The sequence below is a fragment of the Eretmochelys imbricata genome, chromosome 6, assembly GCF_965152235.1.
Source record: "Eretmochelys imbricata isolate rEreImb1 chromosome 6, rEreImb1.hap1, whole genome shotgun sequence".
Taxonomy (NCBI): domain Eukaryota; kingdom Metazoa; phylum Chordata; order Testudines; family Cheloniidae; genus Eretmochelys; species Eretmochelys imbricata.
Window position 1 is genome coordinate 9,776,317 of NC_135577.1, and position 69,679 is coordinate 9,845,995.

General features: G+C 53.4%; 2 protein-coding genes across 5 annotated transcripts; one reads left to right on the top strand and one right to left on the bottom strand.

The window, feature by feature from the left end:
• The first annotated feature begins 839 nt into the window (after positions 1–839).
• On the top strand, positions 840–33,216 carry FNTB (farnesyltransferase, CAAX box, subunit beta). Its single transcript, XM_077820759.1, has 12 exons — positions 840–984; positions 9,426–9,490; positions 12,762–12,834; positions 13,701–13,792; positions 25,990–26,136; positions 26,804–26,887; positions 28,001–28,087; positions 28,339–28,468; positions 29,041–29,173; positions 31,644–31,755; positions 31,980–32,094; positions 32,799–33,216. Exons 1-12 carry the CDS (start codon positions 892–894, stop codon positions 32,922–32,924), a joined length of 1,257 nt encoding a protein of 418 aa, XP_077676885.1. The 5' UTR covers positions 840–891; the 3' UTR covers positions 32,925–33,216.
• Positions 33,217–36,563: 3,347 nt separating this feature from the next.
• On the bottom strand, positions 36,564–50,723 carry MAX (MYC associated transcriptional regulator X). Of its 4 annotated transcripts, none has more exons than XM_077820764.1 (5): positions 50,514–50,723; positions 50,366–50,392; positions 42,977–43,084; positions 38,479–38,602; positions 36,564–37,715 (listed from the first exon to the last, which is right to left on the bottom strand). In XM_077820764.1, exons 1-5 carry the CDS (start codon positions 50,547–50,549, stop codon positions 37,528–37,530), a joined length of 483 nt encoding a protein of 160 aa, XP_077676890.1. In that variant the 5' UTR covers positions 50,550–50,723; the 3' UTR covers positions 36,564–37,527. The 4 variants fall into 4 exon arrangements, with proteins under 4 accessions (XP_077676890.1, XP_077676889.1, XP_077676892.1 ...); XM_077820763.1 differs by having other exon boundaries at positions 38,479–38,608; XM_077820766.1 differs by lacking the exon at positions 50,366–50,392.
• Between the last annotated feature and the right edge of the window lie 18,956 nt (positions 50,724–69,679).

Sequence of the window (69,679 nt, forward strand, 5' to 3'; positions counted from 1 at the left end):
ATTTAAGACCTCCCATGACACTCTTTGGTGACCTAGAATGTACACATCAGAGTCACGACATTCCTGTAACCCCCTTGCCATTGGCATTGAGGGGTATTCGAGGAACAAGGGGCACACGGGGGGCATGCTACGGACCCAGTGGAGACAGCTGCACCAGGGGCATGTGGCCGAAACACTGGGGCATCCAGGAGGGCAGGCATGGCAGCAACACATGTGTGAGTGGGCACAATACAGGTACGCAGGAGACATGCTAAGGGCACCTGGGGCACAGGGCACGCTAGGGGCACATGTGAAGGGTGACACATGTAGGGGTGAGAGACACATGTGAGAAGGGGACATGCTAGGGGCATGCAGGGGACATGCTAGGAGCACACGTGGGAAGGGGACACGCTAGGGGCACACGTGGGAGTGGGGCATGCTGGCAATATGCCAGGAGCATACAGTGGACATGCTAAGGGCACACGTGGGAAGGGGACGCATTGGGGCACACCGCGAGGAAGGGGGATATGCTAGGCACATGCAGAAGACTTGCCAGGGGGGAACACCCGGGAAGGGGACGGTAGGGGCTCACGTGGGAAGGGGACACGCTGGGTGGGGCTGCACACGGAGCACACGCCAGGGGACGGGCAGCAGCTGCCCACGCGCGCGCCAGGAGCCGACTGGCGGGGGCAGGCAGCGCTGCAGTCCCGGCCAGGGCCGGTAGGGGGAGCCCAGGCGGCGCCGCGCAGGCCGCCAGCGGGGAGGGGCCCCACCTGGGCGCTGCCCTCGGCCGCCTGCACCGGCGTCCGGCGGCCGCGCGGGGGAGCCGCCGAGTGGAACGAGCCCGGCCCGAGCCTTTCTGTCCCCGCCGAGCCGCCGTCGGGCTCCCCGCCTCTCCCTTCGCCGCGGAGCATGGCGGCCGCCTCCAGGCCCCCGCCGGGCCCCGAGCCCGGCCGGGAGCGTCTGCGGGACGACGGGGTGCGGACCCTCACCTCGGCCGAGCAGGTGGGGCCGGGGCTACGGCTCCCGGCGTGCCCCGCGCGGGCCGGGTTGGGGCGGGGCCGGGTCTAGGTTAACGGAGATCAGTGCCCTGCTACTGGCAGGGATGGGGGAGTTTATAACAAGGAGCCAGTCCGGCCTTGCTGCTGCCCTGCTGGGTGATCTTGGGCAAATCCCTTCCTTTCCCCGTGCCTCAGTTTCCGCCCCCCCCGCCCGGCTTGTGGGCGCTCTCACCCCTGCAGCGGGGGCGCGCCCAGCGTCGTGCCGCCGGGCCGGGCCGGGATCAGACACACGTGTTGGTGGCGGTGGTTTAAGGGGCCCCGGGAACGGGCTGCCCTGGGGAGCGGCGGGAGTCCCCCTGCGCAGGCCTGAGAGCCGGAAAGGGCCCCCTGGCTGCCAGGCTCTGCCGGCCAAAGCGAGGGGAGCGAAGAGAGCAAAGGCTGTGAGTGGCGGGGAGGAAGGAGGCTCTTAAAACAGGCAGATGAAGAGTCCCAGCTGGTGCTAGAGACCGAGGTGATAGACGAAGTCCCGGCGAAGTTCTGATTTCAGTGTCCCTATCTCCCCGCCCAGGGACCGTTTCAGCAGGCAGCTATAAGCGTGGGCTGGAGTGTTGGGTCAGAGTGGAGGAAAGTTCCCAAAAAGATGCATCCGTTTTAGGGTTTTGTACTGGTGCCCGTCACCACAGTGTCTGGGCCCCTCCCACATTCATTAGATTGGCATTGCAAGGTCCCTAGTGGACTTTGAGTCTTCCACACGTCTCCCTTCTCCGGCCATGGGACGCTCTCCTTGGGTAGGTTTGTTGTACTAACAGGCATTCTGTTTCTGGCGGAAGAGCTGTATTAAAGGAGATGTGGTGGCATTTCCTAAAGCTGCCCAGGCTTTGGATTCGTTTAATCTCTGCTGGAAGTTTGTTCTGCAGCCAGATCCCTTCGAGTGCTTTATTTCAGTCTCTTATAGGCTCTCACACACTTCGCCCGGGGCTTTAGGCTCTGCATTGCTCCGGAGAAGTGCTCCAGAGGTGGAGATGCAGTATCTAATGCAGCTGGGCTTTGGTCCATTAATAGCTTTCAGAATCGGGACCAGTTGGCTGTTGTCTCTTTAAATGAAGGGGTAGGGTTCTTTGCACAGAGTGTAGCTGATTAGGCTCTGGAGAGATTCGGGTGCCCATGCTGGCTGGCTGTGCTGTGAATGTGTGCGCCCTAGTCGCAGGGACAGTATTTGCTGAGCTTTTTGCATTAATTGCGAGACTCAAACCTGGCACATCTGTGCTGGAAACAGGAAGTTCTCTCTGGTGGTGGCAAAGATGAGAACATTTTGTCCCTCTCCCCTTCTGTCTGTGGCACCTCTGTCAAGTCAGAGACCTGATGGGGAGGGAGAAATAGCCGTGTGGGTGTGTTCAACAGGAAAAAGACACTGACAAATGGAGATGTATGCTGAGCCCCAATAGGTCGGTGTGGCCCTGGCATTCTGAAGTATGGGATACAAAACCACTACTAAATCCATCCAGAACTGCCCCCAGTGTTTGCCCTCCCTGGAGGTCTGTCTCGCCTGCTAGGCCTCTGGAATGATGATGGATGCTGCCTATGTCTCCTATCTGCGCGATCTCCTTTCTTCCCCCTCCTGCCTTAAGGGCAGTTGCGGGGTAGGGGGCAGAGGGGAACAAGTGGTGGGGCAGCCCTTCTCAACAGCTGATGGGGTGGGCAGGACCACCTGCTGAAGACCTGATTGGCAGCCAGGGTCACCAGAACAGCAGCCCTGGCCAGTCCCATGGGTGCTGAGCACCCGGTATTTTTTCTCCAGGGGTGCTTGAGCTGCTGAGCACCTACAGGGTCGGCGCCTATGCCTCAGCATCTGAAATGGCTTCCCGGATGGGGGGACATTGGTGCTGATCCAGATTTAATAGATTCCAAGGCCAGAAGGAGCCACTGTAGTCTGATCTCCTGTCTAACACAGGCCAGAGAACTTCCCCCAATAATTCCTAGAGCAGAGCTTTGAGAAAAACATCCAGTCTTGATTTAAAAATGATGAGTGATGGAGAATCCACCAAAGGCTTAGTAAATTGTACCAGTGGTTCATTACTCTCATGGTTAAACATTTACACCTTATTTCCAGTCTGGATATGGCTAGCTTCAACTTCCAGCCATTGGATCGTGCTATGCCTTTGAATTTCTGGAGTTCATCCCCCAGGGCAGGACCAGCAGGCATGAAAATGCTTCTGGATCCTGGATTCTTATCTGTGAGAGACCTGCTGCTGGTGTTCGCTATGGCCGGCAGTTCACTTAATGCTACAACCCCTTTCCACAGTATCATTTTTCTGACTAGTTATTAAGGGGTTATTTGTTTTTTTTTCCTGGCGGCCAGACTGTGTATAATGGAAGTGTTCCATATTGGTGTCTAGGCACTTATTCCTGGGCCCAGATCTCAGTGGGGTATTCCCGTGAATACCCTGCTCATGCTGAGGCTCTTCACTGAGTTTGTAGTCAGGCACTGGCCCTCCCTGTGGTTTGTGACCACGCACCATACGTGCAAGCCTCAGGTCACCACTAGTGTGGTCTAACGCTGCTCGGGGCATGCCTACAAAATGTTGAATTTAAATACGGGCAGCTGCCAGTGCCTTGTTTAAACCAGTGGCTCTCAACCTTTCCAGACTTCTGTACCCCTTTCAGGAGTCTGATTTGTCTTGGTATCCCCAAGTTTTACCTCTCTTAAAAACTACTTGCTTACAAAATCAGACAAAAAAACACAAAAGTGTCACAGCCATGCTGTGAAATTGAAAAATTGCTGAAAAATCGCTGACTTTCTTATTTTTACCATATAATTATAAAAAAAAGCAATTGGAATATAAATATTGTACTTACATTTCCGTGTAGAGTATATAGAGCAGTATGAACAAGTCGTTGTCTGTATGAAATGTTACTTTGCACTGACTTGGCTAGTGCTTTTTATGTAGCCTGCTTTTTATGTAGTTGTAAAACTAGGCTACTATCTAGATGAGTTCATATACCCCCTGGAAGACCTCTGCGTACCCCCGGGATACACGTACACCTGGTTAAGAAGCACTGGTTTTCACTGTCACTCCTGCTGGTGCTACCCCTAGTGGAGGATGTTGCAGATCCAGGGTCGGAGGCTCAGATTGCCCCTTCTGGCTCAGTTGTGCAGCATGCTGCTGTCCAGCCGCAAAGTGGCTGCGTTTTAGGGGTGTTCTGTGCGTGTGTATAGCATCTAAAGAGCTTTGGGATCCTTTAGAATGATCTAAACACAAATACAAATAGTACTAGGGACAGGACTTCTATGTTCAGCGTCAGTAGAGGCTGGATTTCTGATGGTGGAGAGGGACACTGGAGCCATTTACTAAAGCAAGGTTTTGGGGAGGTGAGGCTTTCCCCAGCTCTAGCATAGAGAACTCACTGGCTCCCCAGGACACGCTGCCTTAATGTTAGAGGGAAGGAGCTCCAGTTCTGGAAGAGTTCCTGAGTCCTGCACAACTGAAGCTGTGCTCTGTTGTCTGTGTTGCTGGGGTGTCGAGACCCCAATTGTGGGCCGGGACCCGCCCTGTGCTAGGTGCTGTATGGAGAGAACGCCGATGGTCCCTGCCCCAAAGACTTTGTGGTCTAAGTGTAACATGAGCGACAACAGGTGGATACGACATATAAACGGTGCAGCTCCCGGGATGGGGAAGAGCAAAGCTCCGGGGCTGGTGCAGCCCTGGTGAACATATTGACCAGACGTTTACCAGAGTAAATCGGGGTTTTACCACATAGTGTTTTCTGGAGAGTCTCCAATATCGTAGAGCAGGCAAATGCTGCCCACAATATATTTGTGTTCCTGGGTTGGGGTAGATGAGTGCAAATTCCTCCTACGCTAGGCAAGGCCAGCGCTCTTAGGAGGGGAGAGCTCGTGATCGTTTTCTCGCTATTTGTGAAGCACGCACGTGGCTCAAGAATGCGCCTGTCATGACCCTTTTCTTAGAGCTTTGTGGTGTCTGAGTCAGTCGATTCATGTTTCTTTCCCCTCTTTTGTTAGGAAGGGTTTACCGAACGCCTCAGCTGAAAGTGATGCTTTATGAGACGTGTCCTGCATTCGCATTTTCCTAGAAACAGAGGATTCTTTAGTTGTTTTAATTAGAGAGCGTTAGCTAATTTTCTGTCCTCCCTGCGGTGAGCCTGTCTTGCTTTCTTTGAGGTGTACGGAGCGGAAAGGGAGGGCCTTCAGGATCAGCTGGATGGAGAAAGGGCGTGGAAGCTACTTTAGGAGGAAAAAAAAATCTCTTGGCATCTTGCTTGTGATTGTTACTTATTAGGGATATGAGGGTAGCACCTAGGAGCACCAGCTGTGGCCCAGGACCCATAGTGCTAGGCGCTGTGCAAACACAGAATGAGAAGACAGTTCCTGCCTCAAAGAGCTTACTGTCTGTTTCTGTTTTGTCTGGGTTGTCTAGTTAGCATGGAAGCTCTTTGGAGCAGGGATTGTGACTTTCTTTGTGTCTGTCCAGCCCCTACTGCAGAAAGACCCTGATCCCGATTGGGGCCTGTGAGTGCCCCCATAAGAGAAACACTAAATAATCTTAGTGCTGATGAAGGTGTCAGCCTGACAACCCTGAAGACTTGTAGCCCTCTGTTCTCACCATGGCTTTGTACACGCAGATCCGCCTCATTCCTGCCCTGAAATGATTCCCTGCAGCGGTGAGGGGGGAGTTTGGTGTTTCTGGCTCACGCAATGCTTGGCCTCTCTGACTTGCATCTCCAGGGAGCGGCATCACTAGCTGTGTTTATAGTTTCCCAGCTCTTCCAACAGAATAAAAACCCCTTTTGTCTCGGGTATAACTAGAAAAAACAGGATTGTTTCCAGATCCAGAGAATACCCACGCCACATCCAGGTCGTTACATTATGAAAAGATATTGCCATCGGCTTTGCCGAGCACACAGTTAGTGTGCTTCAAAAAACAGACCTAGGGGTTATACTACCAAATCGAGTTAATGTTTAAATTTAGATCTCTCTGCTCTCCCTCAGCCGGGAATTCTGGGCTGGATGCAGGGATCAGCAGGTGAGATTCTGCAGCCCGTGTCATTCAGGAGGTCAGCCTAGATCAGTAGTTCTCAACCAGTTTATCATTCTGGGCTGCGTATGCACAAATTTGTTACCTGGGTCACAGGTTGAGAACCACAGCGCGCCCCCCACAGACCCCTATGCCCAGAACCTCCCGCCCAGAGACCCCTCCACAAAATGGGGCAAGGAGTGGAGCCCTGGGCAGGGGGGCCCGGCGGCAGGGACCCTGGACCCTGCTGTGTGGGGCCGGGTGGTAGGGTAGCCAGACGGCAGCCCAGATACTGACCCCGGACCCTCTATGGGGCCAGCTGGACGGCAGCCCCGAACCCCTCCATGCGGGTCCAGCAGGTGATTCCCACCACACCACATGCTGCCTGGCTGGGAAGCCCAGACCCCTTGGTGCTGGGCGGCCAGGCAGCCAGTGATCCGGACCTGCGCGGCACATGGTCTTTAGCACACAGCTGGGCTGCAGCTATATGCTAATTGGGCTGCGAGTTGAGAACCGCTTGGATGAATACAATAAGGCCAGAAGCACCAGAATCTGTTAATCTGTACACCATCCTAAAGTAAAAATGTCTCAATCTCTCATATTCCCAACCAAAAAAATCACAGACTGAGTTAAAATTGAGTATATATTATTAACTGAAGAGTAAGAAACATCTCAGAGATGTTGTGATTATCTCCCAAAACGAGCATTAGAAACTCAGAAAATTTAGAATTAATTTAAAAGAAATCCAGGGTCTAACACAATCCAGTGGCTGGAAGTTGAAGCGAGAGAAATTCAGACTAGAAATAAGCTGCAGTGAGGGTAATTAACCATTGGAACGACTTGTGTATGGTTGTGGTGGATTGATTGGATGTTTTTGTAGTAACTGTATAAAAGGTATACATTTAAAGAAACACTTTCTCAAACAAATTCAGTTATATTACCCATCGCTGACATGAGCTAAACACACTACGTTTTAAGTATCACAGCAATCCGTGGATTAATTCAGGGAAGTCCTATGGCCTGCATTCTCCAGGAGGTCAGACTGGATGGTCACGGTGGTCCCTTCTGACCTTAGAACCTATGAGGCGTTAAGGTCTGGAGACATATAGATACGGCACCCAGACAGCCTTAACTCGGCTTTATAGGGGTGTCATGTAATAACAATCCAATTATAGTGTCATACTTTTTGCTATCGGAGGTCCCGGAGTAAAGTGAACTGGTTTTTAAAGGCAGTTTTTTTCCTCATGGCCAGTTAAACTGAAGCCTGGCTGAGGAGCAGTTTTCTTTTCAAGCTTCCTGATAAGCTGTTTCTCTGTTGGAGATACATGAATTCACCTTGGACAAACAAAAATCATGTCGGGTTGATTGATGGCTTACAGATACATTTTGATTCCTTGAAAAGGAGCCTCCGATAAGGCAAAGCTAGTATATACTTAGCTGAATAAACCCTGTCGGATCAGGAGGGGTTCTGACACGATAGAGGAAAAGCCTTTTGAGAGTTATTGGCGTCCATTGATTTCTTTAGGGAGTGGTGAAATTTGCAGAACACGGCACCGTTGCTGCCAGATCCAGCTTTGTACGTTTGCAACCTGATGAATTCCAGAACCAGCGACTGTGGTTACGCAGCCAACTGCTGTCCCTACGCCTCACGTGAGAAGTGGCAAGGGCAACTGAAGGCACCATGTGGCGCTGTTGGGCCATGGTTCCATTGGCTGCTTGTAGAGGTGATATTTGGGTGGCTCTTAGCTCTCTGAAACCCGAGACATCTCTGCCCTCGTACCTCAGAAACAGAGCATCTATCAGCTCTTGGCCAATTGGAAAAGACTGACAAGAGTGACTGCCCAGAAAACCAAGTAGCAGAGATGTTCTAGTAAAGACCCTGGCGGTTGTACTGCGTCTTCGGAGTGGCACAGTGGCCAAGCCCCTGCTTCAGCATGCTGCTAGGCACATGCCTGCCTCTGCTCACGTGAGCAGCCCTATTGACCTCAGTTAGACTGACTGGGTCAAGTTAGGTGTGTGCTTAAGAATTGGTCCGACTGGGGCCTATACGTTCATTACTGTTGCGGAAAGGGATTTTGGAGTGGCCAGCCGCCTAGACGAGAGATTGGGAATTCATGGTATACACAAGACTGATGCTTTTAAGGCACTCCTAGCCCCTTCCTGTAATCATTCTTTAAGGTCTGTCTTTGGAGCATAGAGTCATAGCAACATAGGCCTGGAAGGGACCTCGAGAGATCATCTAGTCCAGCCCTGTGCTGAGGCAGGAGCAAGTCAACCTGGCCCATCCCTTGCAGGTGTTTGTCCCACCTGCTCTTAAAAACCTTCCTCAGGGTGAGTTTGTAATTCACAGCCGGGTGTTACTGCTGAGCCTCTCCCTTAAAAGATCTGGTGACTTGTGGCGCTTTTCTTGTTGACTGGAGAAGGTTGACTTGCTGCTGTCCCTTGGTGGTTGGTAGTCAAGTGTGATCTGTAAATTGACTTGTCTGCCTTGTCGCGCCTCAGCGTGCTGTCCTGGCGGAGGGCGGTGCCCAGGTGTTAACAGGGAGAACGTCCCCCTGTGTTGTTTTCTCTCTCCAATGATAACACATCTACGGTTCCTTCCATTGTCTGCACACGGGTTTTGTACCGATTGTAACTATGTCGGTTAGGGGGATCGTTGTTTTTACCAGTATAGGCATACTGCTCCAACGCCTGATGGGGACAGTTACGCTGGGGCTAATTCATTCCCCTACCAGTACGGGAACAGCTGTACTAGTATAAGGACCTTGATACTGACAAAACTGCATCCACACTAGGGAGAGATTATGCCGCATTCACTAGCCCGGGACGAGCTTGTGGCGGACAAGGCCTAAGCACTCTGCTAGACCTCCTGGAGCGTGTCCAAAGCCCATTTCACGCACAGGGAAAGTGAGGCAGAGTGGGTGAGTGATGTCCCACAGCCCCACAGGGGGTTGGAGACAGGATGAGAACAGAAGAGTTCCTGACTTGCTGTCCTGGGGTCAGACCATCACATGGACTGGAAACACATGTTGATATTGATCCCGGCTTTCCTCGCCCTGTTCTGTTGGTGAGAGTGAACTTGCTCAGACATGAGAAGCAGCTGGGGATGCCCATCCAGCCACGCTACAGGCCTCTTTGCTGGCCAGGGGATCAGAACGCCAGAAGCTGTGTGCGGCTCTGGCACAGTGTGGTCTTTTCTCATGTTGTAGTCCTGTAACTCTGTCCTGGAGTCTGCTGTCTGGTCCTAACTGAGCTGGTCTTAACTGAGCTGCTCCTGCATGGCTGGATGGGCTGTAGTCACAATTGCTGCTTGCTAGGTAAACTTGGTGAGGTTGCTTTTCAAAACTAAAGATCTCTTTTTCTTCCCCTCGCCCCTTCCTTTCTGCTGCTTCATGACCGTCACTCCCTGCAGACCAGAGTGGAAGACTTGGTGCAAGAGGTCTTCAGCGCTTACAAGACGAACCACCACGCCTCACAGTAAGTTACTGTAGCAGACCCAATAGAAACCAGGGGAGGAGTGTTTGACCTGGGATTTTTGGGTGAACTTTGCAGTGTGGTGCATTTGGAAGTCGTGTCCGCTGGCCAGGTTTTAACCTAGGCCAAAGCACAGCCTCAAACGTGCTACTCTCTGTCTTGGTGGTGATTGTCAGTCGTGTTAAGTGGACACCCTCTTTTTGCCCATCAAGTGAGAGCCCAGGAGTCAGACATCCCTGTCTCTGCTTTTCCATCTCACGTTGGTTTGCTCACGTGTTCTGGCTGGCTGGGTCGGAGATGTGGCCCCTAGGAGCTTCCAGTGCAGCCTGATGCTGCATTTAGTATTGATCCAGAAACTACAGGTCCCATCATGCATTGCTCCACTTTGACCCAAGCTGCCTGGCTGCATGTTGGGAGGCAAGAGGATTAGCCGAACACATTTGCCACCTCCTGGGCTAAGCTTTAAGGGTAACTCGCTGGATCTTCAAACCCAACAGCTCTGCTGCTCTGCCCACCTGGTGCACCCATCCCATAACCTCCCTGCGCAGAACCAGCTTCCATTTGCACGCACAGCGCTGAGTACACCCCCGTGCAGATGCTGGAAGGGTGGGAACAGTGGGGGATGGGCATAACACCTGCAGCATCACACCATCCTGTTTCCTGGGTGAACCAGGCTGCCTTTTCCAGGTTGGATTCTGCATGCCCTTAGTCTCTGCTGATTGGCTCTTTGCCCCATCCTCCTCCCACCCCTTCTTCCTCTCAGCGCTTCTCCCTTCTCTTCCTCACTCCCTACTCCTGTTTTTTTTCTCCCTCTTCCCCTTCCTCATATTTACTCCTCCATATCCACTGCCCCCCAATTTAAAACCAAGATCAAATCAAATCCAGCAGCAAAGTATGGAACTAATGGAGTAGCACCAGTCATCATGCATGTGCGAACTAATCTCTTCCCCCATCCAAAGCCTCCTCTGGCTAAAATCCAGCTCCTGCTGCACCTGATCTCAGGTGACCTTTGTTTCCTCTCATGGGAGGCCTCTGAGGAATCGCTGTTACTTATGGCAATTGTTGCTCCTACCGTGCACATGCGGGGCACTTGACTGAATGCCTGAAATCAGGTGGCCACCATGTTACGAATGATATTTTCACTCCGATAATTCCCACGGGCTGATAGTTCCCAGCTGAGAGCAGGGCCCTGGTGTGCTGGGGGCTGTACAAACGCAGAGCAGCCCCTGCTCCAGAGAATTCACACTCTAAATAAGAACTGTTCCTGACCTCTGAGGGAAAGGTCCAGGTTAGGATTATGTTCCATACTAGGAGCCAGATTTACAAAGCAGCTTGGGAGTTTAAAGGATAGGTACCTAAGCTAATCCCTAAAAATGCCCAAGCAGGTTAGACGGCTAACTCCCGTTGACAGCCAATGGGCCTTAGGCACCTCGACCCTTTGGTGGGCCACTCGGCACGGGTCTGCATCTTTAGGTACATCTATCCCTGTGTCATTTTGGCCCTTGGTGGCCCAAAGGGAATGAGTACCTCATGCTTCTGTGTTTTAGCTCTGTGGGAACATGCAAATAATGTGGTTCAGTTAACAACCAGTTCCAAGCCCCTGCATGTATTTGACTTAAAACCAGTGAGAGCAGAGACGGGTGAGAAGTGGTGGATTAAAACCACAAACGACCTGACAGAGAGACAGGGGCCAGACTCGACAAGATGTAGAGCAAGAAATTCCAGTCTGTGTAGAAGGGGCAGCTCTGTTGCGAATCAGTTGTTCTCCTGTTCTCTTCCTGCGAGGAGGTCAAATTTCCCAAATCTATTCTAGCAGAGAGGATCACAGCTGGTACTTTGCGACTCACTGGGACTGCCTCGATTGGCTGCACGCGGTAATGCTGGCTGCCCTTTGCAGTGAGATCCCTGCCCCGCCTAGCTGGTGAAAGCTTTTGTGGAGGAATGTAAGAGAGCGTCTAGGCAAGAAAATGGGTTTTTAACTGACATCGGAGGCAGTGGTAATGCAAAGAGCCAAGTGAGCATTACGCTTGGCTTCTGGAGGGGGGTCGAGAGCTGCACGGGCTCCTGGGAGAACAGAAGGTTGTTAGTACTCTGATAAATATGGTAGTCCAAACCTTGTGCTTGCTCTCCTAAGCGCTGCTCAGCAGATGGCAGTTATGCCTTACGATAAACTCAGGACCGACAGCTACAAGGGTGGGGTAGAAAACAGTCCCAGAAGGGTAAAAGGCCCCCCTCCCTATTAACTGACGAGGGGTGACCACAGGTCAATTAGGATCAGCTGAGAAGGGGTTACCAGAGATCAATTAGGATCAGCTGAGAGGGAGTTACCTGAGGGCAATTAGGATCAGCTGATTCCAACTATGGGCTGCCTGAGACCTTTTTAAACCCTCCCCTGTTGGTGAGAAGGTGGGGGAAGGCAAGCCGCCAGTAGGCGAGTCTCACCAAGAGGGGAGGCTGCATCCCCTCCCATAGGGGAGGGAAACCGACCTAAAAGACTGGCTGAGAGAAGGAGCGGACTGCCCCTGTGCAGCCAAGAGGAACTGTTTTACCCCAAGCCCATCTCACCAAGGCTAAAAATAGCTGAGGGCTGGTGAGACCGAGAAGGTGCCTTGCCTCAGCCTTCACAGGGCTTTAACAGCAAAGAGCATTTGTGCCCACAATAACAGTATGCACCTGTAAACTCTATATAGGGGGCTAATCATTCCACAGGCCATTCTTCTTGCCCTTAAAATCCCGCCTGTGAGATCCTTTCTCTCTTTGCCCTGACTAACTGGTTGATGTGCTGCTGGAGAAGTGCTTCGGGGAAATCTGTAAATATCTGCAGTCGTGGTAGCTGCAGAATTTCTTTTCCTGAATTCTCTAGGCTAAGGATGCCTGAACAGTGTCCGGCTGAGGGCTGCATTAGCAGCTTGCATGGTGCTAGAAAGTCGCACTTAATTTGCATCAAACCTTTCTTACCTTGATCTTGGCTATGGAGGAACTACAGATCCCAGCATGCATTGCAGCCTAGCAGGTCTGAAGAAGGTGGAGTGCCGCATGCTGCAATTTGTCATGTTGCGTGGTAAAGACACAGGCACTTGCAGTCTGCTCTGTTTCATGGAAGTTCTGCTGTCTCTTGGTGTGTATGTCGTGCTTGTTGTGTGGTATCCGAGTGGCCTAGAGGATACCATGTTAGGTCATCCCCGCTCTCAGGGGCTGGGATGTAAAAGACGAATACACTAGTAAACGCTGGGTGAAGCTTCCGAGCGCTCTTCTTCTTCTGTTTGCCTTTCAGATTTGTTCTGCAGCGCGAGAAGCATTTCCACTACTTGAAGAGAGGCCTGAGACAACTGACGGATGCCTATGAGGTAAGCACGCAGTGGCAAAGTCACAGCTGCCTTCTGCAGCCGTCCCGTCAGCCACCCCAGTCCCAGAGCTGGCAGCAGCAGTCACCAGGGATCCTATCCAGCTTGTTTTGCAGCTTGTAAAACTTCCCACTTCTTCCCCCTGCCTTCCTCGGCCTCTCAGTCTGCCAGTACAGAGCATGCTGCAGGGGACTCGCAGTTACTGTTTTGTCCAGGGGCACTTTTGCAGGCCATGTTGTAGCTACTGGAGCTCTGGTGCTCATTCCATTGCAGTCCTTGCATTTAAAGGCCCAGTACCATTGATTGGTTATCACTGGGGTGTTTTATGCTTATCTTTGATGCATTTTCCAGTTGGAGCGAAACCCAGTTTTCTAGGTGACTGGTTTAATTTCAGTTAGGCATCCTCCTTTGCTTCTCTGCTGATGCTGTGTGCCATTAAATGGCTGAAACAGCATGCCCCAGAGGTGGCTGCATTTCAGCAGTGAGTGAAGTGATCTCTGTGCTGTGTATATGGTCTGTAAAGCACTCTGGGATCCTTCAGGATGAAAGCCTTTATTGTTATAGAGTTATTTGCTTTCTAGATTCTTTGTGGAGCGTCTCTATAATTTTCATGGGTTTGCAGGTGTTATGAGTTCCATGCCCTCCTAGTCCTCTGATCTACCTTGACATGCATTGTGACTTTTCTACTTCTCTTCCTTAGAATAATTTCAGTTGCTCGCTAATTCACCCGAGAGCCGTACAAGTGAATCAGCTTCATTGTGCTTGTCCTCAGCGTAGCCCTGTCTCCATCTCCCTGCTGCCGCGTAACAAACGTATTGTCGGCAGTGCCAGTCCAGGATCTGACTGCTGTCGTCTTTCCCCTTCTGTAGTGTCTGGACGCCAGCCGCCCCTGGCTGTGCTATTGGATCCTGCACAGTTTGGAGCTGTTAGACGAGCCCATCCCAGAGTCTGTGGCTTCGGAGTAAGTCCTGTTCGGTGTGTGGTCGGTACTCTGTAACGATGCCTATTGCAGCAGGAGGTTTGCAGTCCGTAAGACAGGATATTTGAACATAAACTCCTGGAGATCTCTTCTTGGTCTCCATGATATTTATAAGTACTTTACTCTGGTCTAGTGGGCAAAACGGGAATCCTTCCTTCTCCTCAGGCTGGCTTTTAAACCATTGTAAAACCTTCTGCTTAGCACCAGCCAGGGAATCTCACCAACTGGGTCATGCACCAAGCCCAGCGACTTATCACCTACATGGTATCAGTTAGAAAGACATGGGGTCTTGATTGAGAGGCTCCAGGTAATGGAGAACCTGCCTCCTGCCTAGGTGAGCTGTGTGGGGAGTGGGCGGCCCCTACCCTCGCTCTCTGACCTCACACAGGTCCGTGAGCTGCCCCACTGGAAATCGGATGCAGCAACTGGCTCCGACTTAAGAGGAAACGAAACCAAGTTGCTTTGGCACTTCAGGATGAATTCATCCCTGGGGTAACTCCACCGCCTGCGCTGGACTCGCACCTGGGAGGAACGTGGCCCATTCTGTTTCATCCCAATACTACGTAAGGTGCCCCCGTTACCTCCTGTTACCGTTCGCCAAACAGGGGATTGAACAGTGCCGCTTTTTTGTGCCGGGGTAGGAGAGAACTGTAGCACTCATAGGTGTGGATCTGGCCCTGGTGTCACTGGCCTGTCAGCTGCAGCCAGCATGGTTTATAAACCAATCACCCTCTTTAGCTCTCTTGGTATTTCTCTCTCTGAGGGTTACCTCCCGCTCCTTCGCGGAGCTGCTAGGCAGAGAGCACTGACTCCCCCATTCGGCTCCGTGTCAGCCCAAGACTTCTAGCCAAGCTAAAGCACATCTCTTGTGATCTGCTACTGATTCGTTGCGTGACAATGTTCAAGTCCCGTAGGGCCTGATTTTCCAGTAAGCCAAGATGGGAGGCCTCTCTGGACCCGTAAGCTTGCCTTGTCCGCGCAGGCCAGGGCTGCACGCACACCAATGGGGCTGCATGCCATGGGAGTGCTCCAGTTCCCAATGCAGCTGTGCAGTTGTCATCTGCATGTGAGCATGTGGACTGGGGCCTTCACCTGCTGACAATCAGGGCGGTAACATCTCTGTACCTGCGGTTGTGTCTGCCATAGAAATCACTGTTCTGACCCACAGAGAGGGCTGTTTTGTGGCTTAATTCATGAGTGTTAATTTGGGCAGGATGGTTCCAGGTTTCCAGTGTCACAGCCAGTGTCCCAGGACTGTCAGAAGGTATGGGAACCCGGTGGCCCTGGCCCCTCCAGAGGAAGAGCAGGCAAGTGTGTGGCAAATGGAGGAAAGACACCCCAGTGTTCCTGGAGACTGTGCCAGCCATGGGGACGGCGCACAAACCTCCTAAGCAGGTGGAGAAGGTGATGTACAGTGCCCAAGAGCCGGAAAAAGAAGGGACCTCCCCAGTCCAAATGGTTACGGAAGGGCTATGTCTGATTGCAGTGGTGCTGACGGGGGTTAAGCAGGGAGAGGGTGCAGAGCTCCCAGCGTCTCATGGTGCCAGTGCTGGAATGAGCCCCACACCCTACAGGGGGATGGCACGGCTCAGCTCTGGGTTCAGCAGCAGCAGAAGGCTCTGCTCTGTTTGGTCATTTGGATCAAGTTTGAACCAGGGGGATACAGAGCACGAGAATGGGGAATCCCAGGGAAAGAGAGAGAGAAAAAAGACAGATCATGGATGAAACCGAGGGGAAGGAGAAGGCCAAGCAGAGGGCCAGAGGGAGATGAAAGAGGAAACGGGCATGCTGGACTGAAAGGAGGAGCACTGTAGATTACTAGAGAGGCAGCTGGATATGGGGCAGAATCTACTCTGTGCTCCAGTTAGGGTTTATAGTTGGGTCTCCCTGGGCTTTCCAGTCTCTAAGTGTGTTTGAGCAGAGAGGGGAGCTGTGCAGCCAGGCACTGAGAGGGTTAACGCTGGGCTTGCTGCACCCAGAATTGCTGAGTCTGACTCCCTGTTGTAACTCTGGGGTGCCCCCTGCACCATCCCGCAGCAAGAGCTGCGGTGATTGGAGGCCTTTCCAAGCCCTCCACACCCTTGCATGTGACCTAACACCACTGCTTAATCAGGTGCCGCTCACAGAAACGGGACGGGTTCTGCGTCTCCATCCTCCTCAGTGGGCGTTCAGACAGGCTGCCGGGTCGCTCTGCCCCTTGTTGATTGCATCTCTGCCTGGGCCTTTCTCATGTGCGGCTTCTCGTCAGTAACATCAGCCTGGCCCGAGCAAGGTTCAGACCAAGATGTGGGAGATGATAGGTGCTTGCTTCATGCAGATAAACTACAAATTCCCCTGCTGCTTTGACAGCCAGCTCTGTCTGAGACACTGGAGTGAGGAGAGCTGTACAGACAGCTAGCTCGCTAGCACCTGCTGTTCGAAGCGGTTTACCCCTGCCCAGCTGCGCTGATGCAGTCCTGGTTTTCCTGTTGGGTGTCTCTAGAAACTAAATAAATCTGCTAGCTGCAGCCATGGCGTATCTGTTTAACCGCCATTTCAGTTCCCACCCCCACTCTCTGCTGGACCCCTCTGTCCCACAGGTAGTGGCTTGCTGTCCTGACAAGCTTCCAGGTGTGTTGTGCAGGTGCATTGTCCAGGCCCGGCTCTGGCTCAGCGTCACCCGTCCCGCACCTGGGAGCGACGCTGGAGAGCAATCCCTGGAGGTGCTTTTGTCTGGGTGCTTGGCCAGCTCTCCCCCTTCCCGCCCCTGCACGGATAATGCTGCTTCTGCAGCACAAAAGCACTTTGTGCCATTCATCCTGCTCCAACAATAACCCCTATTGTTGCCTTCCTGCACGGCAGGGGGCATCTTGTGACAGTTGTCGATGGTGGTGATAAGGACTCGAGCCAGTCACCTCCTCCGGGACGCCACCCCCTTCTCTTGTGGGCAGGGAGCTGTGCAAAGGAAGGCGCTGGCTGAGGTGCAGCACGGGGAGGTTGGTCACAGATTCAGTGAGGCCGCATGCACTGGTGGGGAGGGAATGCTGCCGGTCCGGCAACGCTGCCGTGCATCTCGGAGACTGAGACGGGAGCACACAGGCGGGAGGGGAGCTGCTCTGGTGCTTCTGGGCTGAGCTACTTGGCAGTGCCTGGGCTGAGCTACAGGCAGGCGCTGCTGATTAAGAGGAGCTGTGTGGAAAGGGAAGGGAAGTGTTGTGTAGGGGGTAGGGGACTCAGGAGACCTGGGTTCTGTTCCCAGATCTGCCACTGGCCTGCTAGGTGACCTTGGGCAAATAACTTCCCTTCCTGTGCCTCAGGTTCCCCACCTGTAAAGTGGGGACAAGGATACTGACTCACGTTGGAAAGCGCTTTGAGACGAACTGATGGAAAGCGCTAGGGGTTATTAATAATAATTAGCACTGTTGATTAATTGCAGCTAACTCACACGATTAACTTTACACACATCGCTGGCAAATGCATCAAGCACTCAAATTGAAAAATAAATGAGAGAAAAGTGCTTTCCCCCTCTGATCTCTCTCACTGCTTCTGATCTTCCTTATTACAGGGCAGAAAAAAGGCTTCAGGCAGAAGAGTGATCCACCCCTTTAAAATAACAAATGTTTTCTCCTGTCCAAAGCAAAGAAGAAAGGCCCTGAGGTGATAAGAACTGCAATGGGATATTATTATTACTAGGGCTGTCAAGCGATTAAAAAAATTAATCGCCGTTCTAATCACACTGTTAAACAGTAGAATACAAATTGACATTTATTAACTATATTTTGGATGTTTTTTTACATTTTTAAATGTATTGATTTCAATTACAACACAGAATACAAAATGTACAGTGCTCACTTTATATTCTTATTTTTTATTACAAATATTTGCACAGTAAAAATGATAAACAAAATAGTATTTTTCAATTCACCTCATACAAGTACTGTAGTGCGATCTCTTTATCGTGAAAGTGCAATTTACAAATATAGATTTTTTTTTGTTACATAACTGCACTCAAAAACAAAACTGCAAAACTTTAGAGTCTAGAGTCCACTCAGTCCTACTTCTTGTTTAGCCAATTGCGAAGAGAAATAAGTTTGTTTACATTTACAGGAGATAAAGCTGTCTGCTTCTTATTTACAATGACACCGGAAAGTGAGAACAGGCATTCGCATGGCACTTTTGTAGCCGGCATTGCAAGGTATTTATGTGCCAGATTTGCTAAACATTTGTATGCCCCTTCATGCTTCAGCCACCATTCCAGAGGACATGCTTCCATGCTGATGACGCTTGTTTAAAAAAAAAAAAATGCCTTAATTACTTAGGCCTTATCTATAGTACTGATCTACTTAGGCCTTATTTACAGCACTGAAACTTTCTCACTCAGGGGTGTGCTGTAAAGTGGCAGTGTAGACAGTGCACCAGCACTGGGAGCTACTTCCCTCATGGGGGTGGTTTTTTTACAGCGCTGGGAGAGCTCTTTACAGTGCTTTCACATTGGTAGTGAAGACATACCCTTAGTGACTGAACTCCTTGGGGGAGAACTGGATGTTCCCTGCTCTGTTTTACCCACATTCTGCCATATATTTCATGTTCTAGAAATCTCGGATGATGATACACCATATGTTGTTCATTTTAAGAACGCTTTCACTTCAGATCTGACAAAACGCAAAGAAGGTACCAATGTGAGATTTCTAAAGATAGCTACAGCACTTGAACCAAGGTTTTTTAAGAATCTGAAGTGCCTTCCAAAATCTGAGTGGGACGAGGTGTGGAGCATCCTTTCAGAACTCTTAAAAGACCAACACTCTGATGTGGAAACTACAGAACCCAAACCACCAAAAAAGAAAATCAACCTTCTGCTGGTGGCATCTGACTCAGATAATGAAAATGAACATGTCAGTCTGCCTTGCTTTGGATCGTTATCAAGCAGAACCCATTATCCGCATGGATCCATGTCCTCTGGAATGGTGGTTGAAGCATGAAGGGACAGATGAGTCTTTAGCACATCTGACATGTAAATACCTTGCGACACCGGCTGCAACAGTGCCAGGTGAACGCCTGTTCTCGCTTTCAGGTGACATTGTAAACAAGAAGCGGTTAGCATTATCTCCTGCCAATGTAAACAAACTTGTTTGCCTTAGTGACTGGCTGAAGTAGGACTCATTGGACTTGTAGCCTTTAAAGTTTTACATTGTTTTATTTTTGAATGCAGATTTCTTGTACGTAATTCTACATTTGTAAGTTGCACTTTCATGATAAAGAGATCCCACTACTGTACTTAGGTGAATTGAGAAATACTATTGCAAATATTTGTAATAAATAAATAGAAAGTGAGCACTGTGCGCTTTGTATTCTGTGCTGTAATTGAAATCAATATATCTGACAATGTAGAAAACATCCCAAAATATTTAAATAAATGGTATTCTATTGTTTAACAGAGCGATTAATCACAGTTAATTTTTTTAATTGCGTGATTAATCACGATACATTTTTTTTTAATTGCTTGACAGCCCTAGTAATAATAATACCCCATTGCAGTTCTTATCACCTCAGCGCCTTTTCCTTTGCTTTGGACAGGAGAAAACATTTGGTAGTTTAAAGGGGATGATCATCCTTCTGACTGAAGGCTTTTTCCTGCCATGTAACAAGGACCCTGAACGTTACCAGCAGCGAGAGAAGGGATCAGAGGGGAAAAGCACTTTTCTCACATTTATTTTTCAAATTGAGCGCTTGATGTATTTGCCAGCAGTGTGTGTACAGATGTGCTGTTTCTCCCCACCTCCACCTCCCCCCACCCCCGCCATCACCCGTTATGGGGCACAGATGTTTGTAAAGATCTGAACCCTCCTGATGCTGTGAGAGCACTCCAGGCAGGTGGAGCGCATATTGAAATCACCTAGGTGTCAGGCGGACCATGTCCCTTTTAACTGCAGAGACTCTGTGGACAGGGAGCTAGAAGGGACTTGGCCCCCCGTGACCCGTTGCCAGGTGTGTCCCAGCTGCTTTGCTTGGTTGTTATTGAGCTGCCAGATACTCTTGATGTTGTGAGTCAGTGGTTAGTATCTAGTTTAGCACTCGCTTGATCCCTGCCCCTGCCCCTTTTAACAGCATGCTGGGATTGCTCTGGTGATCGCTCTTCTCAGACCCTAGCACCCCTCCCCGTTCACCCCAGCTGGCCCTTGGGGCTCTTTGGGATCTACAGGTGTCTGGGTTGGGGGAGAACACCAGCGAGCGCTGTTGCTCTGCTCCCACCCACATTGATCCTGCTCTTGGGGTGGGGGTGGGGGATAGCACCTACCGTGGTGTTGGAATCTCAGCTCTCATCTTCACTGGCAGGAAGCTGCGTCCTTAGCTCGGCCGGGCTAATACGGCTGAACTGCACCAGGTGAAGTCCTGGCGCGGATGAGGCACTGTGGAGATTTCACACGTGTTAGCAGGTCAGGGTAAAGGCCAGGGGGAGCCCAGGGTTCCCCCCCTGCCCTGCTGAATCACGGGAAGACTCCAGACTGGGCTTGTCTGCACTAGGATTTCCCAGGAGCTGAGAACACACCACCTTTCCTCGGGAAGATGCAGGTGTGAGAGAGAACAGCTCAGAAACCCGGATTGGAATTCTCTTCATGCTGTGATAACAATGAGAACCCCACAGTCGTCTATCGCACTTTCTAGCCACAGATCTCCATGTGCTTCACAAAGAAGGCCAATATCGCTATCCACATTTTACAAACGGGGAAACTGAGGCACAAGGCAGGAAGTGACTTGTCCAAGGTCACCCAGCAGGCCAATGGCAGAGCTGGGAACAGAACCCAGTTCTCCTGAGTCCCAGTCCAGTGCTCTCTCCACTGGAAAAGCTGTTGTGTGAGTTGTAGGGGCGGGGACGTGGAAAGAGGAAGTTTTATTGTTTCATCTAATCAGATTGTCCCCTTCAATATACGTCGGACTGGATTAATTTTTACCCCCTCTAAAATCTGCCTGGGCGTGCACATTTATTTCGTTTTGGAAACCCATCTAGCTACAGAAAGGCTGCAGGAGGGGTTGCAGTGTCAGTGTTGGATTGTCCCTCGGGAGGTTCTGCCGTTGAATCCACGCACCTAGGGAGATCTATGTGAGTCGTGTTTGGGGGTTAGGATTGGGCGAGAACCTGGAGCCATCAATCCATCCAAAACAAGTGATCGGCACTCAGAGCCATTGCTTTTGACAAACAGACCCCAATCCCAGCTTCCCTGCTGCGAAGAGACACAGCCCACAGTGGCACTTAGCAGGGAACGTGCGTCAACCCCATAGTGACTGGGGGCGAAGGAGCAAAGCAGGGGAGGGAAATGCAATGAGAAGCCACCAGGCAGGTAACGGTGGTGGCTGCTGAAGATCTCTGTCATCTCACCAGGCTGATGGTGTCAGCGAACAGGACTGAGCTGCCATGATGAGTGTGGGACTCCCCAAACACACAGATCCAGGCTCTAGCTAGAATTAAGGCCCGGGAGGCGAACCATCAGCACGGTCCGGCAAATCGCTCTTTAAACACCACCTTCCAGAAGCCGCAATTAAAGGGACACTTACGAACACGGGGCTAGAAGAAACTATCCACACTTAGCTGAGCTGTGCAGAGAGGCAGTGGAGAGAGCTCAACGTCTGCATGTTCCCTGAGTGACAGTGGGGCTAGAAATTCAACCTGCCTTTTTCCCTGTGAGTTGAGCAGAGTGGCGCTTTCCTGCCAGGCCTCTTCTGAAATGTCCCCCTCGCAGGACTGACCAGCCTGCTAAATCCAGCCAGAGCAAAGGCAGATACAGGTTGGTTGAATGCAAAGGTGTATATACCATGCAGTACTGTATTCAGAGAGAGTCACAGGTACAGAACAAAGCAAACCCCTCTGATGTAACCCTCCTGAATCCCTATGCAGGATGGAATTGCATTTCCAGGTAATGTTTGGGGCGGTTAGAATCAAGGAGCGGCTCCAGGTGAGCACCACTCTATTTTCTACCTACACCGAACTGACCTAGATGGAGAAGCTGAGTTCCAACCCTGGCCGTACCAAGCCCTGGAAATCTCTCTTCTTTGTGTGTTGTTTGGGTCTGGCTTGATGAAGCTAATGCCAGATAAAACAAATCAGTATGGAGCGACAGAGCCCAAACGGAGGGAATTCTGCTGCTTGAGCAGCAAGCGAAGGCTGATTAACATTAGATTTTGCCAGGTTTCAGAATAGCAGCCGTGTTGGTCTGTATCCGCAAAAAGAACGGGAGGACTTGTGGCACCTTAGAGACTAACAAATTTATTTGAGCATGAGCTTTCGTGAGCTACAGCTCACTTCATCGGATGCACACTTTAGGGGAAGAGGCTTCATACACCAAAGCCAAAATCCTCCAACTTTTCTATCTCCCCTTCAAGTTTTTTGTTTCCTTAAATGGGGTACAACAGTAAATGCTCCCTCCAGTGACTAAAAATTCCCCCTTTCATGTTGCTGTGAGGAAGCATGGGTCTCAAACCCAGGCCCTCAGACAGGGCTCAGACTCACTGGGTCTGGCAGGAAGTGTGGGCTGGTGGACCCTAGCTCACTAGAGGTGCCACCCATGAAGCTCCTGATTAGAGGAGATATCCAGTCTCTCCGATGGGCTCAAATCTGCTATTTAAGCCAGAAGGAGGTACTGGAAGTTGGCCCAGTAACTAGGTGAATTGCTGGCTGCTACATCAGACCCTGCCCTCTCGCCTGAGCCCTGCCTTCGGGCCGTGTCCCTGATTCTCTGCCCTCCTGCCTTGTTCCAACTCCCTGCTCCTATGCCCCACCCTTGGCTTGACTCCTGGCTCTGTCTTCCACCTCCGACACCTGACTCCGGTTCCTGGCTCTGACCTGTATGTCTGCTTGCCTACATTCTGGTCCATGACAATTACTTGGCCTGTTAACTGGGCTGCTCAACTAGTGGAAAAAGCATCTATCCTGCATTTCAAATGTAGCTAGCTCAAATTCAGGGGTGCAGTCAGCCCTGAGTTCCTCTCTGCATGCCCGGGTTTGTTGTGTTCTCGGTGTCATTACTCTGTCACCTCAAGAGGCTTCAGGATTTACAGAAAGAAGTGAAACCGGTGGCTGATCCCAGACATTTCCCACGTACGTAAAAGTGCTGTTGCTGTGGGCTCTGGAAGAGCAGCAAGGCCCGGTGGGTTGGAACGGATGCTTTGTTCAAAGTCATTTCAAGGTCACCACCGTTGCATTCCAGGGATCAGCAGGATCTCTCTCCACGTCTCTTCCAGTGAATCCCGTGGCAAGTGCTGCTCAGTTGGTTGACCAGAGGGATGATTTTTTCTAGTTGGTGCTGCAGGCTCCGCCTGAGATCTGAGAATCCAGCCCCCTCGGAGGCCCTTTGTGCTGGCGGTTCGGGGGCTACGGTCAGTCCTAGCTGAGCGCTGTCTCCATGCATCAGGCACGCTAGATAGCGGCTCGCTGGGTGGGCCCTTCCAGCTGTGCAGGCGAAGAGCGGTCAAAAGGGATCAGTGTCAGCGGGTGAGACCGCAAGGTTTATCTGCGCCACGGGGTTAACGCCAGTGATCAGCAGCTGGGTTCGCCCGGGCCGGGTGTGAGCAGCCCTTTGCCTGCCTCCTCGCTGCTGCGCTGCCCCGGGGTGGTGCTAGCGTTTCCCAGGGCGTATGTGCCGCAGCAAGCTGAGCTGCTCTGGTTCTTTCCCAGTGCATTGTGGGAAAGCTTCCCTCTCCTGGAGGGAGGGGGGATGGACCTGCGGGCAAGCGCTGGAGGACTAGCAGCGTTTAAGAGGGTTAGCCTGTGTCCTCACTGCATACTGGTCTGGTTACCAGCCTGAGCGAATGCTGCACCCAGACTTTAGCCCACGCCCTCAGCTGGGCCAGCTAGCCTCGGCTGAAAACCCCGCTATTCTGGGGTAAGCGAGGAGGGGACTGGGCAAGAGCTTGGGCTGACTGCAGTGAAGACAGACCCAGAGCGAGTTTACCTGGGCCATCAGAGAGGTGGTTTTATGTAGCCCATCACAGCTGCACTTCAATAGCGATGCTCTTACCAGGTGGACGCGGACAGACAGCCACTAAACCGTGTCTCTGCCCATGGCTTCCTGTCCAGCAGCATAGCAATGACCAAAACGACGCCCTTAAGCAGGTTGGGGTGATCGTGTTCTGAGAGGTGCCCGTTCTGACCACTTGGTGGCGCTCCATCCCCAGCATTGGCAGGAGGGAGGGCCTGAAGCAAGTGACTGGGGAGACTGGGCTGGTGTGAAAGCCTGAGTGGCTGTCAAGATGCTGGCCGCACTTGGCAGGTTAAACCGTGGGTGGCACGTTGAAAGAGACTGTGACAGCAGCGATAGCGGGGGACGGAGGCTGCGGCTCTTCAGGAGGTGCCCCGCAGACGCCGTTTCTTGGTCTATTTTTCTGTCTGTGTGTGGCACAGAGAGCAGACAGACGCCCCAAGGTGCTGGGCCCCAGCAAACTCCATCAAAACCCAGTGGAGCTGCTGGGGCTCAGCACCTGCCTCCCGGGTGTTATCAGGTGACCATTAGTCATCGCCTCTGCTCCTGGTTTGGGGGAAATCAAGTCACTCCCATGCTCTGTGCCTCAATTTCCCTATCCATGAAATGGGGATAAGGTTATCGCCCTGCTTTGCCGGGCACGTTGAGATCTGTGGATAAAGAGCGGGTAGACCTGGCATGGACATAGAGGAGACCCCATTTCTTGGGAGGCAGGACAAGGGAGGTAAATAGATCAGCAGGCTGAAAAAAGAATGTCCTCATGACAAGAGCAAATGGGTCAGGGAGTTGAGAGACAGCGTCTGTGCGACCTACGATGATGGGAGGGAACGCCCGGAACAGGCTAGCGATGGACGAGAGGAGTGGGGAACGTAAGATGAGGTAAGGAGGAAGCTGTGTGCAATCAGAGCACGAGACCAAGCCAGTCCTGCAAGGTGTGATGCAATGTATAGGCAATGCAATGAGATGTGCAAATGTATATAACGGAAGAGGTTTGCTGTGTGGACCCGCCCCCACACTTGAGTCTGATCAACTCTGTGCAGCTTTGCTGTGTGGCAAATAAAGGCACCTGAGTGGCCCAGAACGGACCCTGTCTTAACCTTTATTTTTCTCTGCTAACCTGCTGTGTTCCAGGTGACTAATAAACTCCGTTCTGAAAAGGCTGCCATGTGTCACTGCAAACACAGGCTGGGGGGCTTGAGCCCCCAAAGAGAAGCCAGGTCTCTCCAGGGGTCTGGCTCAGTGGGACGCGCTGGGCAGAGCTCACAGGGTGGAGAAGGAGGGCTGGAGCCCAGAGGCTCCATCTTGGAGGCGGTGAGGCCGCGTGGCTGGCGCAGGCGGGAGAGTGGGACCCTTGCGGGGCTGGCGTGCTGAAGAGCTCCTCCAAGGGACTGCTGAAGAGCTCCTCCAAGCTGGGGGCTAGCACCGATCCCGGAGATCTGCTACAGCAGGTGCGGCCTGCAGATAGTGCAGGCTCCAAAGGATCGATTGCACTAGGCCTGAACTGCGCTGCAGGCTGTAACCTGCGTGGGACAGACCTCTGCCCTCGGGATGCCACGTTGAGCTGCGTTGGGTTACAGGCTACCCGGGAGGCCCCTCCCTCTCCAGTGCCCTGCTCCCCCAGCGCCTTAAGATGGGCGCTGCTTCCGTTTTCTTTGTAAATGACCTGCCCAGCCGCCCGTTCCCTTCAGAGATTCCCAGGCCAGCAGGGACCCCTGTGAGCATCTTGGCTGACCTCCCGTCTAACCTAGGCCAGAGATCTGCCCCAGAACAATTCCTAGAGCAGAGCTTGTAGAAGACCATCCAATCTTGAATTAAACATCCACCACAGCCCTTGGTAAATTGTTCCAATGGTTAATTACCCTCGGTTCTTCTGGACCCTGCTAGGTTCTCTCATAACCCTTTGAGATTTTGCTGTCTATCTGGGCACCCCTTTCTTACATTCATAGTGCTCCAGGTTAGGCTTCAGCTCACAACCTTGGCAACCCAGCTCAAGCCAAGTACTCCTGCGGTAGTGCCGTGTGCTAGCCAATTGCGCCGCCAGAGCAAAACCAGCGGCCTGACTGGTGGGCCTGGGCCTGGCGATCTGTGAATCCCCCCCAAGTCCCACGCGCTAGCCGCTGCACCATGCAGCCAGCAGACAGGCCGGGGTTCTGTGCTGGGGATTTGAAGTGCAGGATTGGGTGAACTGTGCCCAGGTATTTTTTTGACCAACCCCGTCTCTCCCTCCAGTGTCTGCCAGTTCCTAAGCCGGTGCCAGAGCCCCAGTGGTGGGTTCGGAGGAGGGCCGGGCCAGCACCCCCATCTCGCTCCCACGTATGCCGCTGTCAGTGCCCTCTGCATCATCGGTACCGAAGAGGCCTTCAACGTCGTCAACAGGTGAAAATGGCCCTGGTGCAGGATTCCCGCCCCGCTATGGGAGGCGGGAGGGAGGTGACCCAAATCACAGCCCTTCTTCCCAGTGGGCTGGAGCCCCGCCTGCTCTCATGGCTTGGTACAGCTCTCGCAGGTGTCAGCAGAGCAGACATCTGTCGCTTCCAGTGTACGGCCCGTGGGTGTACACAGGAGAAACGCCAGCTGAGGACTTTGCCACAAGGGCTTTGAGATCTCTGCTACACAAGGTGCTCACGTGCTGGGCTCCCATGGGCGTTATTGGGGGTTGTCGGCTGTCCAGCACCTCAGAGGATTTGGGCCCTGGGTGTCCAGGAGGTAAGGAGCGGCCTCGTATAAAGCCATCCACCCCCAAACACCCAGGCCAGGCCCAGATCTCTACCCAACCCTCGCTGAAAGCAGGCCCCTCCCGCTGCCCCTGTTGGTTGGTTCCCCTGCGTGGGTGGGGATGTGGCAGTTTTTATTGGCTGGGTGGTGTGACTTACTTTAAAAGAGAAATTGTGAACCATCGTGGTGCCTGTGAAAGTGAGACACTAACGGGGCTGACTGGAGCTGACCCTGCAATGGCAACGTCCACCTGCTAGTGGGCCCCTGGCCTGGCCAGCTCCTGTGTTGGGTGGCGTGAACCCCTAACAATGCCCTTACTGCTTTTCAGGGAGAAGCTCTTGGAGTATCTATACTCGCTGAAACAGCCCGACGGCTCCTTCATCATGCACGTGGGAGGTGAAGTGGATGTCAGGTGGGTGGGATCAGTCACAGCACCGGTCAGAAATTCCAAGGCCAGGAGAGACCAACCTCCTGCATCGCCTACCCCACAGATTTCCCCCCCAGCCCGATAGCTTGTGGCTGAGCTGGAGCGGAGCTGTTGGGAAATCGTCCCATCCTGGTTTAAAGACTCCAGGTGATGGAGGTGTGGAATAGCTGGTGTCATCTGCCTAGCAGTGTCCCAAGTTGAAATCCTTGTCTGCCAGGCAGCCCTGCAGCTACGGACAGTATGGGGCTGTAGGGAAAGGCAGTGCATGGTTATATCAGTCTTGGGACTTGTCTGTGGGTGGCAACTTCCTGCTGGGACCATGCCCGGGTAGTGCTAATGGTGCACCTCCCATAGAAGCTGAGCCGGAAAAAGGCCCTCTTCTCCTGGAGTCGGCCACGCTGGGTGTAACCAGAGCAGTAGAAATAGATGGTCAATTTCCCCATGTAGGCAAGCCCTTCATTTCACCAACAAGCAAACCACAGCTGACGAGATGATCTAGGGTTTTTGTCTGGGAGGTGTCCAGTGTGGGACGTCTTCTGAATTTTGCTGTAGGCCTTTAGCGTCGCTTACCTGGAGCAGCACCTGAGGCCCTTGCTGAGGAGCTGTCTCCTGGCTTGCTCTCACTCTGCAGATCAGGGGTCTGTCTGGGAGGCAGCGTCGCCTAGTGGACAGAGCACTGGACCGGGACTCAGGAGAACTGGATTCTATTCCCAGCCCTGCCACTGGCCTGCTGGGCCACCTTGGGCAAGTCACTTCCCGGCCTTGTGCCTCAGTTTCCCCATCTGCAGGATACTGACCTGCCTGGTAAAGTGCTTTGAGATGTACAGCTGGAAAGTGCTAGGTAAAAGCTAGGGGTTATTCTGATAACCTTGCAAGGTGCTGCTGCGGTGGCACACTGAGTGAATCTCTCCTGGGGATAAAGGGACTTGCACCGTAGCGGATCTTGTATTTATGCCGCTAGAAGCCAAACGCAGCGGAGCAGGGAGCGCCGGGGGAGCGCTGGGCGCTCGTGGAGTTGGCAGTGCAGTAGCTGCCAGCCCTGGGGCTGTCCGTGGCAAACCCTGGGGGCTGACTCTCCGGTTCGTCTTTCCATCGCAGGAGCGCATACTGCGCCGCCTCAGTGGCTTCGCTGACCAACATCATCACGCCCACGCTTTTCGCAGGGACTGCCGCGTGGATCGCAAGGTGAGGAGAGCCCGGAGGGCTGCCGCTCTGTGCGGCGCTGCAGATTCTGCCCCGGGGAGAAACGAGGCTCCCCTCTGTTAGAGCAGGCCCGTGCGAGATCCCATGGGCTCAGCAGGCTGCACACGGGCTGCTCCCCATGCTAGGGGCTTGCATTGCAGGAGGACGGTGCCATGGTGCCCGGGGTGAGCTGAGGGAAGAGAAGCATCAGTGGCTGTTTCCATGTTCTCCCTGCCCGCCCCTCTCTGAATTAGGTGCCAGAACTGGGAGGGTGGCATTGGCGGAGTCCCAGGCATGGAGGCCCACGGAGGATACACTTTCTGTGGCCTGGCAGCGCTGGTCATTCTGAAGCAGGAGGACTCACTGAATCTGAAATGTTTGTTAGTAAGTGGACTCTGCCGGGGGCGCGCTCTCCTTGCCCTTGGGGAGGCTGGAACCACGCAGCCAAGGAGGGCCCTGTTTGCTGACACCACCCTATGGCGCCCCCTGCTTCATTCCAGCCAGTGTGGCTGGGGGGCACCATGCTCATCGCTGGGCTAGAGACCCTATGCTGATGCTGCAGAGCGGCATTGGGGTGGTCAGTACCAGTCTTGCGGGCAGTGTTCCCGCTCTTTGCACAGATTCCAACACCCAGGCACCAGCGCGGTGTGCCGGACGGCTGGCATGCCAACCTGTCGGGCCAATGCGCTGCCAGGGGCTAGCCCTTCAGAAGTTGCTTTGCTCAGGCTGAGGGCTCCTCTCTATAGCGCTGAAATAAAGTGGTTTCCTGTGCCCATGGGGGCTAGCGGGGAGCTGGCAAGATGCTAACCGTTGCTCCTGTTGGTGAAGAGGGAGGAGATGAAATCCAGGGCCAGAGGGTGGGAAATGGAGCCAGGTGCTGGTGCCACCAAGCCAATCGTCCCGTGGCAGCTGAGACTGTCCAAGCCCTGACACGTGTCCCCGTCTGTCCCTTCCAGCACTGGGTCACGAGCCGACAGATGCGCTTTGAGGGCGGTTTCCAGGGCCGCTGTAACAAGCTGGTGGATGGCTGCTACTCGTTCTGGCAGGCGGGCTTGCTGCCCCTTCTCCACCGAGCACTGCATGCCAAGGGTGAGTTTGGGGCCTGTGTGTTACTTACAGCAGTGAAGCCAGGCACAGATGACCATGCCAGTTAGGCTACCGTGTCATCTGCATCAGTGGCCAGGTGGCCTCCGTAGCAGAGGGATCGTATATTAGGCTGCCTGGAAATTTTGTCAATTGGGTGTTTGATTAAACTGGAATATTTTGATTTGGACATGGGACTTGTAGTCCAGGTGGACTCATGCTTCTGTTCTGCTCTATCAGCTGGGCTTCCTGATTGGACTACATCTCCCATGATGCACTGCGTCCCCTCTCCAAGGGGGAGACCATGGGGCATCCTGGGAGATGTAGTCCAGCCAGGGGTGTCTGGCCTATAGAGGAGAATGGGGCACCCAAACTACAGCTCCTGTGAGGCGCTGTAGCTGCATTTCAGAATTATTCAGGTTTGGGATGAACAAAGCATCTCAAACAGGTGATTAAAAGGAAGCAGAAGGGATGGATCAGTAAGGAAAGCTACCTCTGGGTGGTCAGACAGTGTAGGGATAAAGTGAGAACTGCCAAAAGCCAAGCAGAGCTGGACCTTGCCAGGGAAATTAAAACCGATAGTAAAAGGTTCTCCAGCCATATAAAGCAAACAAGGAAAGAAGATGTGGGACCGCTAAACACTGAGGATGGGCTGGAGATTAAAGATAATCTAGGCATGGCTTGATACTTAAATGAATACTTTGTCACAGGTTTTAATAAGGGTAATGAAGAGCTATGGGGTAGTGGCAGGGTTGCTAGTGGAAATGAGGATATGGAAGTAGAAATTACCACATCCAAAGTGGAAGTCAAACTCAAACCGTTTAATGTGACTAAATCAGGGGGTCTGGATAATTGCCATCTAAGAATATTAAAAGAACTGACCTATGAACTTGCAAGCCAAATAGCAAGGATTTTTAATGGATCTGTACGCTTGGGGGTCATATCCTGTGACTGGAGAATTGCTAATATAGTACCTAGATTTAAGAACAGAAAAAAATGTGATCTGGGAAACTACAGGCCTGTTAGTTTAACCTCCGTTGTGTGCAAGGTCTTAAACACAAATTTTGAAGGAGAAAGTAGTTAAGGACATAGAGGTGAACGGTAATTGGGATAAAATACGACATGGTTTTACAAAGGGCAGATCATACCAGACCAATGTGACCTTTCTTTGAGAAGAGAACTGGTTTTTAGACAAAGGAAATGCCATGGGTCTAATCTACCTGGTTTCAGTCAGGCATTTGATACAGTCCTGCATGGACAGTTATTATTTAATTTGGAGAAGCTGGGGATTAATACAAGAACTCAAAGGTGAGTAAGGAGCTGGTTAAAGGGGAGATTACAGTGGGTCACACTGAAAGGTGAACTGTCAGGCTGGAGGGAGGTTACCAGTACAGTTCCTCAGGGGTCAGTCTTGGGCCCAGTCTCATATAATGTTTTCATGAATGACCTTGGCATAAAACATGGGAGTGTGCTAATCAAACATGCCGATGACTGGCAATACGAAGGAAGTGCTGGTTGTTCCTGGCGTCGGCCTGGGCTACGTTCTCTTATTTACAAATATTTCTGCGCAGCTGTGGCATGCTGGTCGGGGCTGGGGAGCGGGGATCCTGGGCCACAGCCTTGCCTCCGCCACTGTCTTCCTGGGTGACACTGGGCGAGATCTTTAACATCTCTGTGCCCCTTCCCCCCGCCCCCTCGGCAGGATCATTGGGGTGTTGTCAGAGAGGGGCAGCAGGCTCAGCAAGGCCTGCAAGCATGGCAGCGGTGCGAGGGGAGAGTGAGGCGGGTTCTGGGTTATGTCGCCTGGCAGGGCCAGGAGGGAGGCTTAGTGCTGATGCGGAAAGGAGTGCGAGGTCACTCCGGGTGGGCATGTAGGGGGAACGGTTCAGAAGCTCCTGTGGGAGTTAGGTGCCCAGCTCCCCGTGACTCTTTGCTCCTCATTGCCTGCCAGCAGGAGGGGCGTGATTTGGAGCAGCCATTATTCTTGAAGCCCCCCAAACCGTTCCCCTGGCGGTGGTGCCTCCCGTGGTCCCCACAGCCAGGCCTCCTCCTGGCTCCCTGTGCTTGGAGGGCCTCCCCCTGGGCACCCGGGACTCTATTAGCTGTGACCTCATAGTGCAGGGGGATCTGCGGGCAGGGCCAGCTTCATGAGATCCCTGTGTAAGACCCTGCTAGCCTGCAAAGCAAACGTATTTTCCAGTGTGGGAGAGGCCACTGACGGTCACTCTGGCCAGCCCTGGCACGGGTACAATGGTTCCCCCACTCTGGGATCGGGACAGTCTCACTCTCCTTGTCCCGTGGCCACACCCCGTCCTGTCCGGCATGGGGGGGGGTGCTACGCTGGCTCTCAAAGGTGGGGGAGTTGGACAGTGTCTGCAGGCCAGGGGCGGTGCCGTGGCCTTGGCCGGTGCTAGAAATGGGGGACTGTCCCTCAGCTTTCCCTAACTGCCCCCCGCGGCCTGTGCTCCCTCCCCAGGCGACCCTGCCCTCAGCATGACGCACTGGATGTTCGACCAGCAGGCGCTGCAAGAGTACATCCTCCTATGCTGCCAGTGCCCTGCTGGGGGGCTGCTGGACAAGCCAGGCAAGTGAGTACCCGTGAGGAGGTCCCGGCACCTGCTGAGCGTGTTGGCTGCCTGGAGCTCTGTGGCCGGTGCATCCCCAAGAGCCAGCGTGGCCCAGGACAGCACTGAAGGGGTTAAGAGAAGGCTGCAGCATCGAGCAGCTCATTGGGGCTTGCAGGGGTGGTGCTGGGGGCTGCTTTGGGCCATGTGGGGGGCGTCTGACCAAACATGTCCCTGCTTGACTGCAGGTCACGGGATTTTTACCACACCTGCTACTGCCTGAGCGGGCTGTCGATAGCCCAGCACTTCGGCAGCGGAGACCTGCTCCACGAGGTGGTGCTGGGAGTCCCTGAGAATCGCCTGGTAAGGGGATCCGCTCAGCCTGCCTCCCGCCCTGCAAATGGCCCTCGTGCTGCGAGTGCTGTCCCTGGGGGAGCGCCTGGGCCACCGGCCTGAGATGGCCCCTGAAGCGTTGCGTGTCTGGGGCTGGCCTGGCGTTCCCCAGCATCACACCTCGCAAGGCGCACTCTGCGTTCATGGCCCACCTGGCGAGACGGGGGCGCGGATTCCAGCCCTTGCGTTGGGGTCTGGCACCTCAGCACCAGGCATCTGAGCGCAGGAGGATGGGATGCCTGACTCCTTAGGAGGGGCCTGCTGATGGAGGCTGGGTCAGCGGGAGCCACCAGCACTCCCGGCCCCCACCCTTTCCCAGGCACCCCCAGCCCTGACTCTGGCTCGCAGCCAGGCTGATTCCCATGGCCTCTGTGGGCCGCAGGGGCAGCCTTCCTCCTCCTCCTCTTCTTAAAGGGCCGCAGCTGGTACAAAATTGTTTCATAGATTCCACGAAGGGCCCATTGTGATAGTCTCATCTGATCTCCAGGATAACGCAGGCCGGAGACCTGCCCCAGAATAATGCCGAGGACGTGGGATGCAAAACAGCATCCCCGGTGCTTCTGCCCTACGCTTCCTCCCCCGCCCGGGTGCCCTTTGTGCCCGGGCCACATGAGCCGCTCGCCTGGCCCGGCCCCCCGTCGCCATTGTTAACTCGGGTGTGTTTCCCCTCGCAGCAACCGACACACCCCGTGTACAACATCTCCCCCGACAGAGTGGTGCAGGCCGTCATGCACTTCCTGCGGCAGCCCGTCCCCGGCATGCCGGCGGCAGAGGAGATAACAGCACCCGCCGGAGACTAGACGGGGCAGCTCCCTTCGCAGACACTGTACAGACGTGCTCTGCCCGCAGTCGGAGCGCAGCGTGGAACCAACCCCCCGGGGCGAACCTTGGGGTTTGAGAGCGGGGCGGACAGGGCCCTCCCCCCTCCAGCTGGTGCGAGCTCAAGGCAGTAGCCAGACCAAAAATAGCCGTGCCAGGCCCCCCGCTGTAGGCACATGAGGGCCCCGGGCCCCACTAACCTTCCTGCCAGGAGCAATGCTGTTCTGAAATAACGGGCTGTGAACGTTTTAGCATCAATAAACCAGAACTGAGCCCCTGGGGGTTTCCTTAGCACCACACTAAATCAGCCTGAGCTGCTGCCCTCCAGCTTGGCCCATGCAGGCCCAGCCCTGCCCCATGGCACTACCTGGGAGCGGGCATGGGGCCTGTTCACAATGAACACCGGGGGAAGAGAGGGAGGCTGGTGCCACAGGGCCTGCTTGCATGATACCGGCTGAACCTTGATTTGGCACTGGGATGAGGGGCAGATCAGAGGTGGTCGCTCCAGTGGTCTGCAATTCTCTGGGCAGCTGAATCCCTGCTGCTGGGTGCCCTGCATGGAACAGGAAACCCAGCGGGAGGCTAGTAAGGGGACAGGACTGAAATGGGCAGCAGCCCCTTTCCCCTGCAGATGAGCCTCCCTCCCCAGGTCTTGCAGGGTGATTCTGCCAACATGGTTATTAAACCTTTTCTTGCTGCCTTGTCGTCTCTGGGGAAGGGTGCACCAAGCCAACCCATGGCTCAGCCGGCCTGTCCACGGCATCCTGGCTCTGTGGCGAGAGGGGCCAAATCCTGGCACTGCTGCAGGCTAGGGGTGGACCAGCATGATAGGGCAACACCTAAGATGGGGCATCCCTGGGGCTCAGGGACAGAGCAGGTTGGTGGCACCAGGATTGAGGCAGCTTGGCACCCAGCTGTGGGCAGAAGGATAGGTGCTGAGGGCCTAGCGTTGGCTGTAGGGTGAAGGGGAAGTGGTAGGGGTGGGGGGTCTCATGCCCAAGGGGGCACTGGGCACTCAAGTCTGTGTGGCTTTAGCTCTCGGGCCCAGTAGCTCAGGTCTTCAGCGCAAGATGGAGCCCTGCAGCCACAGGGGCCACGCCGCCATGCTTCCCATGAGCACAGCAGTGGGCTGCGTGTCACAGCAGGACAGGGCAGTGCAGTGGTGCTGAACAGGGGCTCTGAGGAGCTCCTGGGGCAAGGGCCAGGGTTCCTTGTTTAGAAGAGCAGCACTTCAGCCATAGCAGAGGCCGACTGCCTCTGCATGAAGCAGCAGATGGCTTCCAGGAAGCGACGGGGGGGTAGGTTAGTGCCCCTAGCCAAGGAGAAGGGCTAGGTTCTGCCCCTGGGCCCAGCGCCACAGTGGTATTGCAGCATCTAACACCCATAGACACCCCAGGGGTGGCAGGTTTGTAGAAATTTTGGTGGTGCCCAGAATCCACCCCCGCCAAACTCCACCCCCCCCATGGCTCTGGGAGGGAGTTTGGGTGGGGGAGGAGGTCTGGGGTGCAGGCCCTAGGCTGGGGCAGGGGATTGGGGTGCAGGCTTTGGGAGGGAGTTTGGGGATGGGAGGGGTGCAGGGCTGAGGGCTGTGGGGTATGGGAGGAGCTCAGGGCAAGAGTAGGGGTGTAGGGGCTAAGGACTTTGTCTGGGGCTGGGAATGAGGGGTTTGGGGTGTGGGAAGGGCTTAGGGTGAGAGCTGGGGCAGAGGGTTGGGGTGTGGGGGGGATGAGGGTGCTGGCTGGGATTGGAGATAAGGTGTTTGGGGTGTGGTAGGGGCTCAGGGCCATGGTAGAGGGTTGGAGTTCAGGGGGATGAAGGCTCTGGCTGGGGCTGGAGATGAAGGGTTTGTGGTGTTGGGGAGGCTCAGGGCTCTGGCTGGGACTGGGAATAAGGTATTTGGGGTGCTGGAGGGGCTCAGGGCTAAGGTAGAGAGTTGAGGGTGCAGTGGTGGGCTGAAAGCTCTGGCTGGGGGTGTGGGCTCTGGGGTGGGGCAAGGCTGGGGGTGAGTTTGGGGTGCAGGCAGGCTGCTCTGGGACCAGGGCCAGAGAGGACTCCCCCCCCAGCCCTTTCCCTGCCAGCAGCAGTGAGCTCTGGGGGAGGAGCCCCACTTTTGCAGCACCCCCCAGCAGCACGCTCACCCCCACCACTGTCACTGCATGTGCTCCTAGGGCCCCTCTCAGGTCCAGGAATCTCCCTCCCCTCCCCTGTGGTGGGTGCCGAGGGGTGCTGCGTGCCCCTCCTCCCCTGCTGTTGCCCTGACTGTAGCCTCGCTGTGGGTGAGGGATGGGGCTGCCTCCTTGCCCAGCGTGGGGCAGGAGCAGTGACTGTGGGCAGAGGGGCCCCTTGTGCTGGTGGAGGGTCCCGCCGGGAAAGGGAAGGGCCTGAGGTGGAAGGGCAGGCTCAGTCTGCCTGGCAGTCGAGGTGGGGGGTACGAAGACCCTGCGGCAGCCAGGAGGCAGCATGGAAGAGGCAGAGGCAGGGGGGCAGGAAGAGGGGGCACCCCCGGCCCCAGGACTCTGACTATTGCTGGTGCTAAGGCCCCACATGGAGCTATAAGTCGCTGCCCCTGCCCCAGGGGAGGCCCCCTCCGCCCATGCCTTGCTGCAGCATGGCGGCTTTGGTGAATAACCCCCCCCAGCAGCTACCTGCTGGACTGTTAGCAGAGGCCCCATTCCACCGGTGCTGCCTTGACTGCGCTCCGGGCAGGGTTGAGAGGACAGAAGTGGTGGGGGTGCATTGGGCAGGGGGCACCTCCCCCCTAGCCCTGCCCTCCCAGCACCATGGGCACTGGCCATGGTGCCCTCCCAGGGCTAGCCCCTCATCAGTGGTTCTCACTCTTCCCTTGCCCCGCTGTGACTCCCAGCCCCACATTGCTGCCCCTCCCACCCTACACCAAGCTGGTTGCATGGCCTGGCAGCTGGGTGAGCATGGCCCAGGGGAGCTAAGGCCATGGCCCAAGGGCCCCAGTGATGCCTGGGACCCCCCCACCCAAGGAAGCAAGCTGGTGGTTCTGCCGTTCCTGTCACCAGCCTGGGATGCAGCGAACAGGGCTGAGCATCCTCCTGCCAGCCCCACCCCACAGACAGGGCCCAATTCCTGCAGCCCCTGCTTTTCTCCCTCTGTGCCCAGCAGAGGAGCCAACCAGCTTGTGGCCTAGCAGCCAGAGCCTTGGCCAGGCACTCAGGAGATCGGGGCTCTATTCCCAGCTCTGTCCGGACACCATAGGGCAAGTCCCTTCCCCTGCCCCATGCCTCAGTCTCCCCAGTGGTGAAATGGGGACAGTGCTACTGACCTGCTTTGAGGTGGATGGAGAAAAAGAGCTGGGTGTTCACACCCGTTCTGGAGTTCTCCCCACAGAAGTGGCCCATGCCCAATTCACTACAGCCCAATGGGCAGGGGCAACCTGATGCCAAAACATCACCCCCCACTCCTCTGGCGCTGGGGTTAGCTGGGCACCCCAGCACCCAAAGGTGTTTTCAGCCTGCCCAACGTCCGCAAAAAGGTCGAGCAGCCGCCTGGCTCCGGGGCCGTTTTCTACTAGGAGTGGGGAGGGCAGCCTGGCAAAGCACCTTCCCCCTTGGAGGCAGGGATGCCGGCAAGAAAACGCCGCCACCAACAGGAAGGATAAAATAAGATTTTTATTTATAGTCTCATAGTAAAGGGGAAGCCTTAACTTGCAAGACACTTCTTGGGCAGTATGTACAACATACTTCAGCTCCGCTGGAGGGAGCCAGGCCCTGGCCAGGGAGCCTGCTACACGGTGTGCACTAGAGATCAGAGAACGCCACGAACCGGAGACGGGGGGAGCAGGGAGAAGACAGGACGGAGAGAGAGGGACAGACACACATACACACGCGCTGGCCGTCGCCAGGCCTAGCCCCGGTGCCCCCTTCGCGTCCCGCTGGGACAGAGCCCAGCTGCCCGGGGGCGAGGCCAGCACCACGCAGCCGATATTAGTACCAGCTCTAATGCTTGGGGTGTATTTACATCCGAAAGGCGGGCGGCTGAGGGACGCCCGCGCGCAAGGAAATTTGATCATTACTTTACAAATCTGTTGCCAGGGCCCCTGGGGGCAGCGGCAGAGTCGGGCCGGATTGAACCAAGAGCAGGAAATAAATAGCAATTCATCACCATTCACCCTCGATAAAAACCTCCCCCCACCCCCACGCATCACAGTGGGAGGCCGGACGCCTGGCTTCCGCCCGGCAGCGCAGGGACCTTCCCGAACGACGAGGAGAGGCTGGCTCTGGGCGCGCCCGGCTCTGGGTGCGCCCGACGGGCACCGCTGCTCTCTGCCCCTCCCCCCAGCGGCTCAGGTTCACGGGGCACGTTAGTATAAATAGAAACACGTAGAAAATCGACCGGGCGACTCGGGGGGCGTCTCCTCAGAGCCGAGCGCTGCCCAGAGTCTATCCAAAGGCCGTGTGTCCGGCTGGCCCCCAGAGGAAACGCTGCCGGGGCGGGGCGGGGCAGAAAGCTGCAGTCCGAGAGCCTCTACTAGAGAAGGGAGAGTCCTTACAGAGCGGGCGGGCAGGGGGCTAACGGCGCCGGGGCGGCCGGGGCTAGTCCGTCGCCGCCAGGCGTCTAGCTGGCCTCCATGCGCAGTTTCTTTCGGCTCTGAGGCTCGTCCGGCTCCGACTCCGAGCTGGAGTCGGAGCCGCCGTCGAAGGCGGAGATGGCGCTGCCCTTGGGGTTTGTGTAGAGGCTGCTGTCCGACGAGGAGTAGTTGGCCTGCAGCTGGGCACTCGACCGCGCCTTCTCCAGCGCCCGGACTGCGGGGAGAGGGGACAGTGTCCAGACCCGAGGCTCTGACCGCTGCAATCGCTGCCTGCCAAGGCTGGGCCAGCCCAGCCCCCATCACAGGCCAGGGTGGCCTGAGCAGCCTCAGGAAGCTGGAGGGAAGTCACCCACAGCTGAGGCCACAACACAGGGTCATGGCCAGCAGGGCGCCCTGACCCCCTGCCACGCACGGTGACGGGCCTGAGGACAGAGAACTCCAGAGCCCACTCAGCTCCAGCGGGGAGCCAGGCGCCAAGACCTGCCACCCAGTGCTGGCAGAGAGCCAGGTGGCCCAGGGCTAAGATGTGGGGCAGGTCCCCTCACCAGGTGACCCAGGGCTAAGATGTGGGGCAGCTCCCCTCACCCCACACCCACAATGCTGGCAGGGGCCGAGACATGGCGCAGCTCCCCCTACCCCACACCCAGTGCCAGCAGGGAGCTGGGCAGCCTTGGCGCGATCCCCATTTATTCAGCTCTTTTCACTCTCCAATGAAGCCCCCCAACAATCTCCACCAGACAGGCTCCCCAGTCCCAACCTGGTTACAACTCCCCACCCAATGCCCCAAGTCCTCCTCTTCCCCCACCCCAGGGCACCCCAGAGCCCAGCTGTCTTGGCTGTTTGGACTGGGGAAACCCAGTGCCAGGGCAACAAGCACTTCCCCGCCCAGCAGCTCTGCGCTGCGGGTCCGGCAGGGGTGCAGGCAGACTACGAAATGCCCAGGGCCCAGGCGCATCAAGCAGCCGCTGCCCGCTCACCTTGCTGCTCCAGCAGCGCGTTCTGGCGCTTGAGGTCGTCGATGTCCTGCTGGTGCGTGTGGTTTTTCCGGCGCATGTACTGGATGTACTCGGTGGCTTTGTCGAGGATTTGGGCCCGGGATGCCTGTTGCAATAGTAGGAAAAAACATAACAAAATAAAGACCTAGTTCATGGGGGGGAGCTCCCAGGCCCCTCCTCCCCGCCAGGAGGACAGGCCCCGCAGCTTGGCAGGCCTCGGCATGGAGCGGGTGGTGTGAGCGGCCCAGCCGGAGCCTGTGGCAAGACTAAGCCCATCGCAGGGGGGAGCGCCCGACACAGTGACGCTACCTGAGGCTGCAGAGAACCTGAGCCCATCGCTGGGGGGCGGGGAGGAGGGAGCTGCCCTGGGTGTGCAATAACATAGTGATGATGTCTCAGCTTGCGTCGGCTGGGCCCTGGCCCTGCGGCAGGAGGGGTGCTCTGTGCACCTGCGCTGGTGTGGAGCAGTAAGCCTATTGGCTGGCATTGCTCAGGAAGCCAACTAGACCCTGGCGGAGACGGTGCGTGCAACGGTAGCTATGAGCATCACCTTAACTCTGCCCTTCTGGCACATGCTGCAATGCAGTTGTTCATCACCCAATCAGCCTTACTTGGTGCCCAGGAGGGACGGTGCCCAGCGGGGGAGGTAGTGATCCCTATCCAAGGGGCAGCCCCCTGGCCCTAGTTACTGTTCAAGCTGCACCAGAGGGTCGCTGGCATGGCAGAGTGCCTGACAACACTGAGCCACATGCCTGGGACCCACAGCCCCTTTGACAGCTGGCAAACTGAGGCACAGATTATGCAGCCTGCGTGGGGTCACTCACAGCGTCTGAGGCTAGAAGCAGCTTTGCTGGGGCCCACCCACTGCCTGAAGCCCAGCTCCATTCACTGCTGCTGCAGGGAGGGGGGGACAGGCCCAGGCTGGCCTCAGCCGCTGTCCAACAGGCAGGCTGGAGGAGCTCACAGTTGCAGGTTAACAGCCTGGAGAGTGAGGCACTGCACTAAGCCTGGCCCATCTCCACAGGCTGCACATGGGTGTCCCAGCAGCTCACCGCCACACGCCGAGCCGAGCTCAGCGCTGCTCAGAAGCTAAGGAGGGTCTGGCCATGGCAGCCCTCAGATGGGAGGCCGAAAAGGCTATCCCCAGCCCGCCTGAAGTGGAGCCAAGTGAGGACAGTGTGGGGCTTGCGGAGGCCTCCTCTCCACCCAGGGGACCCACTCAATGCCCCCTGGGCATTTTGCACCCAAGCTAGGGGCACTCCCGCACCATGGCCTGGCTGATCCAAGCCTGCTCCCCAAGACAGTGTGCTGCACTTCCTGACACGTCGCTGGGCCTCCAGAGGTGGCAGCATATGACGGGATTACTCTGCTTCCAGGGGGAGCAGGAGAAACCCCTGCGTTCAGGTTGACTGACCTTTCCCATTATAATCCCTTGTTTTCACTTCCTTGTAACTCCAACCCAGTTTAAGGGCTCAGGCTGACATTTCCCAGATTTGGCCTCTAGTTCCAGTTGAGTGGTTTTGGAAAGGCAGCAAAACCAGCAAGTTTTGACAAGGCTAAACACTTTTTCCCAGTTTCCTGTGGGCATCTCCCCGGTCTAGTGGAGGAACCAGATATATGGACCGTCCGCCATCCCTGCGAAAGCGAGTTCAGTTCAGCCAAGTTGTTCGACTCTCCCAAATCATAAATAAGCCACAGAAAAACCTCCCTGTGCTCGCAATCAGGAAAACCTGTTGGATGCTCGAGCTGTCTCTTGTGCACTCCAGCTGCCTGCACCCAGCGCCGGCGGGACCGTGGCCACATGACAGACAGAGCTAAAGCAAAACAAATCATGACCTGCCAGCTTCTTTTCAATAACCTTGGGCCTAGAGGAAGATGCACTGGGTTGGGAGCCAGGAGCTCTGGTCCCTTCTCTATCTGACTGGTGTTAATTCTATGCCCTTACTCAGCAAGGCCCTTGCTTTAGGGAGCAGTCAAGCATGGGTCCTCCTCATTTGACAGGAGAGGCAATGAGGATTTGAGAGAGCACAGTCACTTCTGGCACAGGTGGACAGAGAAGCCAGGTCTCAGTGCCTCTCACAAAGCAGCTGCCAAATCTAGGTACAGGTTCCTATAAGAGACTACTTCTGCAGAGCCACCTGCAAAGTACTGTGAGGACCACAGATGAAAGAGCCCTATGTAATTTCAATGCCTCCTCTCAAACAGCACCCAGGAGTCCTGACTCCACCCCTGCCAGCCACTGAGCCATACTCCCCACCCAGGAAGCCTAGTTCCCAGCAGTCTACTGGTGTCTAGCAATCACCCGTGTAACCCACTGGCAGAGTGCATCACATCACCCTCTGCGGGCTGGTGTGAGGATAGGGTTAACCCTCTACCGAGAGCAGTGAGCGGAGTTACTCCTCTGGGCCGTGGACAAGATGGTCTCAGGTTCGAGCCCAGCCGATGACCCAGGTGAACATATTACAGTTACACAGGATGGGGTTCTCTTGTTGGATCGCTTGAAAACGCAGTAGGGAATTCCAAATCTGAGCTCTGCATGGAGGAGTAACTCTCAACACCTCTCTCTGCTGAGACAGCATCACCCCGGCAACTCCCCCGCTGAGATTTCCAAAAGTGGGGGCCTCCCACGGGGTTCCTACCTCCAGGTTTCAGCAGCCCAGCGAGTGGCCTGACTTGCTGTGCTAAGCAAGAGGCTGTGAGGAGCAGTGCCACAAATCAGGGCCTAGGAAAGGACTCAGGAGCCAACTGCAGGCCCCCGTTCTCAGCCCAAGCCTGAATGAGGAAGGGTGGGTCTGGCCAGGGCTGCGATACAGCATCATTGACCTGACTGCACCCAGGAATGCTGCCTAGCAGGACATGTGCTTGGCCTGGAGCCTCCAAATAGCTCTGGCCTTTCCAAAGAGCCGGGTCTGCACTTCCTCATTCTTTCCACAGAGCTCTGACGAACAGCTAGCTCCACCCACAGTCTGAAAGGACCCACGGCTCTCCTTAGCCTCCTAGCTTGGTGCTGGCGCCAACTCCCTTTGAAACAACACAGACCAGAAGGTAGGTCGGCAGTCAAGAGCCTGGCTTTTCCAATCCACGGGGCCTCCTCCCAGGAGCCCCCAGCTCTCCCCTGCCAGCCGACCCAGAGCAACAGGAGGCCAGAAGAACTGGGTGCCAGAGACCAGGGCAGAGGCAGGCGGTGTCCTGGGCAGGTCTGGGGGGGGAACAGGATGGCGCCATAGCAAGGGAGCAGGATGCTGTACGGCAGGTCCAAACCCGAAGCAGTTCTGCGCCCCGGCCATTCTCAGGGCGGCATGACACTGCCTGCTGACCCAGTGTCACCAGCTGCCTGCCCGAGGCTGGAGGCCGCACAGCCGGCCTTAGGGAAGCCCCGTCATTACATGTCCAGCACTAAGACGTCTCACGAGAGATGGGGCCCTGCCCAGGCGGCCGCTGCCCTGGGCGCAAGGCTTGCCCACAGCAGGCCAGACGACGCCTGCCTACATCAAGGCTCCCAGTCTCCAGGGCGGGCGCCTTTGCCGCTGTCTCCTGGGCCGTGCAGCCCAGACACCCAAGGCTGCCACCAGGCAGGCCACAGCCTGGCGCCGGGTCCCCGCCAGGGGAAGGCAGGCTGACTTGTGAACGAGTTGGGAGACTTGAAGTGTTTGGGCATCAAGCTGTGCCGGGACAGTCCCAGTGCCAGGCCAAGTCTCCATGTGGTGGGGAGACCATGTGTGGACAGCAGGAGGAGCAAGCCCTGCCCACAGCCTGCCCCAGCGAGGTGTTGGATGAGCACCAGCCCAGCAGGGCACAGCCACGGCTGTGGGCCGGCGGAGGAGGGAATTCTGGGCCCAAAAGGGACAGACCAGCCGCTCTGGAGGACAGCAAGGTGCTCTGCCGACAGACACGCTGCACTGCCGGCTGGGAGGGCATGGCAGGACAGGCAGCGCTCATCCCTCCCCAACCCCTCAGACCACGGGATCTAGGCAACAATGCAGCTCTCCTAGCAACACCATTGTACCACTTCTCCCTCAGATCAACCTACCCCGCCCACCTCTGCACCTTTCCTCCGGAGTCTGGCTCTGCTCCCCTACCTCGTCTGGGATACCCACTGGTGCGCCGGGGCCCCTCTGTGCTGATCCACTGAGGATACCAGCCTTGACAGCCGCCAGCCCAGGCGCCCTGGTCTCTTAGCTCAAGCAGGAGCAGCTCAGGCTTCCAGCTCTGGAGGGCCCTGGTTTGATCCCCGACGTGTCAGCGGCCATCACATCTCCTCAGATGCCCCCCCCATCCCTGGCCCTGAGGCACCCAGCACAGAAGACACCCCAGGCGCCTCCCTGCCCTGGATCTCAGCCCCCAGCGGCACTCACGCGGGGTGGGTCTCACTGGGTCACTCTTGGCCCCTGTCTCTAAGCCCGGGCTGCAGGGTGGCCGGCAGAGCGTGTGCAGGAGGAAGCCGGGCCAGGCCGGGGGCTAGCGCTCTCAGTAAACTCACCTTCTCTCCCTGGAGGGACGGGACGGAGTCCCGCAGACTGTGGAAGCTGTCTTTGATGTGGTCCCTGCGCTTGCGCTCCAGCGCGTTGTGGTGCGCCCTCTTGTCAGCCTGCAAGAAAAGGACACAGAGATGGGGGGTTAGGGACCTTCAGCCTGGCCCAGAGGGGATGGCGCTGCGCTCGGGGGACAGCGGTCTCTGGAGTGCGGCCCTGCTGGATGCAAAGAAAGAGAGGGAGGAAGAAGAGCAGCCGCGGCAGCGGCCAAGGTAGCTGGAGGAAGAGCTGCCGTCCAGGCAGGAAGAGGCCCCGCCCCCACGCTCAGGCCGGCCCCGCCCCCACGCTCACAACCGACCAGGATCATTCAGCGACTGACGCTAACGGCCAGTGTAGATCACACACCCAGGCGGCGTCCCCTGGGAAGGGCCAGGTGCCAACAGAGACGTCAGCCCCAGCAACAGGTCCGGCCTGCACACGGAGCTTCAGCACCAGCTACCCGAGGGGTCAAGGGTGAAGAATCAGACTCAGCTGGGAACCTCCAGGGCTGGACAGAGTCCCATTCTGTCCTCCCACCTCTGCCCACGCTGGAGGGGCTGCAGCGGGCTCTACGACCACCCAGCTTCCTCCTCCGTCACCTCAAACCCAACCACGCCTCACAACCTGCGCGCAAGAGGCATCGCCGTGCCGGCAGGTCCCTTACATTCCAGGGGCAGATGGGACCATGAGATCATCGCGTCTGGCCTCTGAATGGGATGCCAGGTGCCATGCTGGCGTGGGCACAGCTTTCCCTCAGAACCCATTTCTCTGGCAGCCTCAAGTGCCCACAGACTCCGGTCACCTTCCTGTGCTGACTGACTCAGGTACAGGACGGAGAGCAGGTGACACATGCTGCCAACACATCAACACGGGCTTGGGGGAGGTAGTTCCTGGAGGCGAGCTGGCACAGGCGGGGGCTAGGAGACACGTATGCAGCATTCTTACCAGGCCCAAATGCCACCTGGTACTGCAGCCCAGGCAGCCTGCCCATTCACCGGCATGACTGCGCCGGCCCCAGCTGCCAGGCGTTACCAGCAGGGCATCGGGGACACAGCGTGCCCCAACCCACAGGCTGGGCAATGCCATCGCCGCTCCAGCTGCGTGCTGGATCCACTTAGCAAAGATCTGAGCTCTCAAGCCGGGGGCCTGAAAACCACATTCCCTCCCCTCCTCCCAGCACAGGCAGGCAGACACCCTGCCATCAGCTCCCTGGGGGACCAGCAACCGGCCAGCTTCTGCTCTTCACAAGGCCTTTGACTAGAGCGCTCCATGCCAGCTGTTCACGGAGAAGGCACAGTGCCACACCTACCCTGGGCTGTTCCTGCGGGCAGGGGAAACGCAGGGGCCAGCTGCCCCCTAGTCATCCACCGCCGGGGGTTTCAGTACGGCACAGGTGCTCCGTCTTACAAGGAGTTGGCCCCAACAGCAGCCTGTCAGGCACAGAGGCACTGCTAACCCCTCCTGCCTTCCCGGAGCCAGGCCCGCCCCTTGGCCATCCGCAAAGAGCCGCGTTGGAGACCCAGGCTGAACTGGTCCCTTGACTGGCATGCGGGAGGCCGTGTGCTCCCTCCAAGCTGGGCTATTTGTATGCCGATCACTTTCCCCAGCCTCCCTGGTGCTGGCAAGCAGCTACAGCCCACGATTAGTCAAATTCAGTCATTTTGGGCTCCCCCACTCCCCGGGCACTCGCTCAGCTCACCCCCTCCCAGCCCTGGCGGCAGCACAAAGGGGCAGCTGTGCTGGGAGCTTCTCCCCAACCAAAGCAGAGCCTCTGTCCAGTGCCTGGGTGAACACAGCCAGGCTGGACGTTCCAGTCCTGGGAGCCGGGGCCGTACAAAGGCAGAGCCGGGAGAACTAGGCAGGCGCAAAGCCGCGGGCAGCCGCTGCCGTGCACTCAGTCTCCGCCGCTGAGCAGCACCAGGAGTGAATGGCTGGAGAAGAATACGGCCATTGACCATTCAGCAGAAGCACTGGTTTTCCATCTGGCTTGGTTCCCAGCCAGCCCTGGAAGCTGGCTTGACGAGGCAGGCAGTCGTGTTGGCTGACGGGTGCAGACCCAGAGCTAGAAGGCTGCTGAGCTTGCAGCAGGGAAGCTTGCTGGGACAGGGGTACCAGCAGAACAAAAATCCCCCCCATACAAGGGCTGTCACCTGCAGCAACCGAGACATGGGGATGGCCCAGCAACCAGCATCATCCACGCTGTGGATAATTGCAGAGTGGGAGCAGCGAGCCCTGAGCCCAGACAAGAGCGAAGTGAAAGCAGCATCGGGCTCTGCCACAACCCGCTGATGGAGAGGATGCAAGACTGGCTCTTATCCCTACAGCTCCACTTGGCACAAGCCGTGCCCGGTGCCAAGCAAGGGCCCATGTGACAACACTGCCCCATTCATCGGCCAGCATGGCCTGCTGCCACGTGACTCTCCATCAGTGCTTCCTAGCGCCCTTCCCGGGCTGGCAGGTGCTGCAGAGGATCTCAGCTTCGGCCGGCCCTGAGGTGCCTTGGTGCGGACTGCCAGCACCTGCACAGCCGGGCCTTGGGGCACACGCTTGCAAGAGGAAGGAAAATACCAAACCCCTGGCACCTCAGCCCCACCATTCAAACCCTGGCTCAGACACATGGCTGGATGGCCCTGGGCTCTGCTCTGTCTTTAAGAGTCACAATCACTGGAAAAGCAGGGCTCTACCTAGACATCCTTCGACAGTGAGGAGAGCAAATCTCAGAACAGCCAGGCTCACGGCCCGCATGCCACGCGCAGCCAGCACCCCAGCAGAGAGGGCGGGCAGTGGATGCAGCAGCCTCTGGAATCTTTGTATGGCCCACCTGGCCTCTGCCAGCACATGCTTTCCACCCCCTCCAGGGGGAACAGACAGAGCGCTCCAAGCTCCAATCACCCCCACGGGCAACAGAAGGCACTGCCCAACACTGCCCAGTATGGGGGAGCTGGCCTGCCTGCAAAGCAGCTGAACCCTTAACGGAGGGGAAGAGTAAACCCAGGTCAAGTCATCTAATGACACCTGGTGGGAATAAAAACAAAGCTGCCTCCTTCCAGGTCACCTGAGGACACGAGCCAGACCAGACACTTAGTCAACATTCTCGATTAGCCAGCAACGCAATCGCATTAGCTCAGAACGCCAAGCCGCTGGCCCCCAGGCCCTCGAGGAATGGAGCTGCCCACTGGGGACACGCGCTGAGGTGTCTCCTGCTTGCGACACAGAGAAGCCTCCAACTGGGCACCCTGGAAGCTGCTACTCTGCAAACCAGCCAAAGATGTGGGAGAGCAAAACAGAGCCTGCCAGGAGACACCCTGCACCAGTCTGAGCTGGGCAAGCCAGGGCCTGATCCTGGGCTTTACCCAGTTGGAGCAGATGCCACAAGGCGGCCCTTTAGGGGCTGCTTTTAAAAATCTTCCTTGAAATTGTCACTTTCCATAGCCAGCCCCACACGAACCAAATGGGTGCTTTTAAGAAACAATCTCTCAGTGACTATGACACTAGGCACAGTACATCATGGATCATTTGTGCTAGGCCAAACAGGAGCAGCTATCTCTAGCAGCTTGAACCGCAATGTATCACGGCTTCCCAGCCCCTCTCCTGAGTAAGCTGTGCTTTCCCACAAACAGATCATTTCACAAGGCTCAAGAACTACCAGCAAGGGGGTCGAAAGAACCATGCACAGCTCGACAGGAGACCATGCTTCTCCAGGCCAACAACCCTACACAAGCCAAGCTCACACTCCCAGGGTTTCTTCCACCAGCTGGCAAGGGAAGACAAAGGGACTCCCAAAGTCATTTGCTCCCAAGACTTATTTAAGGAAGCCTTTATCTAAAAAAAAAAAAATAAAATAAAAAACCCATCCCACACGTCTCATCCTAGCAACTCATAGCAAGTTGTCCGGAGCCAGCACTGAGTTTAGAGGCATTTAGAAGCTACAAGTTGCCAACTGGGCTCCAAGCCGTAAAAGCTAATTTACTGTTGGCATATTTGCTGCTTACTGTGGAGCATTTTACTCCATCTGGACAGCGCAAACAGGCAGAATGTTTCCTGGCCTGCTTCTTCCACACTAGCAGGAGGCGAGCGAGTTGAGGGTACAACCGCTGCAGAGAAAGTTTTACAGCCAAAAAAATTTTCACTGCAATTTGGAGAGATTCATAAACATGGCCACGCAAATCATGGCTTCAACTTTTAGGCCTACCCGGTAGTAGCTCTTTCTACACTGCCACCCTCTGGCTGAGACCTGAAATCCTTCCTGCTTCTTAAAAAAAGCAGGTTTCAGAGTAACAGCCGTGTTAGTCTGTCTTTGCAAAAAGAAAAGGAGTACTTGTGGCACCTTAGAGACTAACCAATTTATTTGAGCATGTAGCTCACGAAAGCTCATGCTCAAATAAATTGGTTAGTCTCTAAGGTGCCACAAGTACTCCTTTTCTTTTTAAAAAAAGCAGTGACCACTTCCGTTTGAGCCATGTTTACTTATAGTTGTTACCAGAAACACAGAACAGTATGAAAACTGAAAGGCTAGAGGAAAGCATCCTAGACTTTCAGTTTCTTTTCTTTGGGCATTTGACAGCTGTTTGCCCTGTTCGGGTGGGTCTTTCGCACAGCAAGAGGGCTGAGAAATGTTTTTTTAGAACAGGAAAATCTGGTTGTGAAACCATATCCATCGGCAAGGGCCTTCCAGGCCAAACACAGCTAGAAGTTGCCTCAATTTGGTGGGATGGCCCTTTCCCTCCTGAAGAGCAGAGCACACAAACCTGGGATTTCAAGCCAGTGAGCAAGATTCAATTTGATAATCCAGGAGTGAACAGAGATATATGGCCCAACAGCAATCTAGGAGGGTCCTTTTACACAGCCTAGGGACATGGTTCACCCACATGCACCATTCCCCAAAGGATTCAGGGAGCAACTGATTTATTGCAATCTTACTGGTCTAGGCAAGGCCTGGTACAGGGATAAACATCCTTAGGAGTCCCACTGAGGGACACGAGAACAGTATGGGATCTCTAACTATAAAACACCGGCGCATGGCACCATCTAGGCAGACAACGAATTTCAAGACAAACCAAAGAATCGGACGGATAACCCCTTGGCACTGCTGATGCTCCACTAACCAGACAGGCAACTGAAGGCAACTGCTAGCTGGTGATCACAAACCCACTTGGTTTAGTAATCTGACAACCCGAGCTAAATCCCCTCTATCTGCCCCTTGCAATCCAGATCTTACAGTCTAGAAACCACTGGAAACCTGACTGGAAAAGGCTGCTGCTCCATGCAGAGGTGGCACCTCAGACAGCAACGCAGCTGGGGAGACTAAGGGCCACCCCAACCAAACACACAGGGATTTTTCAAAGAGCCAGCCAGGACCCCAAGACAGAGTGTTGTGTTTTCAGTGTCACCCATTCACATTAACCACCCCAAAGACGACAACTTCCCACTCAGTACTCATTCAATCCTCTGGAGGCAGTGCAGGGATGGGGGGCAGGGTGGGAGGGGTCTGTACCACAACCCCACCTTGGCTGTACTCAAACCATTAACACAGAACCACTCCCTCCAAGCAGCCATTCCCAAACAAGACAATTGCCTTATGGGATGTCACAGAACCACAGCAGTTACACCTTCAATCCCTGACCCGAGCCCTGGGCAGGCTGCAGTGTCCCCAGCTGCCCCCCACCAAGGAAGGGGTTCTCTCCTATGTGCTCAGTATACCACCACCTGCCAGGCCTGGGATCTCAGCCCAGTAATTCCGTCACACTCAAAGCTACTCCTCCATAGAGACGGGGGCCCCTCTCCCAAATCAACACAGCTCATGCTGTGTGTCCCCCACATCTTCCCCCCACCCCAACCAGTCTACACCACCCACCCTTCCCATCCATGGCCTAGATCCCCCTGCACCTTTCCTCACATTCACAACCCTACCTCACACTCACAACTCTACACACAATGAGCCGACACAGCCCAACTCTCCCCACACACCCCCAGCCTACGTCCCCAGCCACACATGCCAGTTCTAGGTCCACCCTCCAATTCCTCACACCCTGGCCTAGATCCCACACACCCCCAGCCTAGAACCTCTCCACATCCATGTGCCTGGCCGAGATTCTCCCCAATTTCCCACACACACACGTCCAGCCTAGATCCCCCCACATACACTCAGCCAGCCTAGATCCCCCCCACATACATGAAACAAAGCCCAACAGGCCTAGATCCCACTCCCACATGCCTGGCTGGCCTAGATCCCTCATCCACATATATGCCTAGCCTAGATCCTCCACACACACCCCCAAACCTGGCCTAGATCCCCACCACCATTACTGCCATGTCTAGCCACAATCTCCTCCATATACACACACAGTGTAGATTCCCCTCCAATCCATGCACACCTGGCCTTGATCCCGATCCCACCGTACACGCTCAGTCTAGATTCCCCTCCAAATCCTCCTTCACACATGCCCAGCCTAGATTCCCCTCCACACACACACCCCAACCTAGCATGCCAGGTCTAGATTCCTCTCCACAACCCCCCCACTCAGGCTTGATCTTGATCCCACCTGGTTCTCATACTCACCCTAGAGATGCCCCCTCCACCCCGCTCCTCTCATCTAAATCCCCATCTCACACACTGACCTCCCCCCAAACACACTGGGTCTATATCCTCCTTTCCACCCCATCCTAGATTCCCACTCCACATACGCCTGCTACAGATGCCTCTTCCAGCCACCACTCTACACCTCCCTGATCTAGATCCCCCTTCCCAATCCATGCCCAACATGCCTGATCTAGATTCCCACCCCACCATAGATGATCCTTCCAATCCCACTCCACCCCTGGAGCACATGCGCCTGGCTGACCCTTCCCTGACCTAGATCTCAGCTCTAGATTCCCCTATACACACCTCCCAGCCTGGCTCCCCTGAGCCTGGCTCGCCCTGCCCTAGATCCCAGCCCCAAATCCTCCATACACACCTTCCAGCCTGGCTCACCTTGCCCTAGATCCTCCATACACACCTTCCAGCCTGGCTCCCTTGAACCTGGCTCCCCTATACACACCTCGCAGCCTGGCTCCCCTGCCCTAGATCCCAGCCCCAGATCCTCCATACACACCTCCCAGCCTGGATCTCTGAGCCTGCGTCGAGTGCCCGAGCCTGGATCCCAACCCCGATAGCTCACAGTACATGCCCGTCTCGGATCACATGAACTTGGAGCTAGCGCCAGCTGGGTCGGGGCCCCTAGATCCGGTCCCCGCGCACCCGGCCTGCCCCCCCGACCCCCACCCTAGCGCTCACACCGGCGCGGCCTGGCTGCCCGGGCCGGGCCGGGCCGTGCCGGGCGGGGCCGGGCGGTAAGCAAGGAAAGGCAGGCACGTACCGCAGACTGAAACCTCGGCTGCTCTTCCTGCAATAAGAGAGAGATAGAGAAACACACGCGTTACTGTCAGCGCCGCTGCCCGCGCCGAGCCGGGCCGGGCCGGGCCTGACACGGGCCGGGCCGCAGGGGGGCAGGGGGCGCCACTCACGTCGCTCTCCACCTCGATGTCATCGTTGTCGCTCATGCTGCCGGGCCTCCGGGCGCTGCGAGCCGAGCCGAGCCGAGCCGAGCCGGGCGGGGCGCGGAGCGGGAGCCACGGGCAGCGCAACAACAACAGCCCGCACGGCGCAGCCACCTCCCTCCCGCAGCCCCAGCGCCACCGCTGCCGCCGCCGCCGCCTCCACCACCGTGCACCGCCCCCGGCCACGTGACCGCCGCCGCCGCCGCGGGGCCTGCTGGGGGGTGGAGTTCGCTGGGGCGCGGGCGGCAGCCGGTGTCTCAGCTCGGCGAACTACAAGTCCCAGCGGGCCCCGCGCGGCCCTGCCTTCGGCCCCGGAGCCCCCTGCGGCGGCGGCGCGCTGCACGCCGGGGGCTGTAGTCTTGGGCAACGAGGAAGGACTCCGTGGAGAAGAAGACACGTGGATAGGAGGCGGAGAGTGTGCGGAACCCCACCCTACTAACAACCTCACGGTGGGGGCTGTGCCCAGGGCTGCCTCCGCACCTGGAACAGACTCGCACTGGGGTGGGGGTGTCCAAGGACCCTACCGCACCTAGGGGGCAGGGACCCCACGCTGGGGCAGGGGGGCTATGTCCAAGGCCCATGGCCATCTAGGGGGCACGAATCCTGGGGGCTGGGTCCAAGTCCCCTGTTGCACTTACATGGCATAGACCACACCAACTTCACAAGGGGGTCTCCACAAACCCCACATTGGTGGTCTATGGCCAAGACTTCTTCCCTACTAAAGACACACACAAACACCCTAGGGGCCCCTGTCTACAGGCCTCACAGTACCCCCACTGGAATGGCTCTGCCCAAGACCTCCACAGGCCCTTGCGGGACTCCTGCCCCGGGGCTGCCCTAGTTTGATGACAATCTGGGAGGGGAAGTTTGCACCCCTGTGCTGTGGGTGCACAGTCAGCCCATGCCTCAATAAGCTCCCATGCTAAGAAGAGGGGATGGGGACAGAACACACATGCAAACAGTGCCAGGGAGAATTGTTAATGATGTGTGGTAATGGGGAAGCGGTTCTGTACTTCGGGGGCAGGGGGTGAGATGGGGGAATGAGGATAGGGGAAGGAAGGGGAAGAGGGCCTCTCACCACTTGACCGCTGGGTAGCTGTACAGGCAGGGTTCTGTAGGTGTCATGGAGAAGGCAAACGTAAGGAGGGATTTGGAGGAGAATGAGATAGTGGCAGATGGATTTTATCCCATGTGTAAGGGGCTGCAGCATGGGAGAAAGCACAGAGCTATGTAAGGGAGAAACTGATGGTGAGTGGGAAAGGTTGAGAATGCAGGTGGAGTGAAGGTCGAGGTCAGTGTCATGCTAGGTTACTAGAGTATCTAGGTTGCAGGGGAGCGCTAAGCTGAGAGGGGCCTTATGGGTAAAGACAGGGGCCCAGAGCCTTGAAGATATCTGGGCCCTAGAATCTAACTTCCACTGATTTCAGTGGTGGTTAGATGCCTAAATACCTTGGAGGATCTTGGCCAACAAGCTCACATTTGATGGGAAGGTGAGGGGACTCAGGGGCTGGCAAGCTCAGACCCACAAGCCAGAAAGATGATCTTAGCAGCAGCCTTCTGAGTAAACTTGAGGGAAGCAGGGCTACAGTAAGCAAAGCCAGAAAGGAGGAGGTTTGAACAATCAAGATGTGAGATGAGATTTTTGGCTGCATGGGCAGGAGGGAAAGGCTGGACCTCTGTGATACTAACATGAGAAGGAAATTCTTCCTATGTCATCAATAACTAGGGAGGATACTAAACAGCAACTATTAAAGTTAAACTTGATAACTTGCACCCAAGAGTATTAAAAGAATTGGCCAAGGAGCTCTCTGAACTATTGTTGATTTTTAACAAATCTTCCTATTATTTATCTTACCGTGGTGCCTAGTAGCCCTAGTCATGGACCAGGGCTCTATTTTGCTAGGTGCTGTACAGACACAGAACAAAGAGACAGTTGCTGCCCCAAAGAGCTTGAAACTGTGGGGAAGTTCCAGAGGGTGGGGTGGGGGGGCAGGGAAGCTAGAGTCATACCAAATGCTTAAACAGAATAAACTAGGGATAACAGCAGACCATTGAGCCTGGCAGTGATTGTGGGAAGGCTTATATGGGACACAATCAGTAAAGAATTAAGAACTAGCAGCATAATTATTGTCAGTCAACAGGGTTGTATGGAAAAATGGGTCTTGTCAATCACACTTGCTGTGTTTTTTTTTTTAATGAGATCACAAGTTTGGTTGATAAAAGTAATGGCGTTGATACCATTTGTAACAGGTTCGGTCACAGAGACCCCCTTGGGACTGTCACCTGATGTGCTTGAATTACCTCTGAGCCCATTTTCCCTGCCAGCTTGGGACTCCAGAACCCCGCCTTGTTGAGCCAGATATGCTAGCCTGCTGCAACACAGACCCAGGTCCTGGTCCATGCCCCCAAAGCTGCAGACTTTAACTAAAAACTGCTCAGCAGGTTTCCTATCTCCAGCACCCAGACACCCAGCTCCCAATGGAATCCAAACCCCAAATAAATCCGTTTTACTCTGTGTAAAGCTTATACAGGGTAAACTCATAAATTGTCCACCCTCTATAACACTGATAGAGAAACTTGCACAGCGGTTTGCTCCCCCAGGTATTAATCACTTATTCTGGATTAATTAATAAACAAAAGTGATTTTATTAAGTGTAAAAAGTAGGATTCAAGTGTTTTCAAGTAATAACAGACAGAACAAATTCACCAAGCAAAATAAAGCAAAAACACACATGTCTAAGCCTCATAAATTAAGAAACTGATTACAGGTAATATCTCACCCTCAGAGATGTTCCAATAAGCTTCTTTCACAGACTAGACTCCTTCCTAGTCTGGCCCAAACCTTTCCCCTGGTACAGTCCTTGTTTGTTTCAGCAGACATCTTAGGTGGAAAACAGGTGTTCTCATGACCGGCAGCCCCCTTTGTTCTGTTCCACCCCCTTTTATAACTTTGGCACAAAGTGGGAATCTTTTGTCTCTCTGGGTCCCCACCCCTCCTTCTGAAAGGAAAAGCACCAGGTTTAAGATGGATTCCAATATCAGATGACATGTTCACATGTCCTGTGAGACCCCACCCTTATTCTTCCAGGACTGGCACACACCCAGGAAGGTTTGCAAGTAAACAGACCATTTACAACCAATTGTCCTAGTCAATGGCAGCCATCAAGCTTCCAAACCACCATTAATGGCCCATATTTTGCATAATTACAATAGGACCTCAGAGTTATACTTCATATTTCTAGCTTCAAATACAAGAATGATACATGTATACAAATAGGATGACCACACTCAATAGATTATAAGATTTGTAACGATACCTTACAAGAGACCTTTTGCCTAAAGCATATTCCAGTTACATCATATTCATACTCATAGGCATATTTCCATAAAACATTATGTAGTGTAACGTCACAACATTTACTAAGCCCTGGTCTACACTACGGGGTTAGGTCGAATTTAGACACATTAGGTCGATTTTGAAATGAATGCGTCTACACAACCAACCTCATTCTGTCGACCTAAAGGGCTCTTAAAATCGACTTCTGTACTCCTCCCCAGTGAGGGGAGTTGTGCTAAAATCAACCTTGCTCGGTCAAATTTGGGGTAGTGCAGATGCAATTCGATGGTATTGGCCTCCAAGAGCTATCCCAGAGTGCTCCACTGTGACCACTCTGGACAGCACTTTGAACTCCAATGCACTAGCCAGGTACACAGGAAAAGCCCCGGGGAAATTTTGAATTTCATTTCCTGTTTGGTCAGTGTGGCAAGCTCAGCAGCACAGGTGACCATGCAGTCCCCACAGAATTGCAAATGAGCTCCAGCATGGAGCGAACAGGAGACACTGGATCTGATTGCTGTATGGAGAGAAGAATCTGTGTAGGCCGAACTCTGATCAAAAAGAAGAAATGCTAACATATATATATGCCAAATCGCACAGGGCATGGTGGAGAGAAGCTACAACAGGGACACACAGCAGTGCCCCGTGAAAGTTGAAGAGCTCAGGCAAGCCTACCAAAAGACAAAGGAGGCAAACGGTCGCTCCGGGTCAGAGCCCCATACATGCCGCTTCTATGATCAGCTGCATGGCATTCTAGGGAGGGGACCCTACCACTACCCCACCACTGTCCATGGACACCTGCAAGGGGAGAGTCTCACGAAACAGGGAGGAGAATTTTTTGGATGAGGAAGAGGAGGAGGAGGACGTTTTCATGACCCTGGAGCCAATACCCTCCGAAGGCAGGATCCCCAACCCTGAAGCCGGAGAAGGCAGCTCTGGTGAGCGCACATTTGTAACTACTATACAGGGTTTAAAAGCAATAGTGAATCATAGAATCATAGAATCATAGAATATCAGGGTTGGAAGGGACCTCAGTAGGTCATCTAGTCCAACCCCCTGCAAATAGTGTTTAATGTTTGATTTGCCCTGAAGAATTGGGATGCATTTGCAGCCCGTACAGCTACTGGAAAAGTCTGTTTAAGTGTGTCATAAAAATAAAGGGAAGGGTAACCACCTTTCTGTATACAGTGCTATAAAATCCCTCCTGGCCGGAGGCAAAACCTTTTCACCTGTAAAGGGTTAAGAAGCTAAGATAACCTCGCTGGCACCTGACCAAAATGACCATTGAGGAGACAAAGTACTTTCAAGGCTGAAAGGGGGGAAACAAAGGGTCTGTCTGTCTATGTGATGCTTTTGCAGGGAACAGATCAGGAATGCAGACTCAGAACTTCTGTAAAGTTAGTAAGAAATCTAGCTAGAAATGTGTTAGATTTCCTTTTGTTTAAGGGCTGGTAAAATAGCTGTGCTGAATGGAATGGATATTCCTGTTTTTATGTCTTTTTGTAACTTAAGGTTTTGCCTAGAGGGATTCTCTATGGTTTGAGTCTGATTACCCTGTAAGGTATTTACCATCCTGATTTTACAGAGGTGATTCTTTTATCTTTTCTTTAATTAAAATTCTTCTTTTAAGAACCTGATTGATTTTTCATTGTTCTTAAGATCCAAGGGTTTGGGTCTGTGTTCACCTGTACAAATTGGTGAGGATTTTTATCAACCCTTCCCCAGGAAAGGGGGTGTAGGGCTTGGGGGGATATTTTGGGGGAAGACGTCTCCAAGTGGGCTCTTCTCTGTTCTTTGTTTAACACACTTGGTGGTGGCAGCATAAGATTCAAGGACAAGGCAAAGTTTGTACCTTGGGGAAGTTTTTAACCTAAGCTGGTAAGAATAAGCTTAGGGGGTCTTTAATGCAGGTCCCCACATCTGTACCTTAGAGTTCAGAGTGGGGAAGGAACTGTGACATGGTGGCAGAGTGGTGGTATCATTCTGAGATTTTTTGGGGGATCATTTTGAGATTTTTTTGAGATCATTGTGAACCAGAAGCACAGGAGGATTTTAAAAGGTTTTGTAAAAGAGGATTGCAGCTGTAAATTCTGTGTCTCTGCCTGGGGGACAGAGCAACAGGCATAACAAAGGGATTCTTCTTTTTTGAGCTGGAGCTTTCTCTATCTAAATGCAGAGTAGTTAACCTCCTGCAGGGAATTCACAATTTTTTCACAGACCTGAAAAGATTTTTTTTTTAGCTAAGAGCAGCTAGAGGGTTTTCTGTCTATTTGCCTGGAGACAGAGGTGTTAGTTGTTGTTTTTTAGGATTTTTCTGTAGGCTGAGAATAGCTATCAGAGGACATAGGTATCACATTATAGCACAGCAAAATTTTACAAGCCAAGTTTTTTTGTTTTGTTTTGTGGTTTTCTTTCTAACTCTCGGGTGCAACGTTAGTTAAAAACAGAGAGGCTAGGATGACAGAAACCAAGGCACAACACAAACTGGAGTTAACCAGACTGGAAGCAGCAAAAGAGGCAGAAAAAGCCCAAGAGACTCCCACAGGAGAGATGTGGAGGCAGAAAAAGCCCAAGAGGCTGTCCACAGTAGAGCTGTGGAGGCTGAAAAAGTCCAAGAGGCTGTCCACAGGAGAGCTATGGAGGCAAGGGAAAAAGAACTGGAAGATAAGGAAAAAGAGAGGAAGCATGCACTGGAGATGGAGAAGGCAAAGGCTCAGCAGAATATACTGGATAACCCTAACAATCCTTACCCAACAATCCACAAATGGGACTGACTATGTCCACAGTATGATGAACCCAGTGATATTGCTGAATATGTTCTCACCTTTAAGAGACTGTGCACGCTCCATAAAATTTCTGAAGCTCACAAGATGACCACATTGGTCGCAAAATTGACTGGAAGAGCTCTGGACATATTCAATAAGATGCCTATTGATGAGGCTTCTGACTATAATAAGTTCAAGGATTTGGTTTTAAAACAATTTCAAGTTACACCTGAAACTTACAGAGTAAAATTTAGAGCCCTTAAGAGAGGACCTGGACTAAGTAATGTGGCTTATGTAAACCAGATGACAGATCTGTTTGATAAATGGCTCAATGGACGGGATGTAACTAGCTTTGGAGGAATGTGGGATTTGATGATACAGGAGCAATTCCTAAATATGTCCAAGGATGATATAAAACAGTGTTTATGGGATAAGAAAATTGACTCAGCAGGAAGTCTTGCTTCTTTTGCTGATCAATACGAGCAGTCCCAGACCACCAGAGAGGTGAGGCAAACCAGAACAAAACAGGTGGAGGGAGGAGAGAGGAACAACCCTGGTCACAGTTGGAGTGCATACCAGAAGGGACAACCTCAGACCACACCCTACTACCGGGGGCAGCCCAAGGCCCCAACTACACCCCAAGGAACACTCCAGACACCTTATCATCCCGCCACACCATTCTACAGCAACCCACCTCGCCCCAGTGACCCGTCAGCTGGATGATGTTTTAAATGTAATGAGCCAGGGCATGTAAAGGCCAACTGCCCCAAGAACCCCAACAGATTACAGTTCATTGCACCAGAATCACACCAGAGGTCCTCATGCCCAGATACCTCCTAGATATCCTCAGAGTGGAGGGAAACTGTGAGTGTGGGTGGGAAGAAGGTCACTGTATGGAGGGACACAGGAGCACAAGTGTCGGCTATCCATGCTTCCTTAGTGGACCCCAATTTAATCGACCCAGAGATCCAAGTGACGATTCAACCCTTCAAGTCCAACTCTTTCAATTTGCCTACAGCCAAGTTGCCTGTCCAGTACAAGGGCTGGTCAGGAATGTGGACTTTTGCAGTCTATGATGATTATCCCATCCCCATGCTGTTGGGGGAAGACTTGGCCAATCATGTGAAGCTAGCCAAGAGGATGGGAATGGTCACCTGCAGCCAGGCTAAGCAAGCTGCCACATCTAGCTCTATTCCAGAAACTTCTACCAGGACCCGGTCAGAGGTGATGGAAGTGGACCCCATGCCAACGTCAGCAACAGCAGTAGTGGATCCAGTCCAAGAGACCCAGACAGAGCCAGTCCCAGAACCGGAACTGGCGGAACAACCAGCACCAGAACCAGTGCCAGCACTGAATCCAGTGCTTGCAACCCCAACACTAGAGGGCCCCACCAAACCTGCACTGGCAGCAGCAGGTAACCCTACACAAGAAGCTCAGCTGGAGCCTGAACCCCAACATAGTGCACCAGCAGAGAGCGGTTCACAGTTAATGGAAACAGCCCCATCACCTGCATCGCTTCCAGAGGGACCAAGCCTACGTCCACAATCCAGTGAGGAACTGATGTCTCCAGCATCAAGGGAACAGTTCCAGACTGAACAGGAAGCAGATGAAAGCCTTCAGAGAGCTTGGATGGTGGCATGGAGCAACCCACCGCCTCTCAGCTCTTCTAATCGATCCAGGTTTGTTGTAGAAAGAGGACTTTTATACAAGGAAACTCTTTCTGTTGGACACCAGGAAGACTGGCATCCTCAGAGACAGTTGGTAGTTCCAACTGAGAACAGGGTAAAGCTATTAAGCTTAGTCCATGATCATCCTAGTGGCCATGCTGGGATGAACAGAACCAAAGACCATTTGGGAAAGTCATTCCACTGGGAGGGAATGGGCAAGGATGTTTCTACCTATGTCCAGTCTTGTAGGGTGCCAAAGAGTGGGAAAACCCCAAGACAAGGTCAAAGCCCCTCTCCAGCCACTCCCAATCATTGAGGTTCCATTTCAGTGAGTAGCTGTGGATATTCTGGGTCCTTTTCCGAAAAAGACACCCAGAGGAAAGCAGTATATACTGACTTTCACGGATTTTGCCACTCGATGGCCGGAAGCAGTAGCTCTAAGCAACACTAGGGCTAAAAGTGTGTGCCAGGCACTAATGGACATTTTGCCAGGGTAGGTTGGCCCTCCGACATCCTCACAGATGCAGGAATTAATTTCCTGGCAGGAGCTATGGAAAGCCTTTGGGAAGCTCATGGGGTGAATCACTTGGTTGCCACCCCTTACCATCATCAAACAAATGGCCTGGTGGAGAAGTTTAATGGAACTTTGGGGGCCATGATACATAAATTCATAAATGAGCACTCCAGTGATTGGGACCTAGTGTTGTAGCAGTTGCTCTTTGCCTACAGAGCTGTACCACATTCCAGTTTAGGGTTTTCCCCATTTGAACTGTATATGGCCGCGAGGTTAAGGGGCCATTACAGTTGGTGAAACAGCAATGGGAGGGATTTACACTTTCTCCAGGAACTAACATTCTGGACTTTGTAACCAACCTACAAAACACCCTCCAAACCTCTTTAGCCCTTGCTAAAGGGCTTGCTAAAGGATGCTCAAAAAGAGCAAAAAGCCTGGTATGATAAACATGCCAGAGAGCGGTCCTTCAAAGTAGGGGACCAGGTCATGGTCTTAAAGGCGCTCCAGGCCCATAAAATGGAAGTGTTGTGGGAAGGGCCATTCACGGTCCAAGAGCATCTGGGAGCTGTTAATTATCTCATAGCATTCCCCACCTCCAACCAAAAGCCTACGGTGTACCTTATTAATTCTCTAAAGCCCTTTTATTCCAGAGAATTAAAGGTTTGTCAGTTTACAGCCCAGGGAGGAGATGATGCTGAGTGGCCTGAAGGTGTCTACTACAAAGGGAAAAGTGCTGGTGGTGTGGAAGAGGTGAACCCCTCCGTGATCCTTGGGCGTATGCAGCAACAGCAGATCTGTGCATTAGCTATGCGCCGATGTTCTCAGCCACCCCAGGACTGACTGAATGGGCATACCACTCCTTGACACAGGTAATGCTCATCCAATTAGAGCCCAACCTTACCGGATGTCTCCTCAAGCTAAAACTGCTATAGAATGGGAGATCCAGGATATGCTACAGATGGGTGTAATCCACCCCTCTGGCAGTGCATGGGCATCTCCAGTGGTTCTAGTTCCCAAACCAGATGGGGAGATACGTTTTTGCGTGGACTACCTTAAGCTAAATGCTGTAACTCGCCCAGACAACTATCCAATGCCACACACAGATGAACTATTGGAGAAACTGGGATGGGCCCAGTTCATCTCTACCTTGGACTTAACCAAGGGGTACTGGCCGGTACTGCTAGATGAATCCGCCAAGGAAAGTTCAGCCTTCACCACACATGTCGGGCTGTATGAATTTAATGTGCTCCCTTTTGGGCTGCGGAATGCACCCGCCATCTTCCAAAGACTTGTAGATGGTCTCCTAGCGGGATTGGGAGAATATGCAATCGCCTACCTTGACGATGTGGCCATATTTTTGGATTCCTGGGCAGAACACCTGGAACATCTACAAAAAGTCTTCGAGCGTATAAGGGAGGCAGGACTAACTGTTAAGGCTAAAAAGTGTCAAATAAGCCTAAACAGAGTGACTTTCCTTGGACACCAGGTGGGTCAAGGAACTATTAACCCCTTACAGACCAAAGTGGATGCTATCCAAAAGTGACCTGTCCCAAAGTCAAAGAAACAGGTCCAATCCTTCTTAGGTTTGGCTGGATATTACAGATGATTTGTACCGCAGTACAGCCAAATTGCTGCCCCACTGGCAGACCTAACCAAAAAGAAACAGCCAAATGCAGTTCAGTGGACTGAAAAGTGTCAGAAGGCCTTTAACCAGCTTAAAGCGACTCTCATGTCTGACCCTGTGCTAAGGGCCCCAGACTTTGACAAACCGTTCCTAGTAACCACAGATGCGTCCGAGCGTGGTGTGGGAGCAGTCTTAATGTAGGAAGGACCAGATCAAGAGTTCCATCCTGTTGTGTTTCTCAGCAAGAAGTTGTCTGAGAGGGAAAGCCACTGGTCGATCAGTGAAAAGGAATGTTACGCCATTGTCTCTGCTCTGGAAAAGCAATGCCCATACGTTTGGGGAGGAGGTTTCCACCTGCAAACCGACCATGCTGCGCTACAGTGGCTTCATACCACCACGGGAAACAACAAAAAACTTATTTGGTGGAGTTTAGCTCTCCAAGATTTTGATTTCAACATACAACACATCTCAGGAGCTTCTAACAAAGTGGCTGATGCACTCTCCCATGAAAGTTTCCCAGAATCAACTGGTTAAAATCGTCCTTGAGATGTGGAAAATATTGTTAGTCTTTATAAAGTTGGTAGTCTATTTAGAGGTGCATGTGTCTTATTAACTCTGTTTTCTCCTAGAGCTCCAGGAAGAAATCACAGCCAGTGTTTCACCCTATCTGTGATTTGGGGGTGTGTCATAAAAATAAAGGGAAGGGTAACCACCTTTCTGTATACAGTGCTATAAAATCCCTCCTGGCCGGAGGCAAAACCCTTTCACCTGTAAAGGGTTAAGAAGCTAAGATAACCTCGCTGGCACCTGACCAAAATGATCATTGAGGAAACAAGATACTTTCAAAGCTGGAGGGGGCGGGGAACAAAGGGTCTGTCTGTCTGTGTGATGCTTTTGCCGGAAACAGATCAGGAATGCAGACTCAGAACTTCTGTAAAGTTAGTAAGAAATCTAGCTAGAAATGTGTTAGATTTCCTTTTGTTTAATGGCTGGTAAAATATGCTGTGCTGAATAGAATGTATATTCCTGTTTTTGTGTCTTTTTGTAACTTAAGGTTTTGCCTAGAGGGGTTCTCTGTGGTTTGAATCTGATTACCCTGTAAAGTATTTACCATCCTGATTTTACAGAAGTGATTCTTTTATCTTTTCTTTAATTAAAATTCTTCTTTTAAGAACCTGATTGATTTTTCATTGTTCTTAAGATCCAAGGGTTTGGGTCTGTGTTCACCTGTACAAATTGGTGAGGATTTTTATCAACCCTTCCCCAGGAAAGGGGGTGTAGGGCTTGAGGGGATATTTTGGGGGAAGACGTCTCCAAGTGGGCTCTTTCCCTGTTCTTTGTTTAACATGCTTGGTGGTGGCAGCATAAGATTCAAGGACAAGGCAAAGTTTGTACTTTGGGGAAGTTTTTAACCTAAGCTGTTAAGAATAAGGTTAGGGGGTCTTTCATGCAGGTCCCCACATCTGTACCCTCGAGTTCAGAGTGGCGAAGGAACCATGACAACGGGTCTGGGGATGGACCGGGAATCCTCCAGGGACATCTCCATGCAGCTCTCCTGGATGTACTCTGAAAGCCTTTGCAGAAGGTTTCTGGGGAGGGCTGCTTTATTTCATCCTCCATGGTAGGACACTTTACCATGCCAAGCCCGTAGCAAGTAGTCTGGAATCATTGCAGCACAAAGCATGGCAGCGAATGGTCCTGGGTTTTGGTCGCATTCAAGCAACATTTGGTCTATATCTTTCTGTGTTGACCTCAGGAGAGTGATATCATTCATGGTCACCTGGTTGAAATAGGGGAATTTTTGTAAGGGAACAGTAAAAGGACCCCGTTCATGCTGAGCTGTTTGCACTTGGCTAAAAGGGATCATCCCAGAGAATAGCCATGCAGCGGCGGGAGGGGTGAAGGGATCATTCCAGAGAATAGCCATGCGGTGGGGTGGGGGGAGGTGTGTGCTGCACATCCACCCGAAAACCACAGCCCCTCCTTTTAAATGTGAAACCCAGCCGGCATTGCTTGCTATGGGAAAGGATGGTGCTGCAGTTTGAAACCATTCCCCCATGTTATGAAGGCGTAAGAAGCCAACCCTGCATACCAAAAGGGTTACCATGGCTGCCTGGAAACCGAATTCTGTTGCCCAGCCATTTGTGATGTGTTACCATACCAGCAGGTGCTCAATATAAAAGGCAAAATGCGACCTTGCACCTAAAGCACATGTGCTGTCTGCTGTGAATTGCTTGATTCACTGTGAAAGAGTCTCCCTTTTGTTCTCAGAAATGTATCATCTTAAATTTTACTCTCCCTTTTTATCTCCCACAGGTACAAATGTTTCTATGCTCCCCCTATCATCTCCATCCCTGAAGTTATCGCAGATTAGAAGGCAAAAAAACGCACTCGGATGACATGTTTTCCGAGCTCATGCAGTCCTCCCACACTGATAGGGCCCAGCTTAATGCATGGGGGCATTCAGTGGCAGAGGCCAAGAAAGCATTAAATGAGTGCGAAGAGCAGAGGCAGGAGGCGATGCTGAGGCTAATGGGGGAGCAAACGGACATGATGAAGCATCTGTTGGAGCTTCATCAAGAGCACAGGCCCCCCCGCCGCATCCATTGTGTAACTGCCTGCCCTCCTCCCCAAGTTCCATATCCTCCTCACCCAGACGCCCAAGAACGCGGGTGGGGGGAGGCTCCGGGCACCCAGCCACTCTATTACAGAGAATGGCCCAAGCATCAGAAGGCTGTCATTCAAACAGTTTTGATTTGTAGTGTGGCTACAATAAGCAATGTGGCCTTGTCCTTCCCTCCTCCCGCACCCCACCCACACTACCTTGTCAGTTACCTCACTTTTTTTTTTAACTAATAAAGAAAGAATGCATGGTTTCAAAACAATAGTTACTTTATTTCCTTTGCCAGCTGTGATCGAAAGGGGGAGGGTGGTTGGCTTACAGGGAATTAAAATCAACAAAGGGGGTGGGTTTGCAGCAAGGAGAAACACACACAACTGTCACAGGTAGCCTGGACAGTCATGAAACTGGTTTTCAAAGCCTCCCTGACATGCAGCGCACCTAGCTGTGCTCTTCTAATCTCCCTGGTGTCTGGCTGCTCCAAATCAGCCGCCAGGCAATTTGCCTCAACCTCCCACCCCGCCATAACGTCTCCCCCTTACTCTCACAGATATTACGGAGCACACAACAAGCAGCAATAACAATGGGAATGTTGATTGCCTTGAGGTCTTACTTAGTCAGCAAACAGTGCCAGCGAGCTTTTAAACGTCCAAAGGCACATTCTACCACCATTCTGCACTTGCTCAGCCTATAGCTGAACTGCTCCTTACTACTGTCTGGGCTGCCTGTGTACGGCTTCATGAGCCGTGGGAGCAAGGGGTAGGCTGGGTCCCAAAGGATAACTATTAGCATTTCAACATCCCCAACAGTAATTTTCTGGTCTGGGAAGTAAGTCCCTTCTTGCAACTACTCGAACAGCCTCGAGTTCCTAAAGATGCGAGCATCATGCACCTTTCATGGCCATCCCACATTGTTGTCGGTGAAATGTCCCTTGTGATCCACCATTGAGAAGTACCCGTTGCAGTTTACGTACTGGGTGACAAGGTGGTCCAGTACCAAGATAGGGATATGCGTTCCATCTGTTGCCCCACCACAGTTAGGGAACCCCCTTGCAGCAAAGCCATTCAGTATGATCTGCACATTTCCCAGAGTCACTACCTTTGATAACAGAACGTCAGTGACTGCATTGGCTACTTGGATCATAGCAGTCCCCACAGTAGACTTGCCCACTCCAAATTGATTCCCGACTGACCGGTAGCAGTCAGCTGTTGCAAGCTTCCACAGGGCTATCGCCACTTGCTTCTCAACTGTCAGGGCAGCTCTCATCTTGCTATTCCTGCACTTCAGGGCAGGGGAAAGCAACTCACAAAGTTCAAGGAAAGTGGCCTTGCATATACGAAAGTTTCGCAGCCACTGTGAATCATCCCATACCTGCAACACTATGCGGTCCCACCAGTCTGTGCTTGTTTGCCAGGCCCAGAATCAGTGTTCCACTGTATCAGCCAGCCCCACTGCCGTAATGATGTCCCACTTGCAATAGCCCATGCTTTCAAGAACGTCTGTGTCCATGTCCTCATCACAATCATCCTCGTGCTGGCATTGCTTAACCCGGTTCTGCACATACTCCAGGATAATGCACGAGGTGTTTACAATGTTCACAACAGCAGTGGTGAGCTGAGCGGGCTCCATGCTTGCCATGGTATGGCGTCTGCACGGATAACCCAGGAAAAAAGGCATGAAACGATTGTCTGCCGTTGCTTTCACAGAGAGAGGGAGGGGCGACTGACTACATGTACCCAAAGCCACCGGCAATAATGTTTTTGCTCCATCTGGCATTGGGAGCTTAACCCAGAATTCCAATGGGCAGCGGAGACTGCGGGAACTGTGGGATAGCTACCCACAGTGCACCGCTCCGTAAGTCAATGCTAGCCACAGTATTGAGGACGCACTCCCCCGACTTAATGCACTTAGTGGGGACATACACAATAGACTGTATAAAGTCGATTTCTAAAAATCGACTTCTATAAAATTGACCTGATTTCATAGTGTAGACATACCCTTAGAGAGACAAGGTGGGCGAGGTAATATCTTTTATTGGACCAACTGCTGTTGGTGGAAGAGACAAGCTTTTGAGCTTCCACAGAGCTCTTGAATAAAAAATAGTCTCAAGGAGCTCAATCTATTTTGTTTAACAAAGAGAAGGTTAAGGGGTGACATGATCACAGTCTATAAGAACGTACATGGGGAACAAATATTTAATGATGGACTCTTCAGTCTAGCAGAGAAAGATCTAACACAATCCAATGGCTGGAAGTTGAAGCTAGAAAAATTCAGACTGGAAATTTAACAGTGAGGGTAATTAATCAATTGAACAATTTACCAAGGGTCATGGTGTTTTCTTCATCACTGACAAATTTTAAAGTAAGGCTGGATGTTTTTCTACAAGCTGCTCTCGGAATTATTTTGGGGAAGGTCTCTGGCCTGTGTTAGACAGGAGGTCAGACTAGATCACAAAAGTCCCTTCCAACCTTGGAATCTATGAATTTATGAAACGGCAAGATTTTTAGACAGCCTGAATATGTGGGTGTACTCTAGAGAGGCCAAGCCACAGATGCAGCCCAGACTATGGCCTGAGTGGGAGGATGGCGGTGCTGTGTCCACAGTGAAAGGAGGGGTTGACTTGGGGGGAAAGATCAAGAGCTCAGTTTGGGCCATGCTGATGACTGGATGTCCACGTGAAGACGTTGGAAAGATGGGCTGAGGTACTGGATTGGACAAAGGGGGTGTGATAAATGAAGTGGGAGGGTAGCTCCCTTTTATGGACACCCAGCCAGCCAATTAGCTATAAAATTCCTCTTAGTAGCTGTTCTCTACTTGCTTTACCTTTGAAGGGTTAAAAGTCTCACTGCTATGCATAGGTAAAAGGAATTGAGTGGGCACCTGACCAAAAGAGCCAGTGGGAAGGCTTGAACTTTTTAAAATTGAGGAAAAAACTTCCCCTTTGTCTGTATGTTGTTCTCCGGGGGAGAAGGGGACAGGACAGCAGTTATGTTGTAAGAAGTTTGGGCCAGGTATGAAAACCCATCAGTATCATACCTAGAAACTACTCATTTGAAACCCCAGATATGCAAGTAGATCAGGAAATGTCTAGGAAGACGCGATTAGGTTTATCTCTTATTTTTTTAATGACTTGTGGATTTCTCTGTGCTAAGCCCCAGGTGCTGTTGTTTTGCTAGTAACCTTTAAGCTGGACCTCAAGTAAGCTATTCTTGATGCTTAATCCTTGTAATTGGTTTTTGGGTTTTTTTTAATCTGGCAAAAGCCTGAATTCCCAGATGTATTTTCTTTCTTTTTTCTTTTATTAATAAAATTTACCTTTAAGAACAGAATTGGATTTTTGTGTTTTAAGAGGCTTGTGCACACTTTTTTCATTAACTGGTGGCAACAGCTGGTTTCTTTTTTTCCCCCTTCTCAGCTCTTCCCCGTGGGGGCAGGGGTGAAAGGGCTTGAGGGTACGGCACAGGAAGGAATTCCCAAGTTTGCCTTCCAGGTCTCTCAAAGGGGTTCTGCAGTTGGGTGGTGGCAGCATCTACCAGTCCAAGGTCAGAGAAAAGCTGGCACTTTGGGAGTTTAATACAAGCCTGGAGTGTACAGTATTAATTTTTAGAATCCTTGCAGATTCTGCTGTCTGAACTTACAGGACAGCATGCTGATACACTCTCGACCGCCCAAAACACACTGTCTCTCCCCCCACATACACACAACACACTCCCTGTCATATTCCACCACTGCCCCCCCCCCTTTGAAAAGCACGTGGCAGCCACTTGCACACTGGGATAGCTACCACAATGCACTGCTCTTTGTGGCTTTGCAAGAGCTGCTAATGTGCCCACGCCAGTGTACTTGCAGCTAACAGTGTAAACACATGACAGCGTTTTCCCTGCTGCGGTCTCCGAAGGGTGGTTTAACTCCCAGCGCTCTACATCTGCAAGTGTAGCCAAGCCCTTAGTCTGACTCCAATTACTGATCCGTGGTTCTGCTCTCAAGTTTGCCTCCTGCCTCTGATCTCCTGGTAACCTGACCCTGCCTGCCTCCTGATGCTTGACTCTCAGTTTGCCCCCTGCCTTGACCACTAGGGCAGGCTGCCCACATCTTGGTCATGAAACTGCCACACTCAACTACACTGGAACCTGCCACCACCTGCCAGGGAATTTTCTGCGTCGCTCCTACTGTCACAGACCCTTCTGTGCCATTCCAACACGCCAGAACCTTCTGCATCACTCCTAGAATGGAGAGAGGTAAATAGTGGTGTCCCCCACGGGTCTGTTCTGGGACCAGTCCTATTCAACATATTCATAAATGATCTGGAAAAGGGGGTAAACAGTGGGGTGGCAAAATTTTCAGATGATACAAAATTACTAAAGATAGTTAAGACCCAGGCAGATTGCAAAGAGCTATAAAAGGATCTCTCAAAGCTGGGTGACTGGGCAACAAAATGGCAGATAAAATGTAATGGTGATAAATGCAAAGTAATGCACATTGGAAAGCATAATCCCAACTATACATATAAATTATTGGGGTCTAAATTAGCTGTTACCACTCAAGAGATATCAGAGTCATTGTGGATAGTTCTCTGAAAACATCCACTCAATGTATAGTGGCCGTCAAAAAAGCAAACAGAATGCTGGGAATAATTAAGAAAGGGATAGATAATAGGTTAGAAAATATCATGTTGCCTCTATATAAATCCATGGTATGCCCACATCTTGAATACTGTGTGCAGATGTGGTCGCCCCATCTCAGAAAAGATATATTGGAATTGGAAAAGGTTCAGAAAGGGGCAGAAAAAATTATTAGGGGTATGGAATGGTTTCCGTATGAGAAGAGATTAATAAGACAGGGACTTTTCAGCTTGGAAAAGAGATGGCTAAGGGGAGATATGATTGAGGCCTATAAAATCATGACTGGTGTAGAGAAAGTAGTAAGAAGGTGATATGGAAGGGGGGGGTTCAGCTGTTGTGACCTGCACTGGATGTGCCATGTTTGTCTTTCTTCCACAGGACAGAAGCGACTTTGTCTGTACAAAGTGCAAGCTGGTCTCCATATTGGAAGAGAAGATTGAAGGTCTGGAGCAACAGATAATGACCCTGCGTTGCATACGAGAAACTGAGGATTTTCTGGACAAAACTCAAGATAGGCTTCTAGGGGCACAAAGCTCTAAAGATATAGAGCAGGTTGCACAGAGGAGCCAAGAGGCCAGTGAAGAAGCTTGGCAACATGTGACCTCCAGAAGAGGTAAGCGGAATGTCCGGGTTCCAGTAACACGGACACAGGTAACTAACCGCTTTCATGTTCTCTCCGCAGGTACCGTTGCGGAGAGTGGACCAGATGATATGTCTGGGGCGAGAAAGCAGAAGGAGACTCCGCTGGTTGGAAGGCATGAGATGCGATGTCCTGAGGTTGGGGGTTCCACGACCACCACTCCCAAGAGGAGAAGGCGGGTGGTGGTGGTCGGGGACTCTCTCCTCCGGGGGACTGAGTCATCTATCTGCCGCCCTGACCGGGAAAACCGAGAAGTCTGCTGCTTGCCGGGGGCTAAGATTCGCGATGTGACGGAGAGACTGCCGAGACTCATCAAGCCCTCGGATCGCTACCCCTTCCTGCTTCTCCACGTGGGCACCAATGATACTGCCAAGAATGACCTTGAGCGGATCACTGCTGACTACGTGGCTCTGGGAAGAAGGATAAAGGAGTTTGAGGCGCAAGTGGTGTTCTCGTCCATCCTCCCCGTGGAAGGAAAAGGCCTGGGTAGGGACCGTCGAATCGTGGAAGTCAACGAATGGCTACGCAGGTGGTGTCGGAGAGAAGGCTTTGGATTCTTTGACCATGGGATGGTGTTCCATGAAGGAGGAGTGCTGGGCAGAGACGGGCTCCATCTTACGAAGAGAGGGAAGAGCATCTTTGCCAGCAGGCTGGCTAACCTAGTGAGGAGGGCTTTAAACTAGGTTCACCGGGGGAAGGAGACCAAAGCCCTGAGGTAAGTGGGAAAGAGGGATACCGGGAGGAAGCACAGGCAGAAATGTCTGTGAGGGGAGGGCTCCTGCCTCATACTGGGAATGAGGGGCGATCAACAGGTTATCTCAAGTGCTTATATACGAATGCACAAAGCCTTGGAAACAAGCAGGGAGAACTGGAGGTCCTGGTGATGTCAAGGAACTATGATGTGATTGGAATCACAGAGACTTGGTGGGATAACTCACATGACTGGAGTACTGTCATGGATGGTTATAAACTGTTCAGGAAGGACAGGCAGGGCAGAAAAGGTGGGGGAGTAGCACTGTATGTAAGGGAGCAGTATGACTGCTCAGAGCTCCGGTACGAAACTATAGAAAAACCTGAGTGTCTCTGGATTAAGTTTAGAAGTGTGTGCAACAAGAGTGATGTAGTGGTGGGAGTCTGCTATAGACCACCGGACCAGGGGGATGAGGTGGATGAGGCTTTCTTCCGGCAGCTCACGGAAGCTACTAGATCGCATGCCCTGATTCTCATGGGTGACTTTAATTTTCCTGATATCTGCTGGGAAAGCAATACTGCGGTGCATAGACAATCCAGGAAGTTTTTGGAAAGCGTAGGGGACAATTTCCTGGTGCAAGTGCTAGAGGAGCC

What these genes read in the sequence shown, in the direction of transcription:
- FNTB (XM_077820759.1), top strand. Translation starts at nt 892, where the DNA reads ATGGCGGCCGCCTCCAGGCCCCCGCCGGGCCCCGAGCCCGGCCGGGAG. An exon ending in GCCTTCAACGTCGTCAACAG is followed by an intron (nt 26,137 to 26,803) that starts GTGAAAATGGCC and finishes ACTGCTTTTCAG; the next exon opens with GGAGAAGCTCTTGGAGTATC. An exon ending in CTGCTGGACAAGCCAGGCAA is followed by an intron (nt 31,756 to 31,979) that starts GTGAGTACCCGT and finishes GCTTGACTGCAG; the next exon opens with GTCACGGGATTTTTACCACA.
- MAX (XM_077820763.1), bottom strand. Translation starts at nt 50,549, where the DNA reads ATGAGCGACAACGATGACATCGAGGTGGAGAGCGAC. An exon ending in AGCCGAGGTTTCAGTCTGCG is followed by an intron (nt 43,085 to 50,365) that starts GTACGTGCCTGC and finishes CTTTTCTTGCAG; the next exon opens with GCTGACAAGAGGGCGCACCA. An exon ending in CGTCCCTCCAGGGAGAGAAG is followed by an intron (nt 38,609 to 42,976) that starts GTGAGTTTACTG and finishes TTCCTACTATTG; the next exon opens with CAACAGGCATCCCGGGCCCA.